Raw genomic sequence first — 67,713 nt, 5'->3', positions numbered from 1 at the left:
CACTACCGCCATGAGCTGGCTGCGGCTGCCGGGGACCTCGATCCCGAGTCCGAGGGAGCCCAACACATGCCCGTCCTGCTCGACTTCATCAACGAGCAGTTCCACGAGGCCATCACCGATGGAGCAAACTTCCTCGAGCAGGGCTTGATGAGCTACGAGCACCTCTGGACCATCTTCCGGCCAGGAAGCCTCGTCTACGCCACCCGGTTTAGCCAGCCCCGTGTGTACAAGCTCAACAGCTACCAGTATATCTGCGGACAGTGCGCTGGCCTTCAGCTCAGCGTCCAATACGTCGACTTTGACGGGGACGATTTCGGGATCAGAGACGAGTGCCTCTTGATCCCTGCGTTTGCTGGCGCCGCTCAGATTGCGTCGCTCAACGCTATGCCTCTGGAGCACCATCCCAACCCCGATGCCGTCAAAGCTCTGCTGATCGAGCGCGGTCGACGATGGGAGGCACTCGCGGGTCAGAACTTCCGCCAGTACAAGGGCGTGGCGCTGGACCACGATAACCGCCGCTTCAACATTGACGGCCGGATCATGGTCGACGCCGAGACGCACCACCGCATCATGGCGAACCACGCCTTCGGTGTCGTTCCGTTCCCCAAGGCCGCTGGCCAGAAGCGCAAGCAAGCCGGCGACAGCGACGAGATGGAACTCGTCCCCAAAGAGACAGCCGAGTACCCGCCCCTTACGGACGAGCAGGCCCTGCTGGCCAGCCCCATGGTTCGCGGCTTCAGCTTCACCGAGAAGAGGTTCCTCGACTTCTTCGTCGACAAGATCAGCCCCATCGAGTGGAACACCCAGTGCTTCGAGCAGCTCGTCCTCCCGGATTCGCAGAAGGAGCTCGTGCAGGCTCTCGTGGCTGAGCACACCGCCCGCACCACGGACCCGAACGCATCTGCCTTTGACGACATCGTCAAGGGCAAGGGCCGCGGCCTCATTCTCGTCCTGCACGGTCCGCCCGGCGTGGGCAAGACACTCACCGCGGAGTGCGTGGCCGAGTTCAGCCGCCGGCCGCTGTACATTGTCTCCTCGGGCGACCTCGGCACGTCGGCGGGCGCGCTCGACGAGAAGCTGAGCAAGACGCTCGACCTGGCCAGCACGTGGAAGGCGGTGCTCCTCATCGACGAGGCCGACGTGTTCCTCGAGCGCCGCTCGCTGCACGACATGGAGCGCAACAGCCTCGTGTCCATCTTCCTCCGCACGCTCGAGTACTACAGCGGCATCCTCTTCATGACGACGAACCGCGTGCGCACTTTTGACGACGCGTTCAAGAGCCGCATCCACGTGCCCCTCAAGTACGACGACCTGCCGCGCGAGAGCAGGATGAGGGTGTGGCGCAACTTTTTGGACAATGTCGAGGGCGGCGCGGACGTTGACGAGGCCGGCTATGAGAAGCTCGCCGAGGGGAAGCTGAACGGGCGGCAGATCAAGAACGTGGTGCGGACGGCGCGGAGCCTCGCTGCGCATAAGAAGCGGAAGCTGGACTGTGCGCAGCTGCTGCAGGTTGTGGATATCCAGATGGCGTTTGAAAGGGAGTTGGACGAGGGGGAGGGGGACGTCGATGTCGTGGCTCGGTAGGGGGCGTAGAATATTCTTGGTGCCGCAGGAGGTCCTAGTGCTGGGATTGATGAGCGTGTTTCTCGTATGTTGTCTTCTATAGCAATCAGGCAACAAAGTGTTCAAGTTACGCGGGTGGATATGAAAAACGTGACACGAACATGTGCTTATCGAGGGACGGCGAGTGCGGCTGTTGGCCCCTATATGCCCGTTGATATGCTAGTCGCTTTTGGTAACTTTCGTAAAACTGCGTTCTCAGTTGATGCGTCGCTCGGTACGCGCCTTTTGGGATATTGGCGGAGCAGTAGGCGATGAGGTGAACGTGGATCGAGTTGTCTGATATCTGCACTAGGTTTGCTAGGTTCTTCAGGGCTCAGGGATGTGCTTTTCGATGGCGAGGTTTTGATGAAGCTTGACAGCAAAGACATTGTCGAGTCGCATCGTCAGAGGACGTCGCCTAGACAGGTCGGCAGGTTTGCCCGTTGTGCGGCCGACGATGTTGAGATCTAGTTGTATGCAGGGGCTGGGGCCTATACAGCCTGAAAGGGTGTTAGGTCAGACCTATCCGAGGGCTCGTGGACGTTTGCTTCTGACAGGGAGAACAGGAATGCTCATGACTGAGTCATTGGGATGATAAGGGTACGCTGTTGGCTTCAGGGTGGGAATGGGTCTCAGGCAATCAAACATTGAAGTTACAAATTCACGCGGCGAACGTCGTTGGGTTTCCGCTGGCTTCCTGGGAAAACCCTGGGCCCGAAGCCAAGGGGGATGTCTTGCAACAGTTTCGACGGATTATAAATTCCGAGGTCGCTGAGTATACTTACTGTGAGCTAGGCCAGGGGTAACAAACTTAAGGAAACGAGAGAAGTACGACGAGGACGGCATGCTGCTGTCTTCCATGCTTAAGAACTGGTTGCCCCTTGCAAGGGTCTGATGCTGTTTGTTAGACAGCGTTGCCGATGGACTTCTCGATTCGGTGGGCTCCAGGCTCGCGGTCTACCGTCGATACACAACGGCAAGCAGACTTTGCAGTATACCAGAAGCATGACCATAATGCAACCACTGTTCTGCTAGGTTTCATCATGAAGAGACTAAGGGGTAAAAGTAACAATATCAATAGAAAAGGAACGACGGAGGAGGGGAAAGAACGCGAGTTCATGGGAGGTCTAAGTTTCGGGCGTAAGGCATCGCTTCGTCTTGAGATTACTTCGGAATGGAAAGCAGTCAGCTGAGGCATCACAGACTTCAGCTTGGCTTACCTAAAGAGTGACGGGCAGATAGTTTGAAGAAAGGGGTACATGAAGACACTTCTTCGTGGGCCTGGTGACTAAAATCTTCGTTGGCACCACCTGAACAGAAAACACCCCCATCTGTGCTGGTTGCGTATAATCTGATTGACGTCCCACCCTTCAAAGACGCCCTGGGCACAGGGTATATGACGAAGGATCTCCCTGTCACAGCAGGTAGGATAACCGTTCTCGTCGTCGTATTACATACGAACTGGACGAAGAATCTCGCCGGCAACTCCCGGCATTACTTATCCGGAGACCCGGCGCCACTTGGGTTGTTTGAAAAGCGCTACGTTCTTGCGAGACAAGTGGACTTCAGGTCAGGGGTCAGGCAGTACAAAGTAGTATGGTTTGAGTAGAAATCAAGTCGGATGAGGAGTTCTTTGCCCCCGTACCCATAATGAGAGAGCTTAAACTTTGTGGGGCTCGCTGGACTGAGTACCTGTTCGTGCCACGAAGGCTCGTGGTCCTGGAATCTTCTTACTACTGACTTTAACAGCCCAGACAGCACTTCGATAATGATCTTGTCTGTCTACAAACAATGACTAAGAAGAATGGCTGAAAGCATCAGTAGAAGAGGGCAAACACTACCAGGATCATATCATCGCATGAAGCTGTGCAATACCGTTGGCCACACGCAGCAAAAGCAAAAGAAATTGCGAGTCGTTTCGACAAGTTTTTAGCAAGACAAGAGTACTTCTTCCAGTTAATGAGACCCCGCCAGAGCTACATTTACAACTAGATGACCTGAAACCGGTCCGATGGCTGATCCAGTGAGCTTCGTGGGACGCGGTGCCTTTGTATGTGTAACAGAAACCTTGATAGGGCCTTAGGTGCGTCGCCTAGAAAGAACATAGGCTGGTCTTCATCTCTGATCGGTATCTTCGCCGGTAGATGAAAGATGCGCCTCGTTTATTCACGCTGTTGCCTTGCGTGGTTGCAGGGTGCATCCCAATCGAGGTCCTGAGTGCGTCGGAACGACCGAATAGGGGTAGGTTAGCAGAGTGGTAATGGCGTTTTCAAATCAGATGCTGCATGGAGCTTTGTTACCAATCCAACATTTTACCTAATGGAAGAAGTCTATCTTTATCTAAACCATATTCTAAAGCGTTTTACACGGATATGATGAATTGTGCACACCGAAATCTACTAATAGTGCCAACATCGCAAGTCCATTGTGTGGCAATCTTACACGCCGATGCTAGCCATTGACGATTGAAACTCACTCGCGGCTGATTAGAGTTCTTAACAGGCTCAGATTGCAAAATGGAGCTGCTATCTCTGTGGAATGTTGGGATTCCATGACCCTAAATAGGCATTTAAACGTACCGGTCGGCACGAACAGTCGCTGAACTACGCGCGGAACCCCCAGCCGAGAATCACTCTCATCTGGGCTTGAGGCAAGGGAATCAGAGTTCCACCAGCACAAACAGCTACCAGGCTCCCAGAATTTGAGATCAACCTTGAGAGTGGTCCAGGCTGATCACTGCACGCGTGCCTTTTCGCTGTAAGATGTGTGGTATACCTTGTCTCGAGAATACTCGACCTGGTATCCTGCCCGTCACTTGTCTGAATGACGGGACCTCGGCGACACTAACCAGATGATTGTCAGTTATTCATCTGTCAATGTATTATTAGCCATGTTTAAGACCCGATTGGCACTTACGTAAAGAGGCTTGCCAACTTCCAGACTAATAAGCTCTACCGAACCACTGGGTCATCTCTACCATGGTCCCCCTTTTCGAGTAAAAAATGCTGCTGCCTTGTGCGGAGACGGTACAGAATGTTGCTGCCTTGAGTGGGGGATGGCGACAATAAGGTCGCGGGCCAACAAGCGTTCTTTACTCGAGGCGAGGCTTGCTGCATTGGGGCTGGAGCAGAAACCGTCAACTAGTCAATCAAATGGGTGTGGCCCAAAATGTCACGCTGGGATCACTTAGTGCACCATGGCCTCGCATTCTCTTACATGGTCACTCTTATTCTCTGCCCTGCCAACTACGCCGCATTATGTCGGATTCAAATTATGACATGTAATTTCGTAGAGAGATACAAGTCTCCAAGAACTGTAGTCGCCCGAACGACTACTACCTGGACATAACTAGGAGAAACAACAATAGACTTGCGAAATAGATGCCATTCTTCTCTCGGGGATTGAGATGGATCTATGTATTTAATTGAGAAACTGGACCTGTATCTGTGATTCGTCCAGGCAGAACAAACTAATGGCGCGTAGAGACTCCAGCTCGGCCCTTACGGCCCCCGGGGTAGCTCCCTCTCGGTATCCCGCCCGGAAACGCCTTAAACTGTTGCCTAGTTCTCTGGTCCCACACTGATCTTGCCGCAGGATTTTGTCTTTACGAACCACTATTTTCCTCCACAAGCGCGCTTCTCCCGTTCCATCATGGTACACGTGCGCATATGCGTAGGGGGGTTACATGAGCATAGTAGTGCCATTAAGTTAAGGGGTTTCAGTTGGACCATCGGTAGGTACCGAGAAGTGGCGGAGTTGTCAAAACTATACGTAGACAATACGATGTCGTGGTAGCCAATTTGGGGCCCAAATGCATGATAGAGATGGCCTCGGCTGTAAAAGACGTAGAGCAGGTTCCGGATGGGGCAGGCCGGCAGTGTGTCAAACATAATGCCTCGCGCCTCTGTTAGTCCAATTTCGAAAAACGAGGATGTACGTCGTGACAAGAGTAGTCGAGTCAGGCAATCGAACCAGTTTGTTGGGAGTGCAGTCTGGGAATAGCTTGCATCAACGTGGGATAGGGACACCGCTCTCGAAGTGTCAAGTGATGTAGTGCTCTCGTGGCCCACGGAGAATCTATAGCATTGCATTAGTATATCAGCCATACAAACATCATATCTAAAGTGATGCCATTTGGAAATCATCTTCTGTTGATTTGTTTCTCATTCTTTATCATCATTCTACTTGTTCCTTCATCGTGGATTCAATCGTTCACACTTCTCTCTCTTACGCTTGGCCTATCCCTCCTTTTGATACCCCCTCGTTCTCATTGCTAAGATACCATTCCTTGTTGACTCGAACACCGTCGTTCACTTTGTCACACAAATCTCTTTGCATTTCTGCCCATTCAAAGACACCCATTCGACGGCCCCTTTTTATCATTTCTCCTTCTCAAACTATTCCACGACGCCTAGGAAGAAACGATACTACTATTCAGCACAACTGTTCTCTAACCGATGCTTTTGTCGTTTTAACAGCTTTCAATCTTCAAAATGGTTGTCATCCCGGGCAAAGTCGTAATTAAGATCTCCGCTGTCGTCGTGGTGACTTTAACGGCCGCTTTGGTGTTTCATCAACTCAGCTACACAAACGACTTTACCCTCTCGAACCATTCAATCGAAGTCATCAGCCTGTGTGCCACTTCGGAGACAAATTCAAACCCCCCCGCGAGCCCCTCGACTTATCGATACCGCAAGAACCGATACCAAAAACCGTACACCAGATTTGGAAGAACTCCGACGTCAGCACATATCCAGTACTAGCTTCTCACGAGACATGGAAGCAGAACTTGAAGCCTCTCAACTACACCGTCAAACTCTGGACCGACGATGACGTCCTGAAACTTATCAAAACCAACTACACTTGGCTACTATCAACATACGAGGGATACTCCCAGAACATTCAACGAGCGGACGTAGCAAGACTGGTTGTAGTTCATGCCGAGGGAGGCATATACGCAGACCTCGACGTGTATCCGAGATCGACAGAAGAGATGGCCTGTCTTCAAAACCTCGGTCTTCAAGCCATCTTTGCTCCCACTTCAGGGACTGCCGGTTTGAGTAACCACTTCTTCATGGCCCAGCGCCGATCGCCCTTTCTTGAATGGGCTTTACAAGAAGCCAAGCGCCGCGGCGGCTCGACATCGAGACGGATTCTCCTCCCATATCTCCGAGTCTTCTGGTCCACGGGGCCGATTATGGTCACGCATGCTTTTCGGCAGTACGCGTGGATGTATAGTAAAGCACACCATGGTTTAGCATTGCTGGGGGAGGGATATGCAAAGAAGGTATTTGGACACGCAGCTGGACGGTCATGGCACGGATCAGATGGTCAATTCCTGAACTATGTTTCGGATCATCTAGAAGTCGTGCTATTCTGGACCGCCGTACTTTTGTCTGTAGTTGCGTTGATGATTACGCTGTTTGTCAAACGGTGCCGTGCAAAATCCATGGATTTGTTCACGGGCTGCGGATCAAGGTTCAGGAGCAAGGAGTCGTACATAGAAGTCTAAACAATCTGACCATAAACCTGTGTCAGTTTAAGGATGGTTACACCAAGTCTTTGAGTCCCTTCCATTCTAAATCTTGATTCTGTATTATGTGATGACCGTCTGCCAAAACACCATAGGAAAACTCTGTTACTCCAACCGACGATTGAGACAGACACCCACGTCAAACAGTGGGACCAAACCCCCAAGGAAAATCGGGCCCATCACTAACGCCAGATAAAACCCAATAACCAGGCCCCTGCACCCGTTTTGCCGAGCCTGGTAGCTTCGGTGGATACGGATATGTGCTCACAGACGTCGTGTTCAAGCTATACTCTCCAGACTGCGAGCGCCAAATCTGGCCAGGATAGCAGTCCAGTGGTCCATATTCCGCTTTTATTCTTTTCACCTTTTTTTCCATTAGACGATCGAAAATGCTGACGGGTAAAGCAAGTGAAAACGAGTCCAAATTCGGAAACAATCGAAGCATGTTGTCGATGGGCCTCAGGAGCGTCTCTTCCGCATCAATACCATCGCCGACATACTTTGTAGTATGCAACGAAAGATATAGGAAACGGAGGCCGGTGAGGTGCTCAGGTAGTAGTCTGAACAAAAAAAGTTCTTCGTCGACCTTGGGGTTGTCGTTATCGGCGCTCCGGCGAGGGAACAGGAGCGGCCAGCGGATCTCAAGAGAACTGATGGTTGAAAGTCGTTGCTTCGGGAATAGCCACTTCATGTGCGAAATCATAAACTCGTTGGACATGGAGATCGTATTAGTTGTGTACAGCACGTCAATGCCTTCGACATATCTTTACTTTCGTCAGTAACATCATCGTCGACGCAGAAAAAAATATCAACGTACGCTTGCCTGGACGCTAGGAGCCAGCCCATTACGCCGACGAAGCACTTCGAAGGTTGATCACCAGGCCACAAGTCACAACAGTCTGCCTCGCCTAAGCGGCACCTATCATTTTGAGGGCGAGGAGGGATCACAGCTCCATCCTCCGTTCGGTGTCGCGAACCTGGGGGCACTGCATGGCAGACGCAGCTCCACCACCGCCATGCTGTTGGCTTACTACGGTCGATCTTTAAGACCTTCTCATGACGGAAGGCATTACTTTGTGCACACGAGACGTTGTCTGTGTCGATTGTCGAGACCCCACAGTGATTCGGCGGGGGGCTTTTGCGGCTTGCAGGGACGGACGGGTGGCAGAATGTAAGGTCTACATGCAAGATACGATCGCCAAAGGCCAGTACCAGTACTTTCCTCCGCAGGTCATAAGGGAGTCGCTGGAAAAACTGGGAGCGATGGGTAGCGAATGCTGCAGGATCTTTCAGCGAGTCCTGAGACGGAGACGGCGTGAGGGTGAGAGGCCGCGGAGACGGTAGATAGGGAGGAGGACATATAGTTGGTGGCGGCGCCTGGTTCTTCCCGTCGGGTTTTAAGCTGAGTAGTTTGAGGAGTGACGACTTCATGATCAAGCAGTTGAAGACAATAACGTAATGATTTACGGAATTTTGAGTTGTATGCGCCTCGTCAAAAAATGCTAGAACTGAAACATCTTAAATACTGGAAGACGGCGACAAAATCGAGCTGCATCGTGAGACCACATGAGGGGCGAGGAATCCACTAGTCAGCTTTGCGGGCGCATCTTCGAGGGCACAGCTTTGAGGGCGCAATAAGTGCTGTGCGTTGTTGCCGATGATGCACCTCTGTGGCAATTATCACAAAACCAATAAGCGATACGGAGGTAATGAGGGGGCAATAAACCCGAACTCCCGACATGCAGCTCAGCAGAGCTGCGGCTGCTTGCACGAAAGAATTGCTTGCTTATGCAGATCCCGTGGTGACTGGTGTCGGGTCTGCTGAGTCGGCACCGAGTAGCTGCAATGGGTTTGTGGAACGAGCACCAATGAGTTGTCATTATTGTATTATGTGTATGATTAGTCTATTGAACGCTTCGTCGGCCGCCTAGTCAGCCTGACCCAAAAATCCTTAGCAACGAAGAAAATGGCGCTGAGGGTTTTGATGGGCCTTTCAGGATTCATAACAGTGAAGTCATATCTTCTTAGGAGCTGGATTCTGTCACTTTTGAGCATCTACCAATGGACCCAAGGTACTCACCTCCACAAAGACCTTGTTGAGCTCCATCATGGCAATCGACTTGCCAAGGCACGAATACTTGCCGTGGCCGAAATGCGTATCGAGAGCAGCATTCATCTCTTTGAGTTCATCTTTGTCCGCAGAGAGCCATCGCTCCGGCCGGAAAACATCGGCGTCGGGGCCCCAGACCAACAGCGAGCGTCCGACACCGAAGAAATTATGTCCTATCTGCGTACCACCAGGGACGAAATAGCCGTTGAGCATGTCACCGTTCTGCGGCGCTTGCTTGAAGCCAAGACCCGTGACTGGAGGGTAGAAGCGCAACCCTTCGCGGATGACGGCCTGAAGATAAGGAAGCTTCAGGGCTTCGGCGTTGGTGATTGGGGTACTAATCGTACTGGCCGCGATGGCCTCGTCGATTTCCTTCTGGAGTCGGCGATATGCGACGGGATTGTTGATTAAGCAAAGCAGCGTCATGCGCATGGCTTGTGCTGCTGAGTTTGTGCCGGCAATCCTAGACACAACAATGAATGGCTTGCTCGAGAGTTGTGATACTCATTGAAGACTTACATATGGATGTAGACAAGCTGTATGAGCTCATCCCGATCGAGCCCCTGGTTAATAAAGGCTTGCATCATGTCCTTTTGCGGCTTGGCCCCCGGTTGGAGCCTCATCTCGGCGTAGTTTTTGGCGAAGCTGCGCGCGTTGTGTTAGTGTCCCCTCCGATCATTAATTTGATCAGTGATTGAGAGCTGCACTGAGAACCACTCACCCCATCAAACGGCCGAAGCCAACTTGGTCGCCTTCTTTTGGCAGCATCAAACGAAAAGGCCACTTGTGAACGAGCCGGCCCAACCAAGGAAGTACCGAGACGATGTTCATCACGGGCAGAGACGACTCGTTGATCTCGATGTACCGAAACAAGTCCCGGTCCTCGGCCAGGAACCCGAAAGCGCCACCAAAGGAAACGTCGCCGATGGCATCGAGGGCAAAGAACTGCGTCTTCTCGGCGAGGTCCAGCGGTCGAAAGTCCGAGTCTGTGGAAACGTAATGCTGGTCTATGAGGCGGATGAAGTTCATGAGTTGGCGGTCGATGCCAATCTCGAAGCCAAAGCCTTCATTCTCTTTGGCGGCATACTAAAAATGTTAATGATCAGCTAACCGAACGAAATGACTGCGCCTGTGGCGCGCCTCCAGCCGTGTCGAGAATTGGCGAAAGACGTATTGTCGACAATGGAAAGAACATGACTTACGGCCGGGGCCATTCGCGCCCTCATGGCCTTGTGCTCGCTCTCGTCCCGCATTGAGACGACATTGTCAACGCCCGGTGTGATTCGGCCGGAATCGTAAAAGTCGCCCTTGGTGTACGGCGAGCGTACGCCCGACATCTTGCGCAGCGAGTCGGGGTCTGTGCAAAGGAGTTCATTGGGACCTATCCGTGCGAGCGGCCCTGCAGCGATGATCAAAAATTAGCGTCCTTATCTCCCCAATTCTGCGGGGTGTTATGGTAGTGTTGCAGTGAGTGAACCAACGGACATGGTGGACGGTGCATCCATGAACCCAGAGATGACGGTCTTGACCAAGCAAGAGTACATGACACACAGGCTGTGTGATATGTCGAGAGTAACTTACCATATGTCCTGGCAACGTCGTTCAGGTGCTCGTGGTATGTGCCTCCGATGGCCTTCTTCAGCTGCCACAAGACTGAGACAGAGGCAACAAATGGCCCGGGGATTTTACGCAGTCGGTACCACGACCGGAACTCCCACACGAAGAACGCGGCGACGGCGACCAAGCCGACCAGCTTGACCAGCAGCAAGCCCGATGCATTCGAACATGAAGCGGAGCCGGGTCCGCCGGTTGCCTCTGCGAAAGAGTGCACCCCTGTCATCTCTTCCGATCGTTCGTTGCTCCCCTTGATGGACCCTCTCGTCTCGTCCCGTTCCGTTCCAACAGGCCCAACAGCTTCTCGAGAAGCTCTTCGATTCGCCCGTTGGTCCTGGCTGCGCCGCTCGCTCGCGCGCTTGGCTCACGAGTGTGGAACGTCGCACAGGGTTCAGCGACACGAGGGACGCAGGGAAAGCGGTAGTCGTTGTATGCTGTCAATAGCGCATGTCTGGGTCGCTTGTCGCTCGTTGCTTCGCTCGCTCTGGTGTTGTCGCCTGCTTCTCGTCGCCAATTTGATCTCGCCTTCAATAACCACCTGGCCGTATGGCTTGTCTCAGATAAAACTACGCACCGAATTTCCTATTCTCGGGGTGATTCCCATCTACGCTGTTCTGTTGTCCTGTCTTTGTTGGTTGGTGTTGGTTTGCCGTTCCCCTTCTGTCACTTCTCGTTCTTCGCGGACCCGACAGTTTGGTAACGAGGGGGTAAATGAGGCACAGCCGACAGCACGGTGCAGCAGCGCGACCTAGAGGAAATGTTCCAGGTCCGGAGCGTCGGGGTTAAAGGTTAAAAGAACGCAAGACAACCCCAAGCGTGGGCCTGTGAATTCGGTACTACAAGCAGAGGGGGCAGTAAGCGACAAGAGTGGAGGGAGCGAAAGATGGGCATTCGGGGGAACGGGCGTCACTTTATCGATGAATGCGACATTAGGTTTGCTACGTCCTCATGACCAGGAGGTGAAGAACCGGACGTAGCCCATGGCACGACTAAAAATAAGGAGGGTAAGCCGGGGACAAGCCTGGATCAAGCTGAGCACTCGCACTAAACGAAGACGCTAGGTCAAGTGGGTGAAAGATGGTAATGACAAGCTGGCGGCGCCCTAGGCTCTCTCTCCATCTCGACTCGAGCTGGTAGAGTGAGTGACTACTTGTACATTGGATCAAACAACAGGCCATGGAGCTGATTGGAGACATCTGGTGATTGGTGCAGTTCAGAGGCTTAAGAATGAGACGAGACGGTGGCTGGGCCGGCCTGTATGAGGTAGTGAGACTGCCCAAACGCCATAGTATGGACGAGTCCCAATACCGCACCTCTGTTCTGAGCTTCCGTGGCTCAATGTCTTTGTCCTCATTTCCATGTGTCTTGTCTTATTGTTTCTGCCCGGCAGGCCCACCTCCAGACCGAACACCTTCATCGGCCTAGATAGTCCTCACTATGGGCAATCGGGCTGCCTCGCATGCAGCAGGTGCACGTTGACAATGCGGGCTGCCGAATGGCCGCTGTCGATAACGCAATTCCGTCTCACCGGTTACTCCGTCTCATCCCATTCGGCGCCTCGGATTCTCCTTGGGTTCTAGTGCGTTACTCTTCGTCTCCAAATTCCCTGATCCGCGGCGCCAACCTTCAATGGCACCTAGGCATGTCGCGGAGGCCCCCTACTAGTTCGTCCCAGCCCTAGACCTGTTCCATGCCAGGTTGCATCGATGACTACGCTAGAACGACACCGGTCCATGCGGCCATGATGAATCCTTGAACGATACCAGCCTTCCAATCGCGGCGACTCGAGTGTGGTTTCTGGGTGACGGCCGTTCATTTGGACCCCACTTTGCCTCCCGCGTCTTCGCCGGCATCTCAAATTACGCCATTGAGTTTATGGGACCGTTACCCCCGCGGACTTTCGTGGCCCGATCATCTTTGCATTCGATGTTTGGCGACGGGGCGCGACGAACATGAGGGGACCCTCCCTCTCATTGGATAATTAGTCCTTGGTGAGCCTTCATCCCAACATTGTACAATAAGCATGTGGGCCGCATACAGAATCAATCCTTCACTCATAGGTTATCTATGATTAGCCGTCTTCATGAGAGGTAAACTAAGACGTGCCAGTCAGCAGGCCCAGGACACTGAGGAAATTGCCTTCTCACTTGCAAGGAGCAACCCCAAACGTAGACTGTTATGCTTTGCCACTGCGGCAGCATGGTTTCTATGCGCGACAACGTGAAGTGCTCATCCGCAACTAAGAGCAAATGAATTGGTTGGCGTTTAGAACAAACAACCTTGTGTGTTTTCGTCTAAGGAACATTGCAAATGTGTCAGAGACGAGGTATTCCTGTTTGCTGCCAAGTTGCAGATTTGACCGAACCTACAATTGAATCTTAACTGAACTTCTACTGATATCTGTTTAGGACTAAACAGATCTCACGATCGCAATTTACAAAGTACCAATCAAGACTGCCGTCAGCGCCTGAGAGCTTGGTGTCAAAATCTCTTCACAAAAGCAAGTGTTTGTCGGAGTGAGAATAGCCTACGAGGGTTGTTGCCCACTTCATCGAGTTGTCTCTTAATCTTCCATTTCTCTCGTTGGTTGAAACATCGCCATAGCCTCAATCCCGTGATGTTTGGCGACAAAAACGTCATCAAGTGGCAAAAGAATGGACGATCTGGGAATCGAACCCAGGACCTACCGCAGACTGAATCAAGAATGACTCCTATGCTAAGCGGTCATTATACCACTAAACCAATCGCCCACATGGATGATCTAGCCCGGACTTGAACCGGAGACCTTCAGTGTGTCTCAGGCGGGAGAGGCGAGGCTCCCGAGCTGTTAGACTGACGTGATAACCAACTACACCACCAGACCATGTTGTTTGATGACTCATCCTGAGTCGAGACAATACTTGATGGTCTGGTAGTGCGTGAATGTGTAGCGTGGAGAGCATCGTGAAGCGAGGGTGGGGTTGGAGCGGAACTCTTCCTGTGTTAGTCTTGTGGGACATGCAGGGTCTGAAATTGACGCATGTAACGCTTGTTTGGTTGACCCAGAGCCTCTCGAGATGTCTTGTCACATAGTTCAAATCTACTGCAGCAGTTTTGAAGTACTGATATCGTGGAATTCCCCTCCATTCTATGTTTTACTCCAATGTCTTGACACCTCGAATGTACAGACCCTCAACCACGCCAAACGGCCTCGATAATGACAAAGAATGACAGAGGATTCGCCTCAACACGCTGCAGTTCGTACCTCTCGTCCGCCTTCTTGAACAGTTGTCTCCACGCATCCACAGGTCTTTCCTTGGCACTGAATAGAGCCATCATTCTCAGGTCCGTCGAGGTACCCATCTGCTGGATGGATTTGGGTAGCGCGGCGGCAGCCGCTGCGTTCTCCTCAACATCGCCCTGCTTTCCGACGTAGTCGATGAACAGGACCTTCGCACCCGGGCGGAGAGCCGGTCTGAGGCCTTGAAGAATCTTGACGGATTCCGCATCGGGCCAATCGTGGAGGATCAGTTTGATCATGTACAGATCCGCCTGCAAGGGCTGCGGCTCAAAGAAGCTGTGCGGTTGGAAGGTAACACGACCCATGAGCTCTTCCGGAATGTTTTTGTCGAAAGAAGATTGGCAGTTGGGCAGGTCCTGTACCGTGATCTTGAGGTTGGGGAAATTCTTTGCCAGCACGAAACTATCGTGGCCCCCGGATCCGCCAAGCTAAGTAGGTATTAGTTTGCAACCATCTTGTTCATTGGCGTCTTGATACTCACATCGACAACGCTGAAGTCGCCGGCAGCTTTCCAATCGTAAGCATCGTTGACTAGTCCCTCCAGTCGGAAGATCTCTTTGATGTAGTTCATGAACTGCACAAAGTTCCTCTGGCGCCAACCCTTATTCTCGCCCTCGCCATCGTTTTCGAGCAGCTCCCAAGAGTTGTTGTACCCACCGCAGAGCGCGCCAGAGTGGTACAACGTGAACGCCGTTTCTCTCATGTCCTCTTTCAGCTCCTTCTTGCCACGCTGGAACTTCTCCAGCGCCGCATGCAAAACCGTCATCGGTGGGCCGGCGTCGTTCATGAGAGTCGCGACGAGGGCGCGTAGACCGGCGTTCTTCACCAGAGCAGCCGACCTAGCCGTGTGTTGCACGCGCGTGGTAAAGGGCTTGCCGGGCTCAGTTTCCTCGAAGATGCGCAAGGTGTAGGCGTGCTCAAGAACGCGGTGTACAACCTCCTCTGGCAGGTCGGTGTGCTTCGCAATGTCGGGGTAGGAGGCCGAGCCGTCTAGTGGCACAGCGGACCAGAAGTCGAAGTGGTTGAGGATGTTAAGCGTTGTGGCGTCTGGCATGCACTATGCAGTGTCAGAATGAAAACTCGACTTTTGAGTCGTCGTAGGAAGATGGGTAGCTCACGTTATGAGCATAGTTGAAAATACTCTCACTAGGCCCTGAAACCAGATAAGAGAGATCCGCCGCAGCGTCCAGCAACTTTTGCCGGAGCAGGAAAGCCTCTGAAGTGAGACCATCGTAGCTTGTCACGCTGTCTGCGGCAAACGTGGGCTGGGGAATCTTGTTGTCACCCAAAAAGCGAGTGAATTCGGCCGAGAGCTCGCTGATCTTGGCTGCGAGATCGTTGATAGAAGGCTGTGGCGTTGCCATTTTGGAGGACAAGAAAGAACTAAAAGGGGTATCTACGAAAGCAGAAGCAGACATTTCCACTGAGGTGCTGAGAAGTGCCATTTGACGCGAGGGCCTCGGGGGATGCAGTCCCTTTATTTACTCGCTGCCGTCTCCCTCCAGGGCCAGGGCTAGCCAGATCTCGCCAAGGAATCGGTACCTCATTCTTCGGTCTCCTGCCCTGAAGGGCTCTTGCTGCAGTTCCGTCTGGCGGCTAATTCGCCTTGCTTTGCTACCAAGCGTTAGGTAATTGAGCCGAGCAGATGCTGTAACGCTGCCACAGGAAGCTCGCGATGGCGGGATGGCGCAGTGGGGAATGCGACGCACACTGCAGATCTGATAAGATTATCTTATCCATCTGAATAGTTTCGTTCATAGGTCACCCCTCCTCGCCAAGCCGCTATAATAGAGGAAATCGGTACGAGCACCATCCGAATTACGAGCTGTACGAATCAAGTCTGCCACAGAGCACCGCGAGGGGTTCATTTCGGCTGCCATCCCGTCGGGAAGCTCCATTCGCTGCCCCAGTACCCTCTTATTGTGCTCCACGCGCGGTTGGTATTGCCTTGCATACTACCACCGTCTGCTTTGGGTACCGCCGAGGGGACGGAAACATCGGATGCTGGAAAGGAAAAAAAAGGAAAAAAGAGACCTCCGCATGTCTGCTAGGCCATTAAGTTTTACTAGTCTCCACAATCAAAAATAGCTTTAAGGCTATGAAATCAAGACACAAGGCGTCTTTCAGCTCTAAAATATTCCATAAGATTTCTCCCCTCCTTTGAGGCCCGAACCAGTGCTGGTGTTGCCTGTCTTTTGAGAAAGGGTAGAAGAAAAGCGGTGGTTTGATCATCTCGTCACCAGCGCGGGCATCAAAGTGGCTCGAGGCCAACCCGTCTTGGCGTCCTAATTAGGCATGCTGAAGTCGATTATGCTGCTGGTTGATAGCTTGCGATAGGCTAGGGTTGAGGTATTTTCTGCAAGGCTTGCGCTGTAACGTGCATGTTGCCCACTACACTGATCATGTGCGATGATGTAGGCATGGAACTCCCATGTTCTAACGAGATCACCCGGTTTTTCAGCAGTTTCCGCCTGACTAGTGTACTGTCTGCTGGTAACCACTCGGTCGCCGATAGGTCGGGAAGGCTTCCCCAAAGGGCCCTCCCCCGATGTAAGGTTACAGGCCTCCGGTTCTACGGAACCAGTGCTTGAATCCTAAATTGCCGAGCTGAACCATTGCATTGGAAGTCGCTCGTCTGAAAGTGAGAAAAAAGGTATTGATCTTTCAATTACACCACGAAAATGTGCTTGTTCAAGCCAGATTTGAGTTCGAAAGACCAAAGTGCTATTCCACCACGGATGTAACTATTAATTCTCTGCTACAGTCCTTCTCGGTGTTCTTGGCACCACCATAAATCTTGTATTCCACCTCCCCATTGTAGCTGCTGACTGGGTGGGTTGTCCTTATTGCTATGCAAAGACTAATGATATGGTGCTGTATGGATCCAACGTTGGGCAGGCTTCACCCTCGGAGCGAACGAGTTCAGATGTGAAGACTTTATGATGTATTTCGCCCCTTGAGCATGCTCCGCCATAGCAGTTGAAGGTGCAGTGTTCATTTCATCCACTCGGCTCAGAAACACGGAGGTCGGGCCAATGTAGGTTGCCGTTTGCCCATTCTGCAATGAATACCGAAGATATGTCGCTTTTTCCTTGATACCGTCCAATCAATTGTGTGCCTGGCATATCGGGCGGATCACCATGTCAGTCGACACCAACGCTTCTTTGTCGTCCAACAATCAGCAAGCCTGAAGCTCTGGAAGTAATCCACCATGGGGGGTTCTCGTCCCATGAAAAGAAACGCTTGTCGAACGTCGGGCGTTGGCCAATTGAAGCGGGACTTTTTTTTTCAACAGTTGGTGAGAATGGTTCAATCCGAAAAGGGGCCAGAGCTTAGCTATCTACCCTGTCATGACGTCGTGGTATGTGGACTTGTGTTCTGTTCAATACGAATATGGACTCGCTTCCCTCCCATAACCTCACTGTGAGGTAAGTTCGAAATCGTTGTTGCGAATGCTGTCAAGCCGTTCATGAATAATATGGATAATGGGTAGTGTTACCGACTTGGCCCCCTGAATAATAGTTTTCGTATTTTGGTCAAGTGAGACCAGCCCATATCTTCCTGGTCCACTGCCCTAAGGATTGCGTTCATTATGGACAATCAAGTCTTAGGATTGAGAAGGTGATGATATGCCCTGGACGCGTTTCCGTTGTCATGCTCGGCCAACTGCGCCATGGAATGCGCGACTGGAGAGTGGCTGACAACCCAGACGAATGCCATGGGCGAAAGACACCGGCAACCAAGAACAAGGTGACTTCGTATATGCCTAGTCAAGACATACGTATTACTCAACTTTCTACATAACTAAGCCGAAACCTGACGTTCGATTCTCAGCTCGGCGGGGTTGCTGTTCATAGCCAATCGCCGTATCCACCACCTTCGGCGGCGATCACTCATACCTGGTCATCTTTGACTATGAAGATTGGCAGTTGGATGTGGAATTAGCTATGGAGACGCTGCAAAACAATGTCTACGTGTCGGTAATGATACCCTTCGCCTTGTTTGGAGGACCCCCGGAGGTTACTAAGCTGCTATCGACATCTGTATCAATTTCCGTGTGTATATGCTCAGCACATAGTGACTTTTCTTGGCAATACAGTAGCGTTCCCAGTTTAACAAGGATTGGTTTGGGTTGCCTCTCAGTTGGCTGATTGTCATTGAACCTTGCCAGATGGAGTCCAAATAGATGCAAAGCGGCTTTGTAATGCCTTCCTCACGAGCAGCAGAATTTCCGCATAATCAGTGGTTGGAAGAGACTGGCCCATGGCGACGTGTTGTGTACAAGAAGTTGTATCATGAAAGATTTATTAGCGGTGAGTATACATTTAGTTATTCGAATGGGCCCCCCTGGCAACTTTCGACATCGCGAAACCGTTGAAGGTTGTGCAGCCCCAATCTTTTCAACCTTTCCGGACGTTGTCTCGGGATAGTTGATTATGTGTTTAGAAGATCTACTCCTCCTCCTCATCTTCGACATCCGCCAGCTGGGGGGCGGCGATATCACGCTTGAAGACATCCTCCTCCTCCTCATCTTCGACATCCGCCAGCTGGGTGGCGGCGACATCACGCTTGAAAACATCCTCCTCCTCCTCATCTTCGACATCCGCCAGCTGGGTGGCGGCGACATCACGCTTGAAAACATCTTCCTCCTCGTCTTCCTCGTCTTCGACATCCGCCAGCTGGGGGGCGGCGATATCGCGCTTGAAGACATCTTCCTCCTCGTCTTCCTCGTCTTGTGTAAGCTGGAGGTCGCGGTTCAAGAGGCCCTTGGCAGCCTCGGCATCCGCAGGGTTCTCATCGGCAAGGGCGGCAATTGCAGCGGTGAGCTCGTCCTTGCGAGCGACGATGCTGTCGAAGGGCGCGGCCATGGCCACGGCTACCAGGGTAGTGAGTGCAAGAGTGAAACGCATGTTGGCGGTATTGGCTTAGTTGCGTGAGTGATTGAACGTTGATATGTTGATTGGAATGAGCACAGCTCGGAAAAGAAATAATTGGGATTACTGAGTGGACCGGCACAAAAAGAGTTGGAGCACTGCAAAAGACGAATTCTACCCAGAGAGTCTGGAGATCAAGAAGGGACAGGCACGGGTATTTCAAGTTCCGCGACCAGAAGAGACCGGCTGGTTCGGAAAATTTAGTCTCCCTCGGAAGGATTCGAGGGGCTCTCCAAACGTGCTGGTGCCGTAAAGCCGGGATAGTCAAAATCGAACGGCACGCCGCTGACGTCTCTTGGCAACGTAAGCTCTATTTCTGTTATGAAACACAACTTTGTCTCGCCCGGACGAACGATTTTGGGCAAGTAGCTATTGCACTGGGATGGGTTCTTCTGGGAGACATCGCGGACGCGTTTCAGGTATCAGGTGAATCGTATGTCTCAATCGTCGTCGGGGGGGGGGGGGGGGGGCTTTAACAAGGGCCACGTTGTAGTCGGCAAATGGGATCAGAGACAATTCTTCCAAGGTGAACAAGGCTGACCAGTAGGATGGGGTTCCTTGACACGGAGCATAGGTGGGCTGGAGGATGAGAAAACATCGGGTGAGGCAATACTTGTCGGGAGTCTGAGGTGCCGCCCGTGCAGAGAGCCTCATATTTCATGCCGTGCTTGGACGGCAGTTGTAAGGGATGGTAGAGCTTGTCTTTCATTATTACATGATTCAGTCAACTCTCACTAAGCCTAGCAGCTTCGAGTACTCATGAATCGGAGACGACGTTTCTAGCCATTGTTTGAGCAGCGGCTGCTCTACCGTTACTGTGGTGGTAATTCTGACATTTGTAGTAGTGGATTCATGAAGATCATTAACTTCGCTCTTTTAAGAAAAGGTTATCCTGGCGGGAGATCAGTAATGCTACTGGGATTTCGTCGATCATCAAGATCAATCGCGAGAAACGTGGAAACTTCCTGATACGACTCAATGGCGGAGACTTTTACCGCGATTCCGCGATTCCCGCGCTATTGTTTCGTTTGGTGTCTGGGACGTCTGTTCCACTATCTGCATATGCAGCTAGGGTTGATACCCGTGGCCACAAAGCAATTGCTGCTTTTGAACTTTATTAGATGCTGTGCATAACTCGCAGGGACCGCGCTGCTAGACGCAACTATCTCTGTTCGGATGGGATGTTGCGTCCATGGGAGGAGGGTATACCGCAAGATTGGCGACAAGATCATTTAAAGTTCCTCGCGATTAACGGTAGTTTCCTGCATGCCCATTCTCGCTTGTTCCATCGAAGTCGGCTTGCTGCCAGAGGCTATTCGCAAATCCTCAAAACAGTCTTCTCTCTGGGCTGTGGCAAATTTGTATTGAGGCTTGTCAAAAACATATGCCCTTGATTACGGATACGCCTCACCCTAACGACGTAGGATCGATCCACTTGATAAGGATCCGATGTAATCTTCTTCATCCTGGTCCAATTGCATCAGCACGAGGGTTCCATCGAGCCAATGAATAGATAGAAGGTAACAGATTAAGCTGACTATGCCAGGTTGTTTTGATTCGTTTCCGTAGCCAGCTATCAACGCTTAAATCAACGACGGTGTTGTTGTATGACACATTGCTCATTTCCTCATCATCATCATCATCATTATCAAATGTCCTTTGACTTGGTTGCCAAGCGGTAGTCCATGCCTACTCTTACGCTTCCGAACCAAAGTGCCAACTTGTCCACGATAAGGTTCTTCCTCCCGTACCAAGGCCCCTGGTTGGTCACAACCGGCATCCGACCGTGCGCCCGTTTGAAGTAATTGGATGTAGCATCGACGCACGGCATTCTAGGTGAACTTTTCTTCTCTTCTTCCGATAAGACGGGCGTCGCAGATACAGCGCCAGTCTTCTCCATCTCCTTGATGACGCGGATAAAGAGTCGCGTTACAGTGTCGGCGCCAGGAGTCCAAGTTTGAGTGACGTAACCAATGATAGCCGCCGCGTTGGGCACTCCATCAAGCATGCATCCGCGCCAGCTATACTTCTCGCCGACCTTGACTGGGACGCCATCAACAGTGACTTCGGTACCACCAAAAAGCTGCACGTACAGGCCTGTCGCGGTCACGATGATGTCAGCCGGAAGGTGACGTCCAGACTTTGTAAGAATACCGTCCTTCGTAACAGTTTCGATGTGATCCGTGACAATTTCCGTGTTGGGCTGATGAAGAGTCTTAAAAACATCGCCATCGGGGCACATATTGAGACGCTGCTCAAAGGGGTTGTATTTGGGCTTGAAGTGAACGTCGACGGGGTAGTCCTTGGGTAGCCGGCGCTTGGCATCGGTTCTGAGGAACTGCTTCGCCAAGGTGGGAAAATTCAGAACAATCTGGATGAAAACCGTCTCTAACAGAAGATCTTTCAAAAGAATGAACCAATTGGCCAGGAACATGGGGAGGATCTTCTTAGCGGCCTTGTCCACTGACGACTCTGCAGCCAAGGCAAAGACGTAGGACGGACTGCGCTGAAGAATTGTGGTAAAGCCGGCGGTTTTGGCGATGTTAGGGAACAGCGTCATAGTCGTGGCGCCAGACCCGATGATGATGACGCGCTTTCCCGCATAGTCGAGATCTTCGGGCCACCATTGTGGGTGGATTGTCTTGCCCTCGAAGTTCTCGATACCAGGAATGTGCGTTTCGAGCGCCTTGTCGTACGAGTAGTATCCAGAGCATACGAAGAGGTATTTGGCCTTGAACTTTTTGTTCCCTTGAGGCGTCATGCACTCAAGAGTCCACCGTGCCTCGTCGCTGTCCCAGTTTGACGACAAGACCTTGTGTTGAAACCTAATATGCTCATCGAGGTGGTGTGTCTTGACCGCGTCTTCGATATAAGCGGCAATGGGCGCGCCTTCGATGATCTTCTTGTCGTGAGGCCAAGGATGCCATCCGAAGCCAAAGTTGGTCATGTTCGAGTCGGAGCGGAATCCGGGATACTTCCAGTAGGACCACGTGCCACCGACGACGTCACGCGCCTCCAGCACCGCGAAGGTGCTGCCAGGCAACTCGGATTTCACGCGGTAGGCGGCATTCACCCCGGAGATGCCTGCGCCGAGAATGAGAACATCGATCTCTTCAGCCATTGTGTATGTGGTTGATGTTCAGGTTGTTATTGGTGGTGATTCAATGATGAATAAGTTGTGCCGACAGCCACGATTTTATGTCCTGAGATTTTGGGCCCGGAGGAATTTTGTTGAGGCAAGGAGGCGTGCCGAGGTTCTCTTGATGGGACGTGCGCCCGTCGATCATATGGCTGGCTAGTGGAGGGATATCCTGAAGCGTCATGCGGGGGCTCGCATGCTTTGAAGTTTTATCGACCCGATCCAACCTCTCCTGAGCTTCGCTGTCCCTCCATCGATCATGCGAATGCGAACGGCAACGAAAGCCTCGGCTCCAGTTGACACCGAGACTGCACGTTCTGTGCGTCTATCGACCTATCGACATAGTCGTAACTTCTCGAAGGCTCTACCTGTATCTGTTCACCGCAACTCATCTTTGGACCATCGCCCGAACTCAGCCACCTTACCACTTAGCTTCCTCGGCCGAAGGCTTCCCCTAGCCTACTTAAATCGCATTCGTTCCGCAAGGTGGTTAAGCGCCATGTGTCACCGAACGCCACTGCTATAGCGTATGGACCATGTCGCAGATAACCAATTCGTCCGTGCCCAGCCACCTGAAGCCAGCTTTGAAGGCGTGCATGGTGCAATACGCACACACGTGCCAGACCTGGGAACGAAAAATGGTTGTAGTGTTTCCGACGCACATGCGTTGAAGCGACTTGATACTCATATTCATCCAGATCACAAGAATCCCAAGAACTCTCATTCAGACTCGGTAATCAGTCATAGTTTCTAGTTGAGCTTTCAGCTGAGGATCTGTATCCCGCTACTCTCTGACAACTACAAAGAAGTTTTCCGTCAAAGATAGGCTGAGGTTGATGATGGCCCTCGGTTATGATAGTATGATCATTTACTGCAAGGTGAATATGAGCGCACGGGATGCTGAGATACAGATCCGCAACTTGCCTGCCTAGGTAGAAACAAGATAACTGTCAGAGACTGGAGTCATACAGAGTAATGAGGTCGGCGATGGGCACAGGTAGGGGTGGGTATTGACTGTTATTCCAATCTGCCTTTTCCCCTAGGTCCGCCGCAGCTGCTCCTTATATGCCCCCCAGGTCCCCCCCTTAACCAAGCCCAGTTCCCCTGGCTATAACACTAATTCAGCGGCGTTGTGCTATCGCCTTTCTCTAACGTTGGTCTCAGTGGCTAACCTTTGTTGTCGGAGTCTGTGTTGGCCGCGTAGCTAGAATCCCTTTATAATCCCTTGACTATGTGCCGGTGCGGCCCCCAGCTACCCCGCCGACGGCCCCACTAGTGCCGCGCCGGTGCCCCCCCCCCCCCCCCTCTGGGCGCCTGACAATAACATTCAATGACGTTCCCAACCCGGCGTACCAAAAGTTATTTCAAGTGGCTCTTGTGAAGCAAATCGGTCTTACGGAAGAATCGCAAGCTTTCATTTGAGTCTAATGCTAACGCTAGACTCACTGATTCTCGGCCTGCAAAAGAAAAGCTGGGGACATGATTGGACAGCCAAAGAGTTTGCAAGAATCATAATGCTTACGGAGAGCAACATCTAATTCTTGACTATTGACCAGAATGGACGAGAAACATGGTAAAAACTTCTTCTAGACAGTTTCGTCGTCTATGACTCAAGTCATGAATGTAATATTGATAGATGGAAGCTTGACCAGCCAAACGCGGCTGAGTACTGTACCAAATACAAAATTACACATTTCATGTTCAGAGTTTGTAGGCTTCTTGACACGATTTGATAACAATTGCACGCCGTATTGTCAGTCAATCTTTGCACTTCATTGAACCTGTGTCACGCAAGTATCAATGCTACCTTATTCAGTAAAATTGTGATGTTGGAAATCTATCTATAGCCACGTTTTATACGTACTGGCTATCAGCCCAACTAGGAATAATTCTAGGAGTGGCTTTCTTCTCTTCTGATACATAACTTCAGCAACAAACACATATTTCGAAAGTACACAGAAAACAGGGAAAACTTTATTATTATTTTAGGTAGAACTCAAAAACATCTTACTAGGCTTGGGTCTTTTTCTGATGTGTATCTCACCAGCGTTCAAGTCCAGCGTAACCGGGGCTATCCCATCGGGTGTGGACTCACGTTAATGTTGCCAAGATGCGGAGACACCGAGCAGATTTACTGCTATCGTATTCCCGTCCAATAAAAAATTCGAGCAAGATGGTATTGGATAAATGATGGAAGAAATCAAAACGACGTGAGTCCGCACCCGATAGGATATCACCACATTTGTTGGTACAATCATTTGACTGCTTTCGATAGCTTGTCAATCCTAACTTTGTAAGAAGCCCAATTCTGATTTTTCATATCAATTTCTAAGATGCTTCGAGCTTCGTGGGGATGGAAAAAGTCCACAGCCGTACTAGTGGAAGCAGACAGCAGAGTAGCTCTCTTCGGAAGTACGGGCAGCAGATGACCATCTAGTGTTATATGCGGTATGTGACACAAGGTAGGCAAGCAGCTCAGGTTTACTCTTGATGGTGACGAGCCTTCTGTTATTTGTATTAAATTCACAACCTATCCAAAGTCATTTCTTTCGGCGGAGATCAAGAAATAAATCGCTCAGGCTTCCGATGTCCTCTAGCCGTCTATGCCGTCGTCCCCGAACGCTTAACGCCGACAGCATCATCTTACATAGGTACTTTCTTGCAGTGTCATCCGCTTCATCCGTATCACTGGATTGGGCCTTGATTACGTCGGGCAAGCGGGGTTTGTATCTTGGTTCTGCGGCGAAGCAATTGGCTTCCTATTGAAACTTTGTGTGGTCTCATCATCATCGGTGTCGAATCGGGTCTGGACCCGATGCCTGGGCGCCCCCATAACAGCAACGAGAAGACATGCATTCGTAAAGATTATGCCAAACGGGCAAGTTTATCCCAGTCGCGTGCTTGAATCAACGTTTGAATGACAAGATTCGACATTTAAATGCGGGGAAGTCGTCGAATCACGTACGCCAATGCGTGTGGTGTTGGCTCCGGTCCGGCGTGTTCGGGGATGGCTCGGAAATCGTGCAGCCAGCCAAGTCACCGGTCGGCGTATCGGTAGATGAGAGTAACCCGATACTCATAGCAATGATATAAATATTCTAACGCTCAGACTTATATAAATTGATAAATCCATCAAGGTTCTCAATCAACTGTCCGTCAATTAGCTTGAAACTCTGATTATTCAAACCACCATACCCGAATTCACCATGGCGCCTTCTCTCCATCCATTGATCGATAATGGCCTCACTAAGGGCGACCCCAACTTCGCGGGCGGCAAACTTCGCTGCCACTGCAAGACCAGGCCGGTAGAGGTCACACTTGGAGGCAACGTTGCCCACAACCACGCTTGCGGATGCTCCAAATGCTGGAAGCCCTCTGGCGCCCTCTTCTCCGTCGTTGGCGTCATCCCTAGAGATCAGGTCAGTGTGACCGCAAACGAGGAAAAGCTCCATATTATCGACAACTCGGCAGTCATTCTCCGAAATGCTTGCAAGGAGTGTGGGGTCCACATGTACGGCCGCATCGAGAAGCCTCACGCGTTCAAAGGCTTGGACTTTGTTCACGTAGAGCTGTCAGACCAAAAGGGATGGCAGGAGCCCCAATTTGCTGCTTTTGTGTCATCTATCATTGAACAAGGATTCCACCCTAACGGCATTGATGACGTGCGACGCAAGTTCAAATCTGTCGGGTTGGAGACGTATGACACCTTATCGCCTACATTGGTGGACCTTATTTCTACGTGGACGGCTCAGCAGACTGGCCGACTTCCTGCTAGGCTGTAGATAAGTGTGAGGGACAATACTGAGCAAGGCAACGGTATATTTTCGGGCGAAAAGTACAGGATAGCGACATTAATGTAGCGACGAAATTAAAGAATGAAGCGAGGCATGACCTCAATAACGGCCCAACTTCTCATTGGTATCATGTAACGTGGAGCCTTAAATTTATCATCGTGCATCGCACCTGCCACCATTGGCTAATTACAAAAGAGTAGGAGGCCACCATGTTTGTGGCGTCCACCGAGAGCTTTCGTTACATCCAATCCTGTATATCTTTGTATATATATACACATGTAGCTAGATATTTCAGGTTACAATGTAGGGGGAATTGATAGTCAAGACTAGGCTCATTATTGAGAGGTTTGAGGCTGTTGTGGCAACCAATAGAAGCGAAACCACAAAATCTTTCGAGTATCCATCCGCCTTCGGGAAATACCCATTTAGTCTAGATATCCAGTCCTCTCTTTTGCGTGAAACGATTATTTAATGTTCAATTTTAGAGCCATAACTCACACCATCGCACCATACTTCGAATCGGAGAGGGGAACCATAATCAAATATAAGATCTTTGGGTTGAATACTAGTTGCACCAGTAGGTAGCACACAGAACTACGGTCTATACCACAGCAGAGCAGTGAGTCTACCGTCGCATTTGAAAATCAAAAAAAGGATATTAAACCATTTGGTTGGTTTGTACTCTAATCAGACAGGAGCAGCTTTCCCAGCAGTAGGTCCAAAAGTCTGGCAACCCAGAAAATAGTACACCAGCACTGGTAAGTTTACAGCTGAGATAATACCTTAGACCAATGAGCTTTTTAGGAGTCACAACTAAGACTCAGTGTGTCTCGCCCAAAGCCGTTATCAGATACATGAAAAATAGATTTATAGGAGCGATTTCCATGGTTAAAGGAAGAAGAAGAAGAAGAAAAACTATCAAGAACGAGTGCCGCGGATCAACCGCACGTGCTGAATATCGGAGGATGAGGCACTTGTTCTGCTTGTGATTGCTGTAACCTTACATAGGTAATCAGCCACTATGCTTGGCGTTTGTGGAGTTAGTTTACATGACAAACGGCCCTCACCCTTGATTCCATCATTTCAGTGTTGAAAATTTCAGTCACACTCAGGGCTGACCGACGATGTGACATATAGGTTACGGGACGTGAACTCGAACATCGGTATCGCATGAGATATTTTTGGGGCAGCGGCGCCGGTCGTCTCTCTGTTGGTCATGTTGAACAATTGATACTTTTCGGTTGGTGTACGAAGTGAGATTCGCACCAACAACTGCTGTCACTCGTTTGGGTTCGTTTTGAGCATCCGGCTCTTTAACTGAATTAGGTGATTATAGTGCGTGGGACAGAGAGCCGAGTTTAGGAGGCAGCGTTCATTCTCATGTAGAAATAAAACCGATAACCCCCCTGGCTAATAACCACCGTCGCTTTTCGGTACCTTTTTGTCACAATAGAATCACATAAACAGTAAGCATTGAAACTGGTTTTACGGGCTGGTTTTTCCAGTTCTGTCCACAGACTTGAACTTTGTTAAGATTCCGTGCTTGCTAATGTTTCCAGCTTCACTTGTCACCACCTTTGTAGAACCTAGGTGAAAGCTTTCCCATGCACTCAGACGCAACGAGTCCACCATTTAACCCCTGTTATCCACGAAGAACTTACCTTTGCATTCCATACGTTTAAAACCTTTGGGAAGTTACAAGCTGCGGCCTTTGGATGACGCATTCTTGAACTAATAGGCCGGCAACTTATTGATGCACATGCTTTGGTGGTAGTAGGCAAAGATGGTCGTTTGAGGGTACGATTGGTATCTGAGGTGTTGGCCACCTGCAAGAGAGAGTACTACAGATGATCAATTAAGATCTTGAATCACGGATAAAAACACAAAAACCAAGTTTGTCCACATTATCTGCTGACTATTAACTCGATTCCATAACAGATGTTGTCTGATGGATTATCGGTTTGTATGCTTCAAGCAAAGGAGTACAAGCGAGTTATGTAATTATTGTACTAAAAATGGGGGCCATAAACACTAGACAGTCAAAGTTCAAGATCCAGGTGCTTGCGTTGAATATATATCATTATATGCATCTAATATACACTTTTCTAGCTGAGAGGTTGGCAAATAGTCTGCAAGACCAACGGCCGGGGAATCGTTTGACGCGGGAAATCATAATAACCAAATGAGGCTGCTGCTTCCGCCAGGAAGCGGGGGTGCAAAGCATGATTGCATTAAAACAGGATTAAACCTTCTCAGAAACCTGAGTGTGGGTAGCGTCATCGTGAGCCTCAGCGGTAGGCTGGTTGGAGCCAAGGAACTTGGTCTTCTTGAGAGAGTTGAGCTCATCCTCAACGAGGTCTAGGTGCTTGAAGCAGAACCAGAAGGCAACACCGCCGATGAAGGCAATGATGGCAACGGAGGCGTAGTTCCAGACCAAGAGGGGGTCCTCAGACAGAGGGGTCCAGGCCTGGCCAAGGGCGGAGGAGACAGCACTCATGGCCAAGTTGACGGACATGACGAGAGACTTCATGTTCTCCGGGGCCTTGGCGAAAGCGTACTCGTACGAGGTGACGTTGAGGAAGATCTCGGCAAGACCGATCAAGATGTAGGGGAGACACTGAGCCCAGACGTTGATGGGCGCAGGACCATCATCGCAGATGGTGGCGTGATCACCGCAAGGAGACATCTGGTAGATGTAGTGCTGCATGACGGCAGCGGCGATCATGGAAGCGGCAGCGAAAAAGAAACCAGTGGTCATACGCTTGATGGGGGTGAAGTTGAAGCCCATCTTGCGGAAACCGGGGTACACAAAGTGGTCCAGAAGAGGAATCATGATGATGATAGACAGAGGGTTGAGGTTCTGGATAACGTCGTTGGGGGCACCGCCGAGAACCATGGAACCGGCCTGCGAGGTCAGGTTGTTGGTCATCTGGTTGTAGGCGAGGAAGAAGACGGGCAAGAAGAGGAAGACCTTGCAGGCCTTCAGACCACGGCGAACTTCGTCGACCCAGGCGTCGTCGTAAGTCAACCAGCCGGGGCGCTCGGCAACGGGGACGTTGCTGGGCTTCGCGTGCTCCCAGTTCAGCTTAGTGTAACCGCCGGAGCGCTTAGCAGCGAAGCTAGACATGCGGAAGAACTTCTCAAGGACAGAGCCGGTGGGGGGAGTGAGGTGGTAGTTCTTCTTGTTCAGGAAGAGGACAACAGGGCAGATGGCGAAGAGAATGGTGGGCAGGAGGAAGGCGAGCCAGAAGCTGTGATATTTCTCGACGAAGACCATGGAGATCTGGCCGCCGGTGGCACCAACGTTGATGGCGAAGTAAAACCACAGGAAGATACGGGAGTTGGTAACAGCAGGGTCGACGATGACGCGCTCGCCCTTCCGAACCTCAACACGCATGCGGATATCTTTGTTCTGCTCAGCGAGCATGGGAGAGATGTTCGCTTTGAAGAGACCGGTACCGCAGCACAGGGTGAAGAGGCCAATGAAGAAGGGTGCGAAAGCGACCTTGCCCTTGGCGAGAACACTGGGGGCAGCGGAGATGACGAGAATAACGTGGGCGATGGTGGAAACAGCGATAGCAATGTGGATGACCTTGTAGCGACCAAGCTTGGAGTCTGCCAACCAACCACTATACATGCTGTCAGTTTACAATGTTGGCCAAATTATCAGGGGCGAAGAGGATCATACCCGAAGAGAGGAACAAGGTAAGCCCAGAACTGGTTTACCAGAGAAACACCCTGGGAGGCTCTCTGGCCCATACCCAGAGCACCGGCAGGAATGTCGGCGCCATAGGTAGCACCAGTCGTCGAGCCTGCAGGAAGGGGGCGCATGACGAAGTTGGTGTAAAGGACGGAGGAGCCATAGTAGGAGAAGCGCTCGCAAAGCTCAGCGAAGGCGATCGTGTAGATACCCCAATGGATAGGGCCCGAGACACGACGGAGGGTGTTGAGCTCCTCCTCAGTGGGCTTGTCCTCGTAGTCATCGTCGGACTTGGAGTCGTAGCCGTTGTTATCAACGCTGGGGGCGGCGGCAGCAGTCACGTCGAATGACCCGCGCGTCTCTTTTTCGGTGCCCTGGAGGGTGGCTGAGGGGACGTGGGCCTTGGCCAGGACCTCGTCCTGAAGACCTCCGGCGTTGCTCATGGTGAAGCGAGAGTAGAGTCCCCTGTCGATGGAAGGAAGCCAAAGAGTTTGAGTCGGTTTGGCACAGGAAGTCCCGTGTCGGGTTTTAACGAAAGACACGAGTTAACGAGTCTTTGACAGCAATTGACAAGTGGGTCGAACGAGGACCTGAGCTGTTGGCCGTTGGGAAAAGGCTGCTGATCGCGAGAGAGAAGGGAGGGGAGGCTTTCGGATGAATGAGCGACTCAAGACAGTTGTTTTATATTTCCAGCAGCGATAGTGGCAGGCCGCATCACGACTGCATTTGGCAGTTCGTAGGTATCCGCAGATACACAGACGGACATGGGCAGGACGCTAAGCGCATGGGAGTGGGGGAAGGGTAAGGGGGTGTCATGGATGGACATGGACTAATGTCAAGCACACGGACGGTGAAAGGTAGCATGGGATGGCGTGGGACGGGCCAATCGATCAAGGGGGCAAGGTTTGCTTCGACAACAACAAGGTACCTGGGTGTCCTGGGGTGCAATGCTCGTGCGTGTGTGCGGGTGTGCGTCGTGGACGCCGCCGGGTAGGTGAACGTTCATCTCGCGTTGCCCGTAACCATCGCCACGGGACGGGAGGCGAAAAGGACTATCCACGCTCACGCTACCTCGAGCTTTGGTAGCGCTGCGGAGCGAAGAGCAACGCCGCACACGATGTGATACCGTCGGAGACGACAGGGTCCAGGTCGGGCGGACGTGGAGATGGAGCAGGGGACCATCATCGCATTAGAGCTCGAGTATGGCGGGCAGCGCGCGCAGGACAGCCAAAGGTGCAGGGAAGGTCGGAAGGAATCAATGGAATCTATGGCAACGCACGATCCAACAGGTGCGCTCCGCTCCCCTAGGACCAGGCTGGACCGAGACAGAAGCCACTTGTGGATGACGGTCAACTCCAGTCAGAGTGAAATGATGGGCCCTGATGGACCTGATGGACCGTGATGGACTCCAGGACGAATGGCCCGATTAGGCAGGTCGAGGAATTGGGGGCTAGCAGATAGGCGGCGGCGTTGTTGGGTGTCTGGGGTTGGTTATGGAGTAATTAGGTACGGACATGGTAGATACACTCTGCTTTGGCAGATGCATGGTTTGCGATTCGCTGTCCCAACCACGCAGCTCAACTCAGCCAGCAACTCAGCACTCTGCTGCATATCAGCAGCCTACCGATGTCTCGTTGCCAGTTTCGAAAAAACTCGGCCAGCAGTGGAGAGAGCTTAACGGTACTGCCAAGGACTTCGACGGTAACGTTGATCGACCTTGGCATCGACGCCACTGTGCTCACTCGAGCGCTGTCATTGGAGCGTCTGCCGGACCTGACTGCTGTATCCGTGCTGGTACGAGAGACTCGCAAGCTTGTTGGCCTTCGTGTTGGTGTGGTGGTGCAACAAGAGATGGCCACTCGTGTTAGCGTCCTCTCGGCTTGCGGGAGAGTGTCAACCTGCCTCGCCTGCCCAGCTGCCCAGCTGCCCTGATGCGACCTGGCTTCTGGCGCGGCTTCGAGAACAAAGCCTAGTCTGTACTATGTACGATGGCGGGAAGGGAGCCAAGTGGACTGGTGATAACCGAAAGTGTCATGCCGAGAGACTGATTCGCTGATGCGCCACAAAGCACGGAAGGATTGCCGTTGACTAGTTACCTTAGTGCACGCAAATGGCCAGGTCCAATACGTATGCTGCTTCCTGCCGCTACTGAAGGAGACTAGGCCATTGAAGGTTGGTGGATGATGCGAAGGCGCATCTCAAATCATCCCTCTGCGATAGAACGCTTCGCCAAGTTTCAGCAACGGGTGTTGGAAGGGGAAGGTGATCTTGCGACGGCGGCGCTCGACTGAAAATAGATGGGTGTCCACGGCCTTGGCCCAGCCCCAGTCAGAAAAGGGAGAATTGAACAGAGTAGGCGCCGACTTTGTGTTAGGTCTGGATGAGGAGCCGAGGATTACCGCATCTGCGCATCATGACGCTGTCACTGTGACTTCGTCGTTGATGAATGCCCTCTTAGAATTCCTTGCTAGTCTGATGCCACCTGTAGGTAACTCTCCTCTCTTTCTCTCTTGCTCTTCCCTAGATTGCTGTCGCGTCGCACTACGCGTAGCTGCTCCCCAGCACCTTAAGCCCCCTCGTGCTCGGGTCTCCATCCACGTATCCGCAGACACAAGGAGGAGTCTACCGGTATGCCTATGCCTAGGCAAAGTCGCAGCACTTTGCCGTGGCACTAACGCCCCACCCCGGCGACCTTCCCAAGCGATAAGAGCCGACTCACAGTGGTCCATGAGCTTAATGTCGCGCCGTCTACGGCCTCCCCTGTATGGTTGGTTCCAAGCGGAGGAGGCCATCCCCAGTCGGGCCATCGACCCCGGGGGATTTTTGTCTGCAGTCCTTGGAACGGCCCCATTTGAAGGTCCTTTTGGATCAGCCTCTGCGGTGAGACGGACCAATCGGGTGGACGATTCATATCGGCATCCCTCTCCCCACTGAATACCGCCGAAATTGTGTAGGTTCAAAGGGGTCGGGGAATGTGGGAGTGCCCGGTCTACGACGGTGCTAGCAGAGAGTTGCGGATGCCTGCCCAGACGTTCTAACGCTCCTGAGGGTTTTCTTTTAGTCAAAAGTTGCCAAATTCCTGGGCAACGGCCTCCAGATTCCAGACGTGCTGTCTGTGCCCGCAACTAAAGTACGGGGTTTCAAGGGACGATGCGGAAAATACCCCGTCCAGCGCCAGGCGGCGACGGATACAGGCGACAGAAAATACGGTCTTGGCTTCGTGTGCTAATGGCATGGTCTCTTCAAAAGTGCCTCCATCTGTCTCGTTTTCGAGAGCCAAGGCTCGGTTGCCAGCGTGTTCCAAGCTTTGCCTTATTGCGAATGTTCTTGGCCCTTTATTTCGCAGTAGCGCTGCCGAGGCATCTCTACCACAATTCGCCTCGTTCAAACCCCCACGAGATCAAAGCCCGCATGCTGTCGCAGTGTCGCGTGCTAACACCCCGACACGCCCATTCCCTCGGTGTTCCGCTCCATGGAGACAGAGGACACAGACCAGCAAGTCTCGAACTAACCGGAACCTACGTCCAAAGTCTGCCCCAGGCGTCATGGTTTGACAGATTGTCAATGTGGTGGGTGGCGCGAGATTGAGTTGGCCACATCCCTCGCGGCTTGTCTGACGCGAGATGTTGAGCTACCGCGTAATGATCCCGACACTTCCAGAAGCGACTGTTGGATGGGTGTACCTCGATGAGGGCAGAAGCCAGAAGGATCGAAGACTGGTGTCACTGGCTTGTTCAGAGAGAAAATGCGATAAGCCGTGGGCGACGGTACTGAGAAGCCTTCTCAATAAGCAACATCACAACTGGCCTCACTTTGTCTTGGCTACCAGATTGTTGAAGCCTAAAGAGGCATGTGAGTCGAGCTGTTCCGTTGCCGAGTGTTGCGTTTCCGGTGAGTCTGGTCAAATATCTTGAGCCGCAGTGCGCCAATCCCTGGTGCCATTCTGTCGGCAAGAGGATGATGGCTTTGCGCACCGTTTTCCTTGTTCTCTCGTGTAACGGATGCTCCCTGTGAGTCGGTAAGAATGCTCACTGTCTGATAAACCCATGAGTTCATCGTCCCTTAGCTCCGTCCTTGCCCCCGTTTACTTAGATGGTCATCCCCAACGTATCGAGCCCCTGGCAAACTGGCAAGCCACACAAATTCAGAGGGGTGTGAGAGGGGGTCATTGATTGGGATGAACGCCTGCACTATGATGGAGTTGGAGTTAACGGGCGGGACGGGTGAGATTGCGATGATAAGACACCCGGGGGGGGAGGGTTGGACAAGCCACTGTGCCCTGAAAACTCTCCGCGCGCCCCTCAACAGGCTGCGACCACTGTAGACGATTGCCTTTTAGCGGCAAGACACGAGGTTATCGGGACGTCTGCTTCTGTCGCCGCACAGCTTTGCCCAGCTTTTGCCCAGCTTTTGCCCAGCTTTTGCCCAGCTTTTGCCCAGCTTTTGCCCAGCTTTTGCCCAGCCGCTCCAATCCTTGCCGAGGGTTTGCCTAGGCGGTAACCCAGCCGAGAGAACTGTAACTCACGGGCGCCGGGAAAGAAGGGGGACAAAGGATAACAGAGGCTTGCCGCGGCAAAGCTTGACAGTGCTTGGAGGACTTGCTTTCGATGTGCAGGCCATGCCCACTAACCCTGAGTCAAGGCGACGCCGCGACGGGATGGGCGCTGGCGCAGCGGCCCCTAACAGGACACGGCAGCGCCGAGAACTAGGCCGAGACACGGTGGAAAGGGCTGGGAAAGCTTGTGGTCGACATCACGTTACATTTGCGTGCGAGCGATCGTCGCAGAGAAAGGTATCTTGTTCAAGCTTAGGGTCAATCTTGAGCGACACTCAGGGAGGCATTCGAGATCAATCACCAATGAGGCGTTGAGTAATGACACGCCAGGCCCAAAGATGGTGGGCTCATGCATTGCAAAGACTGGAATTAGGTGGAAGGATCAGTCTGGTGCATGGTGAACCTCCAACCGTCCAACCAACCTGGCAAACAATTATCATTTGTCAGTAAGAATGGGAAGATCTTTGCAGTTTCGAACCGATCAACCGACTCAGACAGAGTGCGCCGATGATTGCTACGGGTTGCTTGGCTAGGAACTTATGAAATATTCCTATCTCTTGGTATTCAGAACTAGATCCAATGATGGGAAGCACAGCACCGAAGGTGATGGGCGCGGATGTGTAACTGACAGTCTCATTCGGTGAGAGAAATTCCCGGTCCCTTCGTAATCGTGCGACAAGAGGCGACTTCTTTGGAGGGTCGTCCGCTTTTCGCCCTCTTAGTTGTGAAGCTGCCAAAATATTTTAGCAAATATTTTCCAAATAGGACGCTAGGGCGATGGCGTCATTCGCAATGGGCCGAAAAAACTATGTGAAAACGTTCCCATCAGCGTCCGGCATTTGAGCAGTCATGGTTAGAAGCCGTTATTTGGCATGTGTGAACTCCACAATCTTTCCGGGCAATCTCCATCTCAACTCCAGGTGGGCTTCATGGGTGTATCCATGACTAGTCCAGTCGTGGAGATGGAGAATCGCTAAAGGGTACCTAGCCCGGAGGGTTCTACCTGTCTGGTTTCGGTGACCCAGAGAACTAGACTTAGGGAAGAAATGTGGGTGCCGAATCGTGGATGACAAAGAGTACGTAAGCACTGGAGATAGAGAGATAGGGTGCTGTCTTACTCCAGACTATGACTGGTCTTGATTAGATAATTCCAATACATCAGCCGTATTATCCCGGGTCAAATGCCGACATCTGCCGACACACCACATTCGACAGGCCAGTACGTGTTTGCGCTTCAGGATCACTAACATTGGGGGAAAACTCAGTGCCGGGAAAGAAATGGGCCAGCTTCAGCCAGTTATGTTTAGAGGAGACCGCGCTGCGTCGGGTTTTCCGGAGCCGCTTCGGTCTCTCCCAGTTCCCCTCATTTGCCTGCACGGCGTAGACGCCTAATTGGTGGCTAAGACATTACCCCCTCATCTGGGGTATTAGACGAGCGCTGCTGTGTGCCTCTGCACTTTCAGGGCACTATCTCAAGCACAAGGAAAGGATTCGCTCAACCGCACTTCAAAATACTAGACTTGCCTCCATTCGGAAGTTTTGTTTTTCTTTAGTCAAAATTGTACCTTGAACTACCCAAAACTGTCAGTGTCGAGTGCGAGTAGGGCTGCATATGCACATTCGCCTTCCCGGCCGTTGGTTACATACGCCTCGGCAAGCCTTTCCAGCCGACTTGGGAAATCCCGAATCGAGTTACCGTTAATTACCCGGAACCAACTCATATCACCAACCTCAACTCGTGAACTCGAAACTCCTAAGGAACTCAGCGCTTGTGGTTGATCACTCCCGGAATCAAATCTCGCTGATTAATTTCTTACTCTCGACTTTGCGCTGCCGCTGCCTTGCATGAGGTTATTCTGCCTGCCAATCCGTCTGAGCTGTCTGACAACCCCGCTACACCAGTCAGCCTTGACTCTCGCCCCACGGGAATCCTTACGAGCCATATTACCGCGCAACGACGCCTCTCTCAGCCGCCCTATCGGATCTAGATATCTTACAACCATGGTGCAGGTTACTCAGCTCAAGGTGGCCGTTCTCGACGATTACCAGGGCATCTCGGAACCCCACTTCAACAAGCTGGACAAGTCGCTCTATAATGTCACCGTCTTCAGGGACACCCTACTGCCCTACAACCACCCTGATACCCCCGAGAATGCCAGGGATGCCTTGGCCTCACGGCTAGAGCCTTTTGATGTCATCTGTAATCACACCCTGTCTCATTTCCAAGAGTGGCGGCATCTGGTCATAGAGTTCAATGATATAAGGATGTATACTAACATGCAGCACAAGGCACCATGAGGGAACGCACCCCGTTTCCCAAGGAACTCATCGCGAGGCTGCCCAAACTCAAGCTTCTTCTCTCTACTGGCTTGCGTAACAACAGTCTCGACCTTCCCGCCTTCAAAGAGCGCGGCATCCCCGTTGCTGGCACTGTGGACAAGTCAACCGGCAAACAGGTCGGCACCAATAGCACCACTGAGCACTGTGTCACACTCATCCTCTCGCTGGCACGCAATATCGCTAACGATGACCTCGCTGTCAAATCAGGCCTGTGGCAAACTGAGCTAGCCACCGGCCTAACAGGAAAGACGTTGGGTGTCGTGGGGCTGGGACGCCTCGGTGTCTCGACGGCTAAGATCATGCGCATGGCATTCGGCATGAAAATTATTGCTTGGAGCTCGAACCTTACGCAAGAAGCTGCTGATGAGAAGGCAAGGGCTGAGGGCTTCCCCGTCGAGGGGCCTGATGGGGAGAAGACCTTCAAGGTTGTCAGCCGAGACGAGCTTTTCAGGACTGCCGACGTCCTCAGTGTCCACCTCGTTCTCTCTGACCGCTCCCGAGGTCTGATTACAGCCGGTGACATGTCCAAAATGAAGAAGTCGGCCTTGTTCGTCAACACATCCCGCGGACCGCTAGTCGTCGAAAAGGACCTGCTGGACGTGTTGAAGAAGGGCGGCATTCGGGGCTGTGCTCTGGATGTTTTCAACCTCGAGCCGTTGCCTTTAGACAGCGAGTGGCGTACGGTGAAATGGGGACAGGATGGACGTAGCAGGGTCCTACTGACGCCCCATATGGGGTATGTTGAGGAGCATACGCTGAATGCTTGGTATGAACAGCAAGCGGACAACATCAAGAGATGGCAATCGGGGGACGTCCTTGTCAACGTACTTGCATAGAGAGCGTTAGCAAGGAGGTCACTAACCAGAGCCTGCTGAAGCTTATAAGATGGATGAAAGGAACATATGCCTGACATTTCAGGTCAATTCGAGAGATTCACCAATGTTTCTTGGTAGTGAAGTCTGCCTTGATCTCAATCTAAAAAACTTGAATTCAAGTAGGGATATAAGAGAAATTTTCTCATGGGTTTGCCAGTGACGAAACCGTGTAATCCCAAGCCATTCAATTTCAACAGTATGCAGCAACCGAACCACAGATTATCATAGCATCCATGAGCAGGCTCACTCAGCGCTGCAAGCGGGCTCGCTTCGCACGAATCTCATATAGAATTTTTCCCACTATATATCGAACCGTTAGCTTAAGGTTCATCTACAGAGCAGTGAACATACTCGAAAAAGACCCTCAATGGCACTGACGTTAGGAAAAACTTGCTAGCTGATCGAAGCCTATCAATTGGCCTGGTGGGATGGTGGGGGGGAAGATTAATTACAAGCCTAAACATTGGTCGCTCCACGGCATGTGTATTGCCATCTTTCTTAAAATTTCTAGACATATTGAGCTGGCCCTGAAGATCACTGCCCTTATTTTCTGCCATCCGTTGTATCGTGGATGTCACATAACCCTAATTTCGTATACCATTACCATTAATTTAGCCTTTGCGGACTCGATGTACCTGTATAGTTGGCTCTGAAGCAACTCCAAGGAGATAAGTTGCCCATGAATGGGTAAGCTATACCCATTCATAGACACGGGTTGAAAGATCCTAGAACCATGAAGAGAACTCCTCATACCCCCCCCCCCCCCCCGGAATCACCTACGCTCGCAGCGACCATTAGAGGAAGGGAGGATTCCCGATGGAATTACATATGCTGAATCCCTATTTTGTGGTGGAACATAGCACCCTACACTTGATGGTGTTGAGTTCTTTGTCATGCGAGAGACTGGAGCATAGTGACTGCTTCTGAGGAGACATGCCCCCTTTCTTACCTTAATCACCCTCAAGTCGCCCGTCTTCTCCGTTTTAAGCGGCTACCGTCTGTCAAATTCATCTGCTATCTGCCCTCGACGTTCTACTACTTAAGAGGTGCTACCACCACTGCTGCTAAGGCTGTTGAACACCCTCGGCACAGACTTTTTGTTTCTATTACTTTAGGATTACAAATATCCTCGACTTGAATTATCGTCAAAAGGGCTATAAGGCTTGCCTTGAATACAACCTTTCCTGAAGAGAAATTATCACACCGGACTTTTCACTCAATGCGCGCTCTTAATTTAGCATAATGCGATGAGCATCATGTTCTTCCTGCTAGTCATACGACTCGTTCCTGAGGCTGAGTGAGAAGACTTCCGAATGGCGGTATTGTTGACTTTGACGCTCCTGTACTTTAGAGTGTGATCGTTTCTTTGTCAGTCGCTAGTAATCAGCACTAAAAAGTCAGTCGGCATGCACAAAAGCGATAGAAAGTGTCGAATAACGCTTTTGTGGGCTTTACAGGCCAAGCTTATAACCTTAAACTTACCCTAAATCATGCAATGCGCATTTCTGTTTCAATCGCAACAAGATTCCCGGTAAGGAAAGTCTTGGTCGAAATCCTAATTTTCTGGTATTCCAGAAAATGCTGTCAGTGATTGGTAGCCGGTAGCTAGTGCTGTGAGTAGTTGGATTTCTACGTAAGCAACTGTGATTGGGTGAAACGACAATAATAGTCTGGACGAACTCAAATCTCCAGAGGGCGGCTCAACAGCTGTAAATTTACTCAGTAAAAGTCGCACAAAGTCCTTCTAAATGTACCTATTTAGCGATTGACAGTGTCATGATTAGGACTCTAACGAGTTGGTTTTTGAACTGATTTGTAATGTATGCAGGGCTGATGAACCTTGGAGACTTCCCATCACCTTTGTTCTATCGGGGGGTTTCTGAAAAGTGCTTGCCTCCCGTTTGCGATGCTACTATATGAGGTCATTGTCGTCTTTACTTTCCCCCCTACTAAACCCCTTGAATTAATACATGCTAACATTTGCTCATCAAAACGTCACTCGCCGATGTAAGCATCCTATTATGCCGAGGCGATGTTCGGATCGCTGTGCGGATCGTTGCGACTAGGGTTGCAGTGTCGTCACCTTCTCGCAAAAAAAGCTCGAATGCATGTAGGGTGCATTTTCTGTTCGGCAAATGCACCACCAATGCTCACTGCTATTCGGCGACCACAAATGTCAGATGGTCTGGAAGCGGCATATGGCCCATAACTAAGGTTTCAAGGCCTCCGCGGGTTGTGACTTGCGTCGTCACAACCCTGAATGGATGTCTGCTTGACTAAAAAGAGCCAAAAGGTAGTAGTACCCCACAAAAGTTTCGAAATCTTGTCAATTACATCAACAAGGCATTCAGGTCACGGCTGAAATTTTCAAGCACAGGGTATTTAATATGAGCAGAGGGCTTGGGGGAAAGGGGCTGAAGCTTCGTCTATTCACCTCTCAGTCATCGAGATTCATCATAACTGGCTCCAATGCTCACATGCATGAACTTTAAAAAAGATCAGATTCTATAGCACGTGGAACCGATGAAGATCTAGCCCGTGTAATTCCAACACCTAGGGAGCATTTCTCCTACCATTATTGAAAGGTTTACTGCCATCGGACGGGAATACAAACTGCTGCATAATGAATTTCTAGTGTGACCCAGGATTCACGTCACCCATAGTCTCAATGGGCATATCCAAACGGTCACTATTGTATACGGCGTGACATTAAACTTTACTCACAGCATGCACTCGTTGTCGACGTAGCAGTGATAACCCTGGCATCGTCATTGTTGCCAAAAGATGTTGAAACGGCACAAGATGAACTAACGATGGATATTGCACCCGGACAGAGTTTCTTCATCAAGCGAGACCCTCGCAGAAGTATTATCCAACCCGTCAATACTAGTAAGCCTTCTTTGATTTGGTCAATGGCCCCACAAATCTAGTCTCGGTTCCGATTACGAGGTCGAGATTAAGCTGTCCCCCGGCTCGGAACCCCGACAACGTTTCCAAAGTATGTTGGGATGACAAGCCTAACGTCACCGAGCTAGTGACGGCATCCTGTGACGTACAGGGGAAACTTCAAGCATATTCTACTGGTATTATGCTGCAGACAACTTTTTATAAAATGCAGTCCAAAGTCCATTTGACTTCACTTTGCTTCTCACCAGCAGCAAACTTCCATGCTTCACCTCTCTGTCAGCCAATCAATACATATATCAAGTTTACTCAAAGAAAGATAGTATGAAGTTTCTTACTATATTCTGCACTCTGGTGGTCTTGGACGTCAGTGTGGATGCCCTCCCGGTTTTGATAACCAGGGAAGAGAATGGCTTAATAGAACCGTAAGTAACACTATTTTATAGCAGTAATACATATAAACTAACACAATAAGGGACATATCTGATCACAACTGCATTGATCTGATACCTCGATCAGAGCTATTACGATCACTCCGCACAAAATCAACTATCGACACAATCTCCCCTGCCTTCGTGCCTACTGAGGGCAGCGGGGAACAACTTGGGGAGGGAAACGGTGAAAATGTCGCCTCCGCTAGCGGCGATGTTGAAGCGGAAAACTTGAAGGGGAAGAAGAAGGGCCACAAAAAGCATTGCAAGCCCATGCCGGCACCCAAGCCTGTGCCGGTGCCCTCGCCGATTCCAGTTCCGGTTCCTGCGCCAGTTCCGGTACCCAAGCCTGTTCCAGTTCCCGAACCCGTACCGGTACCCAAGCCTGTGCCGGTGCCTGCGCCAGTTCCAGTTCCGGTGCCAGTGCCCGCGCCGGTACCCAAGCCTGTGCCGGTGCCCGCGCCGATTCCAGTTCCGGTTCCTGCGCCAGTTCCGGTACCCAAGCCTGTTCCAGTTCCCGAACCCGTACCTGTACCCAAGCCCGTGCCAGTTCCCGAGCCAGTGCCGGTACCCAAGCCCGTGCCAGTTCCCGAGCCAGTGCCGGTACCCAAGCCTGTGCCGGTGCCCGAACCCGTACCGGTACCCAAGCCCGTGCCGGCGCCTCCGTATCCGCCTGCAGCAGAGGCTGTTTCGGCTCGAGGTTCTACCGCCATGCTTTTCAAGGCATAAATAGACCGTCATCTTATCTCAACATACGCAAGCGACTAGCTTTGTTTCTTAAGGGCCTGATTGTCAAAGATTCTTGTCATTATCATTGTATAGCATTTTGATAGCATTACTTCATGGGTGTTATGTGGCAACAATACTTCATGTAATTTTATATTATACTGTTGACCAGTATGCCGCCATGTTATCATAACAAATCATATAGCTTATTATTATCATTAACCAACATACTGTTTGCATAATATTCTGTCTTTTTGCGCTGTGAGGGCCAGTTTCTCTGTCCAGAGTTGTTTTATGTAACGATCAGGCCCCCTACCGCCACGCGCCCGATACTCAATCTTCGGTGTCCCGTTAACCAGCAGGCCGACGCATATGCCATTCACTTTAAAATAGAGGAATTCTTTTTACTTGAAAGTCATGATTGGATGACACGTAGGCTGCCATGTATTTTGTAATGTCTGACCCAAACAGCCTGAGACAAATGTATACTTGTAGATTAGCTTGATAGGTGGTGTACGAGAGAAGCCCCTGCGCCCTCAGAAATGATGACCACCTGAGACCACAGTCACGCACAATACGCGATCAGCCCGAGAGAACTGAACAAGTTCATCAACAAGGTTAGGTGATAACAGCCTGCACATCCCATGGAACCTATTGCAGCGAATCTGTCATGCCCATCACCAGCTGGACTCCTGGAGTGGAGAATGGTTCAAGAGCTGAGTCAACCTTCCAATGAGAGCGTTTGGAAAAGGGATTTTGGTATCTGAATACGAGAAGTCGACTGTATAGTATCAAACAACCATCCCCGGTCTGCATTTACCCACCTAAATCCTGACAATATCCTTACATTGTTACTCAATGAATAGATCACTTAGCTATTTCTCCGATCGTACCTCGACTATGGGCTTGATTTTACGACCTGAAGATCTCACACCGGGGCAACATACTCAATAGGTCCAGCCGCCAGTGTCGCCTCCAACTTCTGAACGCGACAAAAGAGTTCTATAAAGCGACAGGCCGGCATGATCATGACCTTTCAAAGACATAGATACTATTTAGCAAGAAAACTTCGTAGGTCCTAGAGCTCTTCAAAAGGATACTTGAAGACGAATGGCTAGGCGACTGTGCTGGCACCACCTCAATGAGAACCGCGCCCCGTCGGGGAGGATGTTGCTGCGGTTCGTGCGGTAAAAACAATAGACGCTTACACAAAACTTCAAGGAATGGGTGTCAGAACTGCAAGAGAAGAAAGGTCAAGGTAAGCCGAATCGATTCAGGGCAAGTGGAAGTGTTAAACATAGTTGCCCGTCTACCTTATAACTACATGCTGATACCGCCCTGATAGTATGATGAGGTCCATACAGGGTATAGAAATTCCTTCAGGCTCTCAATGAACTGCAAGTGTTCGACTTCTGCCAAGAGAAGAACGGCGCAAAACCACATGAAAACTCACCACAAAAGTCGAAGGAGATTACCGGATGAGATAACCGCCATTACGGACCTACCCACTCCGGTCGCCTCCGATTCTGGAGAAGACCTAGCCCCTATTGCGTCCGAGAAGAATTTCGGAATCAACGCCGACGCCTCATGTACTATACTTGACACTCAGAGCCTCGAGTTACTATATCGTTACATGTGCCACACATCCACAACCACTCGAAGAGAGGCACATGTTTTGGAGGTGTTGTCCCGACTCTCGGCTTCAAGTATAATTGCCTCATAAGGAATAACTCTGTCCATCACAGCCCGGCATCTTGCCCGACTACGACCTGCTCAGGTAATTTTTTATCATAGTCTATTGAATGAACACGCCGCTGTGGCATTCCCGGAGGTTGCTACAATACTCGCGCAGCTAAAGGAAAGAAGTTCCTAGGCTTTTCTACGCAGTACTCATATGCCTGTATTCATTCGCCAAGAATCCAATTATGAGTAACCTGCTTCTTGTTGTGGAGGGGGGCGACGTCCCGTGGTGGGCGCTCATGCGAGGGGTTCGAGTTGTCTTCAACACCACTGGCACCAACAGAATAGTAGCAAAAGCATTGGATGCGCTGCTTGCTGGGACCTCCACCTGGAACGACTGGGGCCATCAACCTGTCGTCTCGAGATCAGAGAAGCCTCAATTGGGAAAGCCTTTAGCAGCAGTTGCCGGTCTTATCACATAAATGGTGTCTCCTGACGATAATATACACCATGCCGCTTTTGGGCATCTGCAAGAACGACATCAACATGGCTTCAGCAGCTCTGATGAACCAAAGGGTAACGACACAATATCCACCATTATTTTTGTTTGGACTTTTGTTCTTGAGGAGGGTTCCGTGTCTTCGGTAGAGACCAGACATCCCATTGCCCTCCTCTTCTAGCGTATTATAGCGTTCTGCTTCAGACACTCGAACCCTATTGGTTCATGACAGGCTGGTCCCTTCAGATTGCGAGTGGAATTTCCAAACCATCAGACCCCCAGTACATGCATCTGCTACAATGGCCGATGCAGCAGGTTGGTATTTTGTAGCCAGCAGACGACTTGCAGATGTAGCTTCTGTCTATTGCGATCGAAAGTTACAAACCATTAACTTGCATAGTTCATGCACAATGAGCTTTCCACAGCATAAAGACAAAGAAACTAATCCAAATTTTCAACCTGGCGCTATCACTCTGGAACATCCTAGAATAGACCGAAAGACAATGTGATAACGATCTTTATGGGTGCCGTAGTTGAACACCTTACAGGAAGCTCTAGACTACTTCAAATTCGATGGCTGCCCTTCGATGTATTTTCAAGAACCTGAAAGAAGAGCCACTGCTCCCATGTCATAGATTGTACTTATCAGATGAATACTCAACAACGCCGCGAGGTTGCGGGTCAGATACCCAAATGTCTGAATTTCAACCATGTACGCAGGCTTCTTATAGGAAAAATGTTGCTTCTGACTCACTCATCTCCAAAGTCCCTGAACACTTCATGAGTTGCTAACAATTTTGGTGGTGTTGGCTTCAAGACTTTGCTTTTCTGGCCTGTTGTGCCTTGCCTTGCCGTATGCACTCTAGCAAAATGGCTGAACTTCACTTCTGTGCAAGGAGGCTTCTATTTCCTCCAAGACGATTCAGCTCATATGAACACACCTGAATGAATAAACACCCAATAATATGGCAGGTACACTTCTTTTGAGAAGCCGTTCCTTCCTTCTCCTAGCTTCTTAGTTCTTCTTTTTTCTTTTCTTTTGGCAACCCTTAACCACCCTCCAGGACTACATTCGATCTTCACCAAACCTCATCAGTTCCCTCTTTTCATCCAAATGGACAACGATCACTCAGAAAATGACGTCCTTGGCACCCATCGCTTCTAACCACGCCAATCCGGGCATCGGTGCCCCAAATGGGTCGCTACTTATCACTCTCCCTAGAGAGCTCATCATCGAGGTCATCAAACATCTAGAGGCCGATCCAGATGCCCGACTCTTAGAGATGTCGTGTGTCAACAGATGTTTGCGGGACCTGAGTGTCCCTTTGCTCTTTCGCACAATGCAGTTAGTTACGACCGAGGACGAACTTCTCGATCATCTTGTCGTTGTTCAGACTAATAGAGCTATTCTCAACGCAGTGTGGTAATTCTAGAACAAACGCTCATTGACGATGTAGTCTCTGTGCAGTGCTAACATGTCACAGCATCCTAAACATCTACTCTGAGGGCTATTGTACTGTTGGTACACCGGCACATGCCATCTTGTTGGGCTGGGGTGAGAACTGCCAGCGAGGTACGGGAGCTGTGCTCGCTGTTGTGCTCTCTAATATGCCCAATTTGCGGGATATCCGGCTGGACTTGCGATTCAAAGCTACTGTCAGCCTCATCGGCCCCTTGCGAAAGACACTCAAACGGCGGTCGATGCAATTCCCTCTAGTCACGGCACTCAGCTTCCCCATGCAGACCGACATCAGATTCATCCCGGACGTTTTCCGCAACCTACGAGCCCTCAGCCTGGAACTTCAGAAATCTCCCGCCGACACCTTAGACCTGGTCTACATCGCGCCGCTTCTCCAGCTCGAGTATCTGGAACTTCGGAAAGCTCGCTGGAACCGTTCAGACTTCGACGAAATTACAAATCTCTTCCCCTCAATTTCGCGTCTAACTATTGGCGGTATGATGGCATTTGGAACCCGCCTTGGAAACAGGTGGTCGCTCCAGGTAAGGCATTTCCGCCATCCTGTTTGGACATATCGTTACTTACCGTGTTGTGGTGTAGAGCCTCCACTCCAGCTTTCGACGACTGCCAAACCTCAGAGTCCTTGCCATCTCGAACGAACCCTACCACCGCAATCAAGCCATTCCTGCCATAGGCTTCCACAGAGGCTGTTCTATCCGCAACAGACTGGAGCCTGCGGTTGGCTTCAGTTATGAAAGGGGTGAGAGGTTTGAAATTGCTTGGGTATATTTTAGGTCCATCCCAAGCCTCGAGGTGGCATACATCATGGGCCAGTGCTACGACGCCCACTGCCTTGTTTCAATCAAGGATAGTTCTGGTAAGGTGATTGATGTTAAGGTGGCTACCACAGAGAAGGAGCCAGTTTGGCCTGTTGTATGAGAGAAGGGGCAAGACAGGCAAAATATCTACGAAGAGCGCAATGGACCAGGTGAAAGAAGAGTTACCGAAGATTGTCAATGGCAAGTAACAGGCGTCATGGACGCACAATTCACACCGTTGTTTTCCATTCATGAACTCCCTATCAGGATGTCTGGATGCGCTCTCTGTTTCCGGATGAGTCAGGCTTTCCTCCATGCCTGGTGCAGTGATCTGAAGCCCTGAAGAAGATCGTCGTGCAACCTCGACGGTATCTTTATGCTCCATCAACCATGAAAAAGTCACGTCATGTCTTTTAGTACAATGAATCCCACCCAAAATGGGTCATTCAGCCATAGTATGTATCTATGGACTTTTCCTCTTTTTTCGTCCCCGTTGTCAGGCAGATGCTGGTCTCACTGTTTCCTGATCGGAAGGGAAGGTAAAGTTGAGGCTGTTCCTTCCTCCTCACTCTGACTGGGGAGGCACTTGAGCAGCGCCTTCCTCACCAGTATCTGACCTCACCTCCAGCCTTTGACACTCTCAAGTTTGCTCAAGCCTTCCATTGTTCCACCCCTTTATGTTTCTTTCAAAGTATTCATTGACTTACCTTCTCCACAGCTCCAATTTGGTATCGCCTTAGTTAATCAAGTTCCTAACCACAAGCACGAAACAGATCCGTATCCCTCTCTTCAAGCAAACAGCCAACCTGAAGAACGTTGCTTTGATCAAATACACGATTGGCCTTCCTTGAACAGTACTTGAGGATTCTGCGCTGCCGACATCTTGACCCCTGTGGGTGAAGCTGATAAAAGCAATTCAGAAAGGCATACATGGCCGGTTTACCAACAGAGCGACTCGACAGCGTCGTTCAGTCATGTACTCCCATTCCTGCCGAATACCAAATAAGACACACCGAAACTTCTCTCTTTTCAACACAAATTTTCGTTCATGGACGTAAATCGCTAAACAATGGTTTGATTTCGGTGTCCATGCTGCCCGGCGAATTGCCATTAAATTACATCTTGCTTGGCATCCTCATACCGCCATCCAACCGTAGTACAGTACCGTTGAGCATCACGTTCTCAATGGCATGTTTCGCCAGAGCGGCAAACTCCTCCGGCTTGCCGGCGCGAACGGGGAACTCCATAGAGCGCTCGAGGCTGGCGCGAACCTTGTTGGACATTACGGCGGTCATACGGGACTCGAACAGACTCGGGGCAATGGTGACGACGCGGATGCCGAAGCGGGCGAGGTCGCGGGTCATGGGGAGCGTCATTGCCGTCACAGCACCCTTGCTCGCGGCGTAGGCGACCTGGCCCTTTTGGCCGTCGAAGGCGGCGGACGACGCAACCATGATCACGACGCCGCGTTCGCCATCTGGCGAAGAGGGCTCGTTCTTGGCCATGAGAGCCAGGGCCTGGCGGGTGAGGTCGATGGTGCCGCGGAGGTTGATATTGAGCACAAAGTCCCAGTCGTCGAGGCTAAAAGGGTTGCCGTTACGGTCCAGTATCTGCGAGGTGGTTAGATGTCGGGGCAGTAATCAGGCCAGGACGTGTCTATACCGTTGAAGGGTTTCCGACACCGGCCGCGGGAATGACACCACCGACGGGCTTGCCGGTTTGCTTCACCCATGCAGAGGTGCCCTGGACGGCGGCCTCGATGCTTTTGGTGTCCAGGACATCGCAGACAAAGAACTTGGCCGAGGAGCCCAACTTGGAAACAATATCGTTTCCGTTCTCCTCGTTCATGTCAAGAATGGCGGCGTGTCCTCCGTTCTTGCATATCTCCTCCACGCAGGCCTGCCCCAGGCCTGATGCGCTGTCACGGGATGGAGCGTCAGCGTCACTCACGGCATTTGCATGTGATCAGGGATGAAGCAGATACGAGGGGTCGGCGGGGGAATGTCTTGCTTACCCGCCCGAAATGATAAATGTGTGGCCTTCAATCTTCATGATGGTGTGAGTTGCCTGTGAAAAGTATAAGCTCCTGTCACATGTGTGGGAGTCGCGATGTTGGTGGATGTCGGTCCGTGTCGGGGTGAACTTACAACGGGGTGCTCCACTGGAGCTCGGTAGTCCGGTGATGTCAAGCCTCGGCATCGGTGGCCTCGGTGAACGACCTGTCACTGTCAGAGGAGCTCGGGCCTCCCACCTCGGTGAGGCGTCGAGCCACTAATGGAAGAGGCATGAAGAGCAGCTCTGATAAGATGGACGGGTACGGTACGTACTCGCATTCGCTCACCGAGTGTCATGTTAGTGTTCGGAGGCTATCGGTACGTACTCCCCAGAGCCCAACGCTCAGGCCTCCCGCGTACCTATGTACACTATTGAAAGCGCGGGAGGTGCGAAGAGGTCCATCCCATGTCGCATGTTCCCAGCAGAGGGGCCCAGTTGTTTGGTGCTGTGGTCTGCCGTCATTGTGTTGTCGTACCCAAGTGCCCATGCCGAAATCCAAGAATACCACCACCACCACCACCTCCCGTCAAACCGAGCACATCAACATCCCTTGCTCAACTCGAAACATCCGCTGCGTTTTCCTGCTCGTTGCGACCTCAACGTCGCTGCCAGTTCCTCCAGCCCTTCGACCGTCTCTTCTTGACAACCGCACGATCCCTTGCCGTCCTTATCGCTGCTGCGCCGTTGCCCGACTTTTCAGATCACACACCGCACCGCACCGCACCGCACCGCACCGCACTGCAGTAAACATTCCACACAGCCACGATGACGAGACCGCGTCGCTCCAGCGCCGCGAGCGAGGAGAGCAACGGAACCGCCGGCGAGCAGGTCAGCAACCGCCCGTACATCCATCACAAGAGGAGGAACACTATGCTGACGCGTTGCGCAGGAGCTGGGTAGCATGTACGACTACTTGGCCAAGATTATCTTGCTGGGACCGAGCGGGACAGGAAAGTGAGTTTCAGGGACATTCTAGAGGGGAGCACGCGACCAACTCCGTTGGTGCATGCTGGCGACGACACATCATTAACGGCTGGCTTGCGACACACCAGGTCTTGTCTGCTTCACCGCTTCGTCAAGAACGAATGGCGAGTCTTATCGTCCCAAACCATCGGCGTCGAGTTTGCGAGCAAAATCATCAAGGTCGGCACCGGTTCCCGGCGGAAACGGATCAAGCTACAGGTACGACTTCGGCGATCTTCTCTTACCATCTAGATGAAGAAGACAACATACTGACGTTAGGGGTGGGCAGCTTTGGGACACGGCCGGCACCGAACGATTCCGTTCCGTTTCTCGGTCATACTACCGCGGCGCCGCTGGCGCCATTCTTGTTTACGACGTCACGAACCACAGCAGTTTCCGCGGATTGCAACCGTTCCTCAACGATGCACGCGCCTTGGCGTCACCGAACTTGTCCTGTCTTTTGGTGGGGAACAAGCTCGACCTCGCATCCGATGCCCTCATCGACACGAGCCTGCCGCCGCCAACACCGAGTAGCGTTGGTTCCATGTCGTACTTTGCAAATGGCTCTGCAGGATCGGGAGGGACCATTCTGCCATCGCTTGGCACGCAACAGAAGGCCTCCGAGGCACCGGAGGGGCGAGAGGTCAGCAACGCAGACGCAAACAGATGGGCGAGCACGGTCGGGATCCCCGTGGTCATGGAGGCGAGCGCCTTCAACGGCGAGAACGTGGATGAGATCTTTGCGAGGCTTGCGAGGATGATCCTCACCAAGATCGAGCTGGGCGACATTGATCCGGACGACCCGATGAGCGGCATTCAATATGGCGATGGGTATGGCGGAGGGTGGAACGCTGGCGCCAGCGATGGGGCAAGCATCAAGAGTTCCATGACCGGCGCGACCCTCGACGAGGCGGGCGGCGTACGCAGACGAAAGGGCAGACGAAACACCCGCAGCGGCGCCAACTGGGGGTTGCGTGATTGGGAAGAGGTGTTTACGTTGACGAACCGACGTAGAGGCGGCAACTGCTGTTGAAAGTTGGCGAACACAAGATGCGAAGAGGATCGGGAAACAGCCTTCCTCCGAGAGTGAGGATCATGACAGCGCTAGACGAACGATTTTTTCTCTCCGGGACCGGAGTTTTCGCAAGGAGTTTTCATAGGATAGTCCATCTTAGGGGCTAGGACGCTTTTGGGGATGATTTACCTTAACGACGAAGGAGCCACATTCCCTTCACGGGTCGAGGTTTGGGAGCTGGCGTTCGGGATAGATACCTCGTTCCCAGGTCGGGGCCGGCCGTACACATACACATTCTTACAGCTACATACGCTAATGACACCTATATGTATACCAAGATACCAGCCCTGGATTTGGGCAAGCTGTAGGACCGGGGAGCAACGCACTCGACCACTTGTCCAAGACGATGTTGCATGTAGAGAGACGGAGCTTCAGCTTCCAGGACGTTTGACAAAGGTGATATCACCCTCCACATGTCTCCATTATATCCTACCGCGCGCTGTCGGCGGGAATGCGTCCGTCTAGGTGGATGCTCACTCGGGGACATGATCGGAGAAAATGGCACGTGAAGAGGACTCGAAACGGCGACTTGCAGTAAGTAGCTGTCTGTGTGATCGTCGTAACAGTATTACTTTTGAACAAGTCTGAAGTAACCAAGAAAGATCAAGAGCTCGCGGTGTTATGGAGCATTTTTTTTTTGAGGTGTCGGTCGTCATGAGGCTATCCCCGGGAGGTCGAACGTCGGAGAATGATGCAGCGTCCCTCATGGCGAGTCCCAAAGAGGAAAACGGAAGGCTTCCCTCCGTGACAGGACCCCACCGAGGTGACTGGGATGTTCGCAAAGGCTGCAGATGGAGTTGGGGGTGGTTTTTGGGGTAAGGGCAGTTCTCCACTCCCTCGGTGGCAGTATATATCCCCGACGGTGAGACTTTCGGGGCCCAGGACGAAGGTCTTCGAATAGGAAGAGATGCCGTTTTGCCATCTGGCGAGCTGCTCGTACTGGCGTGATGGACACGGGCAGGGCCAAGGGCAACGGGCTTGACCTGGTGCAAGACGGGTTCGATTAGACTGAGGGGAGAGACAAGCTGTCACCAACAGAGAGACCAATGTACTTTTTTCCTTCACAGTTGGCGCCTGTCGATGGTCTAAAACGATAGCCACAATGAGACCCCTTGGCCCTGCAGCCATGTGCGTGGGCTTCTTCCGAATGCAGCTTATCGGCGCGCTGACTTTACCCAGCAAGGGATGTAACACTGTCGCTGGTGTGTGTGCCCTGCTATGAACCATGCTCTGTGCCTGTTGGAGAAAAGAGGCGTCCCTCATTCTCCGCGCGATCCTTGGACCCAGAGAGGGGACGGTGTGGGGGAGCTTACTATGTGAAGGAGTGTGAGCTGCCCTGGATCATGGATCGGTCGTCGAGAGATTGGAGATGCATCTCGGCGGATGTCGTCCCGTCGTACGGACTGGGCCAAGTTGGAGCTGCGTCCTCATCCCTGGAATGTCGTGTTGGTCCTGCGTTAGGGATCTTTGGGATCCTGGAAGGTCCACGTCCACGCTCGAGGTGAGGCGAGACACAGCAGGAGAGTTCACAGGACAAATGGATGGCATGAGGTGAGGTGAGATGAGGACAGGTGGGAGCTCCCTTGCCCAGGTATAAATGACATCCATGGATGAGAGGATGAGCTGTGCCAGTGCCATATGTAGTGACTGACACGGGCGAGTATATGAGGACGGCACATCCTCCCGCCCTTCCACACACCGGATGCTTTTTATTTCATTTCTTGAGATATCTCTTAGCTTACATACGAAGCTGCTCATCTGCACTAATTCATCATCGCCGCCAGGTCGTGGATTGAGTGGAACGCTGTCTTGTATCTGTTCATAACACCAGATAACGCCCTGAATTAAACGCCCCTCGGCCCCTCACAGCTCCATCAACCCCCGTCGCTTTTCCCGTATCTACCCCGCCATCCTCCGCGGGGCACCGACGCTCGGCGCGCTCTTCCCCGTCGGGCTTCATCGCTGTGCCTTCATAATTAAGCCGCGTTTCTTCCCTTCGACACTGGTGAGTCTCGGCACCGCAACCCCGTCAATTGGCACCCAAGCACATCCCAATTGAAACACCCACGCAATGCGTGTTCTTCCAGACGTCGTCCGCAGCTCTGCCGCTGCTAACACTCACTCCAGCCACCGCCAGCGCCAAGCCATGGCGTCCCGAACCGTGATCCCCATCGACAAGAACTGGCAGTTCAAGCAGGCCGACAAGGACGACAGCGAGCTTCTCGCCGTCAGCCAGTTCCCGACAAACATCCACCTCGACCTCATCCACCACAAGGTCATCCCCGACCCCTTCATCGGCAAGAACGAGCTCGACGTGCAATGGGTCGGCGAGAGGCAATGGATGTACAAGACGGCCTTTGCTGCCGAGGCCGTCCCCGAAGGCGCCAAGGCGGTGCTTGCCTTTGAGGGTCTCGACACCTTTGCGACTGTCGTGCTCAATGGCAAGACCATCCTCGAGACGGACAACATGTTCACTCCAGAGCGCGTTGACGTCACATCTGCACTCAAGAAGGACGGAGACAACGAGCTCGTCATCACATTCGACAGTGCTTACCTGCGCGGCTGGAAGCTGGTTGAGAAGTACCCTGACCACAAGTGGGGATGCTGGAACGGTGACAACTCGAGGTTGGCTGTCCGCAAAGCCCAATACCACTGGGTATGTTCTTGGTCTCTGGTGTTGAAGTTAACCTGACTAACAAGCGCAGGGCTGGGACTGGGGCCCGACCCTTCTGACCTGCGGCCCCTGGAGGCCGATCAACCTCGAGATCTACGAGTCCCGCCTCTCCGATCTTTACTTTGAGACCACCGTTGACGACTCTCTCAAGAGCGCCAAGGTTGTCGCTCACGCTACAACCGAGGGCAAGGCTTCCAAGGTCCGCTTCGATGTCTCCCTTGACGGCAAGTCCCTCGCCTCCGAGACTGTCGAAGCCAAGGCGGACGCCAACACCTCGGCAACCTTCCAGATCCAGGACCCCGCGCTGTGGTACCCTGTCCGCTACGGCAAGCAGCCCTTGTACACTGTCACGGCCACCCTCCTCAGCGGCAGTGACGAGATTGACGGCCTGTCCAAGAAGATTGGTATCCGCAAGGTCGAGCTAGTGCAACGCCCCCTCAAAGAACAGCCGGGTACTTCCTTCTTCTTCCAAGTCAACAACGTTCCCATCTTCTGCGGCGGAAGCGACTGGATCCCCGCCGACAACTTCATCCCCCGCATAAGCAAGGAGAGATACTACGATTGGATCCGCCTCCTGGCCGACGGCAACCAGTTCATGGTCCGCGTCTGGGGCGGTGGCATCTACGAGGAGCAGGCCTTCTACGACGCCTGCGACGAGATGGGCATTCTGGTCTGGCAAGACTTTATGTTTGGCTGTGGCAACTATCCCGCCTGGCCGGAGCTCCTGCAGTCCATCGACCGGGAAGCGAGAGAGAATGTCAAGATGCTGCGCCATCACCCGTCCATCGTCATCTGGGCCGGAAACAACGAGGATTACCAGTACGCCGAGAGCGAGAACCTGACGTACGACCTTGCCAACAAGGACGCCGAGAGCTGGCTCAAGACGGATTTCCCCGCGCGCTACATCTACGAGAAGGTTCTCGTCGATGCGTGCAAGGACCTGATCCCTGACACGTTCTATCACTTTGGCAGCCCCTGGAGCGGCCAAGACACGAGGGACCCGACTGTCGGCGATCTCCACCAGTGGAACGTCTGGCACGGCACCCAGGAGAAGTACCAGAACTTTGACAAGCTCGTCGGTCGATTCGTCTCCGAGTTCGGGATGGAGGCCTTCCCCTCGGTCAAGACCATCGACGCATACCTACCCAAGGGCAAAGCCGACCCGGACCGCTACCCGCAGTCCTCGACCGTCGACTTCCACAACAAGGCTGACGGCCACGAGCGCCGTATTGCGCTGTACCTCGTCGAGAACTTCCGCTACGCTCCGGACCCGCTGGAGCACTTTGTGTACTGCACGCAGCTCATGCAAGCCGAGTGTCTCGCGTCTGCCTACCGCCTGTGGAAGCGGCAGTGGAAGGGCCCTGGGAGGGAGTACTGCGGCGGCGCGCTGGTTTGGCAGATCAACGACTGTTGGCCCGTGACGTCGTGGGCCATCTGTGACTATTACCTCCGCCCCAAGCACGCCTACTACACCGTCAAGCGTGAGATGGCGCCCATTTCCATTGGCATCACGCGCACAGAGCACAAGCACCCCCGCGACAAATACACGCGCGTCGACATTGACACGAAGACGCGCGTCGAGATCTGGGGGTCGAACCTGCAGCTCGAGGACTTGACGGTTGACCTGGTCGTCAAGGCGTGGAACGTCGAGACGGGTGACGAGACGTACAACGAGACGGTGGACAAGGATTTCCTCCTGCCGGAGAACAGGTCCACCGAGATGGCGGCGTTCGAGGTGCCCGTGAAGCAAGCGGGCGACGAGGCACGAACGGTCGTGGCGGCGTATCTTGTGCAGAACGGGAAGCAGATTGCGAGGTACGTCAACTGGCCTGAGCCGCTCAAGTATCTGCACCTGCAGAAGCCCAAGAGCCTCAAGGCGGAGTTGACCGAGGGCGGCGATGTGGTTGAGATTAGCGCCGAGGTGCCTGTCAAGGGCGTCGCGCTGGAGGTTGAGAGTGATGATGTAGTGTTCAGCGACAACCTGGTCGACATTGTCCCTGGGGAGGTTGTCAAGATTGGGGTTAAGGGGGCGAGCAAGGAGACCAAGATCGAGACGAGATATCTTGGTATGCTGAACTAGATGGTCAGCCTTGGGGGCTCAAGGTAAAGAGGAGGAAGCATGTCATAAAAGGAAAACATGAGCTGTCACTTGGTCAAAAAGTGCATGAAGAATAATTAGCATCCGCTTTGCTCAATCTTCTTTCAGTGTGGTTAGCAGACTAGAACTCATCTGGACAGCAGATGACATATAGTAATGTCAGAACATTATGATGGGACAAATAGGCACAACAGCTGTGCTTGACCAGACCAAGGCTGTGTTGCTTTGACTACACCAAACAGCTTTCATGTAGTCGGCGGTGTTGCTTTCGGCTGGCCAAGGTGTGTATCCAGGAGGGATCTCATGAGATGAATGATTATTTCGGATGCAGATAAAAGCTTTCAACACAAACACGAATAGGTATCTTTTGAGACTTAGCAAACAGAACACAACCAGAGCGCCCTCCAGCACTCGGTCCTCTCCCCGAGGTCTTCTCTATCCCAAAAGGTGAAACTCCTCAGAACACGACATTAGACCATACAATAAGCTTTCAATCCTCATCAGAGTCCGTTTGCATACTCAACATCCCGTCATCAATCTCTTGGTTCGCCACGAGCCACGTTCAACGGAGCTCCTGCGGAGGGTTCGCGTACCCCTGCCCTTGAGGCGGCGGCGAGTTGGTCGGCGAGACCGTCCCGTTGACCGGCGAAGGTGCATAGGGCTGGGCTGGGTATTGTTGCTGGTACTGCTGGTACTCCTGCGGCTGCTGGCCGTAGTTCTGGGCCGGCGAGAGCGTCTGCTGGGGATACTGCTGCTGCTGCTGCTGCTGCTGCTGGACAGGCATTTCTTGGTACTGCTGGGGCGGCTGCTGCTGGTACTGCTGGGGAGCGTAGGGCTGCTGTTGCTGCTGCTGCATCTGGCCGTGTTGCGGCTGCTGGTACGCCGTCTGCTGCGTAAGGAACGGCTGCTTCGACTCCATCTGGATCTCTCCCTGGCTAGCCCCTGCGTGCGCCGCGGGCGCATTGGCCTTGCGCCATCGGACAAATTGCACGACGGTCCAGATGAAGGTGACGAGAAACAGGACGAACTGCAGCGCCGAGAGGCCGGCGATGGCGGCGAACATAGCGAGCGCGCCCTGGCCCATGACGATGTAGCGCTTGAAGACGGTACAGTGGCCCGAGTTGATGGCGGAGCCGTCCGAGGAGCACGAGGCCGTGACGGGGACGACAAAGGTGGCGCGTCTCGCGGCGGTGGCGCCCATTGTCGCGAGCCAGAGGATGACGAGGAAGAGGTCCAGGGCGAGCACGGCGTAGGTGTGGTAGAGGTGGCGTATGGAGGGGAGCTTCTCGGTGAGCACGGCGTAGAGGACGATGATCCAGGTGAAGAGGGACTTGGCTGTGTTAGTCAAGGCTCAAGGACTTTGATAGTACTTCTCACTCATGAAGAGAATGGGAAAAGGTTTGCAGGGGATAGGACTTACAATGGCAAGGGAGAGGCCGAGCTCATCCATATACACATAGTGGATGATGGCACCCGAGAGGCCGAGAATGATGACGGCGAGGAAGAACTGGAAGCCGCGGATGGCGACCATCCATGCTGGCGTCACGATCATAGGAGGCGGCGTGCTGGTGGAGGTATGCTGCGTGTATTGCTGCTGGTGAGGTTGAGCCTGGGGCACAGCCTGTATTTGTGGCTGCGGCTGCGGCTGCATCGGAGGCTGTTGCTGCGTGTGGTCCATGATGCCTGAATAGTAAAGGGGCTGTTCTTGCCGGCAAAAGTTAATTGGATGTAGGAGGGGTCGAGAGCAGCAGGCGTCAAACTACAACGGCCTAGACGTTCACGATGGATGCGTGACGAGTGGGAGCTGGAGTGTCACAGGTATCGCGGGGGTGGCCGACGACAAAAAACCCAGGAGCGCCGTGGCAGAGGAGCGAGGATGTAGGCATACTTATGGGCTGAGACCCTCATAGAATGTGGAATAGTCGAGTCAAGGGAGTGGGAACGGGGCAGCAGCCGACATCGTCGTCGGCAAGCCTCCTGTCCTAGTTTACTGGACCGTCCCCTACCATACTCAGCCTCCATTTCTTGTTCGATCTCAAGCTATGCCACATGTACCTGGAGGCGTCGGTAGTGGCTGCAGAGTCCTTCTTGTTCGCGTTGTTATTGTTTGTCGCGACCGCGCGCCAGCCTCACGACACTTGACGAGTTAGTGAGAGCTTTGGCATGAGGCTCCTGGGCCTGTGTGCGTTCGGAAGGCTTGCCAAGGCTTGTTCTCAAACGAGTGGTGAGCGACGGGAAGAAAGCCCAGCTGTGGGCTTGGTTAAGCTAGAAGCGGCCATGAGGCAGACTTGAGCAGGGATGTAAAGTGGGAAGCGGTTCAGCTCCTCTGCGAAGTTGGCACGGCCAGGTTTGGTAGGCTTGTATCTGTAGGCGCGGACGGTTGATACCGCAATCTGCGCGTGGTAGGTACCGCAAAGTGGTATGTAAGTCACGGCATGGACGTTTGTTGTGAATGAAGGCTTGTATGTGTGTGAGTCCATGTCTGAGGATGGCTGCCCAATCCCACATCAGGAGTCCAAACGGGCAGATTTAAGATTCCGCGCTGACCGGGGGCAGAGTGCGGAACGGGTGAGATGCGGGTCCCGGGGTGCCCGGACTAGGCCGGTTCGGGAGCTGGGAGGGACGCTCAAGATCGCTAGTGTGCTTCGTGGCGTCTTCAGCTGAACGGGAGCCTGGAGTTTTGCGCAGTCGGCCCAGTGGGCATGCCTGTTTCTCGTCTATTCTGTGGCCGTGTCTGATGGTAAGTTTCCTACTAAGTGCTTAAGGAAGATAAGGCTGCCCAGTCGCGGCGATAAGCAAAGACTCTTGCTCTAGGGTGAGTCAGGTCTCAGTGAAGGTAGACAGCTAACATATTAGCAGACCCTGACTTTGACAACTTCGGGGCTTGGCAGTGAGTTCTGCCTGTCGGCTGGCAATCATTGCCTTGTTCTGCGTTTCAGGAACCGGCACTAGTTCGTGAAGGGCGCAAGTGTCGTATGACGCTTGACTACGGGACGCCCACGATGGTAGACACACGCGAGATGTGGTTTGGCTTGATCAACGGCGACGAACCCTCTCCGTGACCGGAAACGGTAGAATCCATGCAAGACAATAAGAGTAATTATTTGGATCATTGTCGATCGTACCCAATACATACATGCCTTTCCCCTCATGCCATCAAAACGATACATGCTGCATGCGCCGTGGAAAATACATCGCAAACCCGCCCCAGACGCCCACTTTTCAACACCATCCGCCCGCCAGTCATCGCTTTTCTTTCTATGGGTTGGGAATTCTCTAGCAGCATCCGCCCTGGTTGCCACCCTCGGCCGCCTTCTTGGGGTCGACCTCGGTGCTGAAGCTGCCGTCGACCTTCTCGTTGGGGCCGGCAATGAGGATCTTGATGACTTGGCCCTCCTTGACCTTCTTGAAGGCCTCCTCGGCCTGCTTGAACTCGACGATACCGGTGACAAGCTTCTTGACGTTGACGCTGCCGTTAGCGACGAGGTCAATGGCGAGCTTGTAGTCACCCGGGCCGTAGCGGAAGCTACCGCGGGCGGTGACCTCCTTCAGGCACAGGGCCATGATGGGGAAGTTGATGTCGGTCTTGCCCATGCCGCCCTGGACGTAGGTACCGCCCATGCGGACGACGTGCAAGCTCGTCTGGATCGAGGGCTCGGCGCCGCTAGCGTCAATGACGACGTCGGCTCCGGCGCCGAGGTCGCACTGCTCGATGATGGCCTTTGCGTTCTCCTCGGCCGAGATACGCTGGGAGAGGTAGGTGTGCGTGGAGGCCAGGTCCTTTGCGAAGTCCAGCTTGGACTGGACAATGTCGACGCTGACGACCTTCGTGGCGCCAAAGGACTTGGCGACGGCGGCGCATAGCAGACCGACGGGGCCGGCGCCCATGACGACAACGGAGGCGCCGGGCGTGACGCGGGCCTGCTTGGTGATGTGGACGGCGACGGCCAGAGGCTCGATCAGGGCGCCCTCCTGCAGGGAGACGTTGTCGGGCAGCTTGTAGCAAAAGTCAAAGGGGGCGACCCAGAAGCCCGCCAGGGTGCCGTCGTATGGGGGTGTGGCCGCGAAGCGCATCTCGTGGCAGAGGTTGTAGTGGCCGGCGAGGCAGTCGCCGCAGCGGCGGCAGGGGTAGCCGGGCTCGAGGGCGATGCGGTCGCCGACCTTGAGGGTCTTTACGCTCTCGCCGACCTGGACGACGGTACCGGCAGACTCGTGGCCGAGGACCATGGGGTCCTTGACGACGAAGTGACCGATGGCGCCGTGCTCCCAGTAGTGCACATCGGAGCCGCAGATGCCCGTGTAGTTGACGGCGACGAGGACATCGTGGGGGTCGGAAAGCTTGGGGACGGGGCGCTCGGCGAACTCGACGTCGTGGGGCTTGTTGAGGATGAAGGAAAGGTTCTGCGGCTGCTGTCAGACTATGTTTCTGAACGTCTCGCGGGGCGAGAGGTCATCGCTGGGGAGGTTGAGCGTACGCTTTTGCCTTCGATGCCGGCCATGATGGATGGATTGCGGGGTTGTGAGGAGAGGGAGGAGTTGGTTAGGGACGGTCTTTGGGAGTGGTCGGTGCTCGATTCGCCGAGAGAGTAGAGCTTAGATCGTAGGGGTATTGGTCACGGAGGGCACAGTCGAAAACTTCTAGGGGTATCTTTGGAGAAGCACAGAAGAACAGAGACGTTGGATGATGAGAGAGGAGAGCGGGCAGCTCCAGGTATCGTGGGCCGGCGCGCAATGGATTAAATAGCTATGACCGCAGCCCAGGCCCGCAACACGGCGTGAAGCATCACGATTGGACGGGATGGAGGGGAGATGTGGACGCGGTTAGAACGGGGAATGCGACGGAGCTTGGGCTTGGGACTGGAGGATGAGTGAGCGAGGGCGAGAGCATGGGAAACACATAATGTCTGGTCGCCAGCCAAAAGGTGGGATAGCTCCCGGCAGCGCAGTGTTCTGTGCGACCGACTGCGACTGCCCCTCATTGCGGCGTGTCTGGGACTTTCTTAGCTGGATCTAGAGCTCCAGAGAAGGCCCCACGTTTGTGATTATCCCGTGTCATTACCCGTGTCCATGCGCCATCTCCCTGCCATGGCGGTCGAGACTTTTGCCTGGCTGTGCTCCAGTTATCAGGACGGGGAGAGCTATCACCGGTGCGGGGTGGGGGTAAAGGAAAGAAATGGGAGAGTGTTGCTAGGGAGCTCTGTAGGAGTTCCACGTTGTTGCTGGTTCACATGAGGGCTCTGGACTGTGAGATCCTCTCTTTGGAGGGGCATCGTACCGACGCAGGACCAGGATCATGGACTCAATGAGCATTGTTGGAGGGACACCGGAGTTGCGGACAACCGCCAATTGACTTGCAATGTCCCGGTCAATGTCAAGAATGTTGTTGAGTCTTTCAAGCAAATGTTGGAACCTCTCGCAGTGAAACAAGCGTCCAAAGTGTCATAGGTGCGCAACGGTACTGAGCCGACTCTAGCGGCCCTGGCCTATTTATCCAGCACTTTACCCGCTCCAATGGGGACTCGTCAATTAGATCCGATAGCTGGGTTCTGGTGGGGTTGGAAAAGACTCCAAAAAAAGGTCTGGAGGCAGTGGGGGACGCATTCCCGGTCTTCGGTCATGCTGGTCACTCCTCGACCGTATTGGGACTTACCGCTCCTTTTTTTCACCTTCTTTTTCGTAAAATTGTTTTTCTGTCACGTTGCTTCGTGACCGGGCTCTCGTCATGTGCTTTTGAAATTTTTGCTGGCTCTCGTGTTGACTCTCATTTTCCCATGATCCTTCCTCCCTTTCTGTTAAGGAACCCGACCGAGTATCCTTTTCTTCCAACGTCGGGTCTCTTTTTTCTTTCTTGAGTCCCGGCCACGTCCGTGTGTGTGCTCTGGTACGACTTGTGCAGGTCCATATTGGTGATCCAGCTCGGTAATTCGCGTGCAGCGTCGGCTGAACGATCTGTGAAGGATTCGTCGACATCGTCTCGGGAGGCTCAGGTACTGCTACCCTCGAAATAACCCATGGCCCTCTCTGTATACGGCCATGGGAACGTTGATCTCGTCTGAGCCAGCGTATCAGTGTCAATGTCCAAGATGGTGGTCGAAGGGGATGTCCTTGTTATTTATGGTCCTGTCTCACCCGAAACCGACTTGGCCTACGGAACGTCCTCCCAGCTGGCCGATATCCGCTTCGGACACTTGCGGGGAAACCTGTCGATCTGGGGAAACCTCCTCTTTTGCTCCCAGCTTTGCTCTCCAATATAGCGCCAAAAGTCCCGGCCCATCATTCCGAGGTTGTATCGAGATGCTGCGGAGTTTCGAGCCTCTTTCACCTGCGGCGTAGTATGAAGAATGCGTCTTGCTAGAATGATTTCAATCGTTATTGGGTGCAGGAAGGAAATATAGCCCGATGACTTTGTATTGGTCGCACGAGTGCCCTCTTTTGTTGTCAGAAAACACTCTTCTTGTATTTCAAGCAGATCGATTTCATTCCGAGTCTGCCCAGCCATATGACTCCCCGGTTGTTATCTGCGTGACCATACTTACTCAATGTAGGGGATTGCACATTAAGCGCTTTTCAGTGATAGTACTGGCGTCGACACTTGTGGGGGTTCACAGAAGTCCACTGAGAGTCGATGCCGTTTCAAGAAGCATAACTAGAAACAGTGGAGAGTGACTTAAAAAAGGTCGAGTCAATATGGCTTTAAACTGGGTCACAAAAGGCTGTATGTGCACATAACCAAGACAAGTTTACTGCCAACGACTCGCTGTGTTTGCTTATGTTAAGGAACCTGCTTTCCGATACTCAGTTACTGATTACAAGTTAAGTCCGTGCATCAACGCCAAGTGTTCAAGGCCATGTTTCGTTGTTATAGCATATGAAAAAGCTGAGTCTAATGTTCATCTAGACCTCAAGCTGCTAATTATTCCTGGGTAAACAAGGCCAACTCTGTCAACCCCTTTGATCGGTACCCGGTTATATTCCAGTCTACGCTCGAAATGAAGAATGAAATGTATCACATTTCATTCCATCGGAGGTCCTCATTGGTGTCCCAAATGAAATGAGAATTTGATTATAGTGCCTCGACACTCTTGCGACCTTAAATAGCTATACAAGGACCAATACCGTTCAACACTGTACCTTGCCAGCCTTGCCTCAATGCGAGCAACAACACTGGCCCTGAGCGCTTACCTTACAAGCACGTGACCTTTCTATAGAAAGATTGGTTAGGATTAGATCTTTGTAGCTGGCGGCAGTATAGCAGGAGCTGGAGGTGGAGTATTCTCGCCCTAGTTCTTCCGTTCTGACCCTTTTCCATGATGGTTATAATTATGCGTAGCTGAACTTGATTATCCCCGTGGTCTCGCAGCATGTTTGTTCCAGATGGCTATTTTAACCACCGCTTTCTTGGGTCGTAAGACCTAGTTTCTGGCTGACTGAAAGTGCGGGGTGAGGTAGTCCAACCTATAAGATATGCCTCTAAAGCACATGCTAGCAAACGTCATCGCTATTTAACTCTTCATCACTTGCGCAAAATCTTGACGTATCAAGCATCACGTATACAATTAGTACACCAAAAGAAACGATGTTAGACCGTATGTTCTGCCTGGCTTATGTTAAAGTGGGCAAGGCGGCAGCTTAACTTAGACGAATGTACGGCAGTCCGAGTAAATGTCGGACACATATCGGGGACGGATTTCGCCAGCCGAATACGCGAGATTAGCACTCATGTAAGTGAAAAAGAGTTGATAGAGTTACAATTGGCATCTATTACAAGGGTCGCCAGTGGAAAGACTTGAACGTAGAAAATGGCTTGTTCTATCCAAGGTAAATACCTAACACGGATCGACTGATACACGCTGGCTCCATGTGGGGCGACCAGCTTTGTAGAGAAGAACCGGCCGTCTAGAACGAGGTTGTTTCGGAAGGTCGATGATTGTGGCAAAATAGTGACCAGTAGCCTCATGTTGGTTTGCGACAGTATCTTCATGGAAAAAGCATGCTAAAACGAAATGATTCGGATTATGAACGGGATATAGGGTTGACCTAACTAAGGACGTAACTGATAATTATTATGTGGTTTTGTGACTTCTCTGAGCTTCTGCTAACTATCGATTTTCATCACCAGAAGACTCTTCTATGAGACCTTTTAGGCGTCCATCACTCTCGTACTGCTTCAATGCTGTTGCCTCCCATTCATTCCAAACTTGTTCAACCCCGAAGACTCGGAGGATAGCATTTGCCAATGGTGAGGCGAAGTCCCATTTTGACTCAAGCCCTAATCCCCAAAAGAATCTTCTTACCTTATCATCATCTCCCACATAGCTTGCTAACCCATCTCCTTTCTCCTGCATAGCTTTTCTCAATGCGATGTCTTTCGTACTTAGTAAGACATCACCATTGTAAAGAGCTCTCATGTCGGCAGATATAAGAGACAGCGCAAAAGCCTCTCGTCGCGGAACGATACGGGCCATCTGCCAGTCGATGATGCCGGTAATATTCAAGTCTTCGTCGACCATCAGGTGATCACCCTTATCGTCGACGTGTTTCAAGAAGAATTTATCCTCAGACCCAGCCAATTGTGTTACATTGTCTTGGAGGAAGCGATACACCAAGTAGGCTTGAATAGGAAACTGGGGATAAAGCTGGCCGTCTGCGATTAGTACAAGGTATTGCTCGGCCCAGGCTGTATAGTATGCTGCTGGAGTCTCAAATGGTCCGTAAGGGTAAAGACAGACGAATCTGTCGCTAGCTATAGCAGAGACCCACGGTTGGTCGTCAGGAGACTCGACAACTAGGGACCCCACTTGGTCAAATGAATGCTTCTCTAACTCTGCAAAGATATCAACGAGACTCTGCCAGACCTTAGCGGTGTCTCCCTGGCCATTCCACGGCTTTCCTGGCAGCTCTTCCATGAAAAGAAAACAGACCCCAATACCATGATCGGTACCTTGAGACGGTATGCCAAATGAGAAGGCCCGCGGCGCAGGTACTGCGGTAGTCTCTAGAAACTTCAGGGTTGCATACTCGCTCCGGATCAGGTATTCTGCAAGTGCAACGGGGAACCCAACGGCAAAGCCCGAAACTCGCGGCACTCGCATGAGCCAGGACGGGGACTCGTTATCGAACTTGATGCGGGCATGGTAATTGGCACGCCCTGAAAGAGCGCTGGACCCAACAACCTCTGAAGGGTACTCGATCGCGCAAGGCTTGCCATTGTTGAGGCTGGAAGCGAGTTTGCAGACTGCTTCCTCGTTGATCTGAGCACGAAGGCGATCAATTTCAGCGATGATGAGCGATTCATAGGCTGCATCATCTAGGTCCTTATTCAGAGCCGCTGTTAGCAAACATTGTACTATGCTGGCATATGTTTGGGTGCCTCTTACCCCGTTATCGCATTTATGAAATTCCCGCGACATGTGAACACCACAGAAGTAACTGCTGCAAAGGTCGCAACCCGCTTCAACTGCGCGAGCACTTGGCCTTCCGCACACTGAGCAGTCAAAGAAGCTCTGCACCATTGCGTAACGCTAGGCTAGAAAGACTTTTTGATATCTTTTACGCAAAGATACATCAAGTTGAAACAAGAATCGGTATTAAGTGTATTGCAGGCAAGTGGGTTAGGCGCGCACATATGCTGAAGGACACAAGCGAGAGGAATGGCTCATTCCCGCGTATTTTGATCGCGGCGGGCGCCATTGTGGTGGCTGGGGCCAGTGCGGGCTGTGACGCGTGGGCTGCCTCTTTCCCATTGGCGCTAGCCTATTATTTCAGTCATCAGCATGCATTGGACCTATTGTGTATGCGAAATTTAACCGTGATCAGTTGTGATCCTGATGCGGGACTGAATTGTCCACTTACTCAAACCAGATGTTATTACTTAAACTTTGGATAGCTGTTGTGGTCTGCTTACCTCCCCTCTTTCTCCGAACTGTCTTGATCATACCAAAACTTTTGGCTATGGGTGAGCTATCTGACAAGTCAGTTCTATGACAATAAATTCCACATTTCGCAGTTTTCGTTGGCTGCAGGCAATCCGACCGCTTGCATCACTTTCAAATATTGGCACTCCAAGCGGGTATATTGAGTGGTGGATGATGAGGCTGGATCGACTTGGAGACTCGTTTTGCGTCTTGCAGTTCTATTCTTATTGTCAAAAGAAATACCCAGGTGTTGACGCTCTGTTTTTGCGCCAAAAAGCAAAGTTGTGAAGAGGTCCAACTGGGGGAAGACTTCTTGAGCCTCGTTTGAAAATCGTTCATCTGTTTTCTTTACATCATCAACATCGCGTAAAATCTAGGTACATGTTTCCTGAGTTTCTGAGCAAGAGAATCAAGTATCTCCAAGCTTGTAAACCAATAAACTTTTGTAAAACTCCCACTTGTGTTGAAGTCCTACTCAGTACGGTGGGTAATACCCCTTCTTGTAGGCCACGAAATCTTTGTGGGCTACCGAATCATATGATTTGATAGAGTTGATACATCCCGTCCCGCAGTTGCCAGCTCTAAGCTTCGCAAGGTTATCTTGGTATTTCCAGTCATCAGCAGGCGTGTTGTGTTCTCCTCGAGACGCTCGTGAGCCGGCGACAGGATAATTATAAGTGTCATAACCGCGGTAGTCATATTTGGCGTTGGTATAGCGGTCATAATTGTAATAATCCTGGTCTGTACGCGCCCTGGCTAACTTTGAATCTCGAGATGCCACCGAGTCATATGACTTGATGGAATTGATGCATCCTGTTCCACAGTTGCCAGCTCTAAGCTTCGCGAGGTTGTCTTGGTACTTCCAGTCATCAGCGGGCGTGTTGTGTTCTCCCCGGGATTTTCTTGAGCTGTCATAGTAATAGTCTTGACGGTCGCGATCGTTGCCACCGCGATATCCTCTCGTCTCGATGTTGTGAGAATCTGGGTTGACAGCTTCAACAGCAGCCTCGCTTCTGGTGTTGACGTTAGGTTCCTTATCAATGATGTCCAGGGCGGTCTCATCCCTGGTCTTGATGTCGGATTCCTCGTAAGCGGTGTCGAGAGCAGCGTCATCTCTAGCTTTCACAATGACCAAATTGGCAGCTCCGGCAGTACTCTCGTCCTTGAAAGTATACACTGGAGGATGGACAAGCTGTGGTAGCACCGCAACGGGTAGCGCGGAGATTCTAGCCATGGCGGCTGCCAGGGCGATAATATGCAGAAATTGCATGTTGAGAGTTCAGATTTCTGCTCAGTTATATGAGGAATAATACAAGGCAGAAAGTGAAGAAAGTGAAGAAAGTGAAGAAGGGTAAGGCGTAAAGATATGGTCAGGTATTGGAAAGAAGTGGGTGTTGGCACAGTTATCGCCTAACCAGAGTCTAGTCAACTCGGCTTTTCAAATGATAGCAACATGTTGATTCAGGAATGCGCTACCTCTCTTTTTATAACTTCCACCCATGAACTTCGGTAAGATAATTGCCGTCCCGACCCTGCTCATTAAGAATTTAATCAGAGGATGCGGAGCTAACTTGTGCTTAGACATAGCTTCTCATTACTACCCTGATCCTTTGTCGACGGCCTTTTCGGAATACGAAAACTTGCTTAGAGGCGCTAGTGTAATCGGCGAGTCAATATTTGAGGATGTCGAAGCGAAGCTTGATTTTAGGAAACCTAGAGGACCGACTTCGATGTCCGAATGGCCATATTACGATAACGACAGCTGCAAATTGGGATCGAGGATTATGAAATACGTGGCGGAGAACTTGACTATCCTCGGTCTGGATGTAGGTTAGTGTAAGGGGCATCCAGGAACAAACCTGGTCACTGGCTTAAAGCAAGCTTCGAGCATACGCAAGCGTTATATGTAAGTTACATAGCTAACCCCCACTTCCTCTATGCATGCAATGCATACTATCAACAAGCTTACCTGGCACCGGAGTGTAGAACGAAGTCAGAAATGCCAACTCTAAGTCAAATGATGATGGTTAGTGGGAAACCCACCGAATCAGGATAGTGACTTGGCGAACAATCACATATAGTGACATGCTCGAGACATCATTTTGGGAACACATCGCGATTGGTATTATTTATTAAGCCTAGCCTGTAAGAGCAACAAGTCTACAGCGGTTACTATGAATCTCCTTGAATATTTCAATCTGAGCTCGAGGAACGTTAGCGACCATTCAACCCCTGTCAAGCAATATCCAGCAAGATCAGCTATCGGCTTTTCGATTTTGTTTGGATATAGCGCAAATGTTACAATATGTAAAGACAATGCCAAAGGGAGGAGGGATTACACATTCTGAAGGACAGTCATATCCGGCTCACCCGCCTTAGATCTTACCTAAGAACCTTGCTGTTCTAATGAATCTTATGTCGTTCGTCAACGACGTCCATGTAATGTTGAGGTGACATCTTTGCTAGGATGGAACCTCTGCAGATCATATCGACGTGGTTAAAGCTTCTCAACTGTAGGGTTGCAGCCTCAGAGTGATCCCAGAGCCTCCGTCACCGGAAGTAACTGAGTAAGTTTCCGCTAAACAATTGACCTCATGGCGGGCGACGTATGCCGCGTGGTTCTTCACAATACCTGGCTGGAGAGATTATTTGCCAAACAAACTAGATGAATGATTGAGTTTGGATTGCCTGGTCTCTAGGGGGCCTCGTTGGCTTGATACCCCGCGCAACCCCTCCTTCCAAATAATGTGTAAACCATTCCGCCAAGGAATGTGACCGTCGATGGGACTTGTAAGTAGCATATGGTTGCTAAAACGCATATTAACCCTGCCGTTTTGCCGCTGGTCATGGGACATGCATGTCGGGTTAATCCGATAGCAAAGTCTACATAAGAGTTGCAGCTACTAGAGATGCTTGACCAGCAGAGCCCGGTAAGTCGGAA

At 51.9% G+C, this 67,713-nt stretch overlaps 14 protein-coding genes and 2 non-coding genes across 16 annotated transcripts in view; 5 read left to right on the top strand and 11 right to left on the bottom strand.

The window, feature by feature from the left end:
* The window catches only part of ColSpa_03042 (ATPase family AAA domain-containing protein 3B), a gene marked incomplete at both ends in the record, with an annotated part of 2,074 nt that extends 490 nt beyond the window's left edge, over positions 1 to 1,584 (top strand). Inside the window, one exon of the mRNA XM_049269254.1 lies at positions 1 to 1,584. This exon is cut by the window's left edge and continues 168 nt beyond it. Within this exon, the coding sequence (XP_049125211.1) occupies positions 1 to 1,584 (1,584 nt within the window).
* Positions 1,585 to 9,149: 7,565 nt separating this feature from the next.
* Positions 9,150 to 11,085, bottom strand: ColSpa_03041 (cytochrome P450 monooxygenase lolP1; the record flags this gene model as incomplete). Its single annotated transcript, XM_049269253.1, has 6 exons — positions 9,150 to 9,173; positions 9,216 to 9,708; positions 9,765 to 9,890; positions 9,967 to 10,331; positions 10,448 to 10,602; positions 10,827 to 11,085. 6 exons carry the CDS (start codon positions 11,083 to 11,085, stop codon positions 9,150 to 9,152), a joined length of 1,422 nt encoding a protein of 473 aa, XP_049125210.1.
* A 2,429-nt stretch (positions 11,086 to 13,514) lies between these two features.
* Positions 13,515 to 13,609, bottom strand: ColSpa_tRNA_082. The gene is made up of 2 exons: positions 13,574 to 13,609; positions 13,515 to 13,550 (listed from the first exon to the last, which is right to left on the bottom strand). It is a non-coding gene; the product is annotated as a tRNA-Ala (tRNA).
* Positions 13,610 to 13,616: 7 nt separating this feature from the next.
* On the bottom strand, positions 13,617 to 13,722 carry ColSpa_tRNA_081. The gene is made up of 2 exons: positions 13,685 to 13,722; positions 13,617 to 13,652 (listed from the first exon to the last, which is right to left on the bottom strand). It is a non-coding gene; the product is annotated as a tRNA-Val (tRNA).
* A 308-nt stretch (positions 13,723 to 14,030) lies between these two features.
* ColSpa_03040 (O-methyltransferase aurJ) lies at positions 14,031 to 15,503 on the bottom strand (the record flags this gene model as incomplete). Its single annotated transcript, XM_049269252.1, has 3 exons — positions 14,031 to 14,567; positions 14,621 to 15,196; positions 15,258 to 15,503. 3 exons carry the CDS (start codon positions 15,501 to 15,503, stop codon positions 14,031 to 14,033), a joined length of 1,359 nt encoding a protein of 452 aa, XP_049125209.1.
* Positions 15,504 to 18,590: 3,087 nt separating this feature from the next.
* ColSpa_03039 (uncharacterized protein) lies at positions 18,591 to 19,049 on the bottom strand (the record flags this gene model as incomplete). Its single annotated transcript, XM_049269251.1, has 1 exon — positions 18,591 to 19,049. The coding sequence occupies one exon, from the start codon at positions 19,047 to 19,049 to the stop codon at positions 18,591 to 18,593; it is 459 nt and encodes a 152-aa protein (XP_049125208.1).
* A 1,672-nt stretch (positions 19,050 to 20,721) lies between these two features.
* Positions 20,722 to 22,194, bottom strand: ColSpa_03038 (FAD-containing monooxygenase EthA; the record flags this gene model as incomplete). Its single annotated transcript, XM_049269250.1, has 1 exon — positions 20,722 to 22,194. One exon carries the CDS (start codon positions 22,192 to 22,194, stop codon positions 20,722 to 20,724), a length of 1,473 nt encoding a protein of 490 aa, XP_049125207.1.
* Positions 22,195 to 25,418: 3,224 nt separating this feature from the next.
* On the top strand, positions 25,419 to 25,994 carry ColSpa_03037 (putative glycerol kinase; the record flags this gene model as incomplete). The annotated part of the gene is made up of 1 exon (XM_049269249.1): positions 25,419 to 25,994. One exon carries the CDS (start codon positions 25,419 to 25,421, stop codon positions 25,992 to 25,994), a length of 576 nt encoding a protein of 191 aa, XP_049125206.1.
* A 2,254-nt stretch (positions 25,995 to 28,248) lies between these two features.
* Positions 28,249 to 30,149, bottom strand: ColSpa_03036 (putative peptide transporter ptr2; the record flags this gene model as incomplete). Its single annotated transcript, XM_049269248.1, has 2 exons — positions 28,249 to 29,644; positions 29,695 to 30,149. 2 exons carry the CDS (start codon positions 30,147 to 30,149, stop codon positions 28,249 to 28,251), a joined length of 1,851 nt encoding a protein of 616 aa, XP_049125205.1.
* A 6,113-nt stretch (positions 30,150 to 36,262) lies between these two features.
* On the top strand, positions 36,263 to 37,437 carry ColSpa_03035 (D-3-phosphoglycerate dehydrogenase; the record flags this gene model as incomplete). The annotated part of the gene is made up of 2 exons (XM_049269247.1): positions 36,263 to 36,461; positions 36,545 to 37,437. The coding sequence occupies 2 exons, from the start codon at positions 36,263 to 36,265 to the stop codon at positions 37,435 to 37,437; spliced, it is 1,092 nt and encodes a 363-aa protein (XP_049125204.1).
* A 9,671-nt stretch (positions 37,438 to 47,108) lies between these two features.
* ColSpa_03034 (3-hydroxyacyl-CoA dehydrogenase type-2) lies at positions 47,109 to 48,045 on the bottom strand (the record flags this gene model as incomplete). Its single annotated transcript, XM_049269246.1, has 3 exons — positions 47,109 to 47,603; positions 47,656 to 47,911; positions 48,008 to 48,045. 3 exons carry the CDS (start codon positions 48,043 to 48,045, stop codon positions 47,109 to 47,111), a joined length of 789 nt encoding a protein of 262 aa, XP_049125203.1.
* Positions 48,046 to 48,178: 133 nt separating this feature from the next.
* Positions 48,179 to 48,510, bottom strand: ColSpa_03033 (uncharacterized protein; the record flags this gene model as incomplete). The annotated part of the gene is made up of 2 exons (XM_049269245.1): positions 48,179 to 48,291; positions 48,408 to 48,510. 2 exons carry the CDS (start codon positions 48,508 to 48,510, stop codon positions 48,179 to 48,181), a joined length of 216 nt encoding a protein of 71 aa, XP_049125202.1.
* Positions 48,511 to 48,813: 303 nt separating this feature from the next.
* On the top strand, positions 48,814 to 50,044 carry ColSpa_03032 (GTP-binding protein ypt4; the record flags this gene model as incomplete). The annotated part of the gene is made up of 4 exons (XM_049269244.1): positions 48,814 to 48,876; positions 48,938 to 49,002; positions 49,101 to 49,230; positions 49,301 to 50,044. The coding sequence occupies 4 exons, from the start codon at positions 48,814 to 48,816 to the stop codon at positions 50,042 to 50,044; spliced, it is 1,002 nt and encodes a 333-aa protein (XP_049125201.1).
* Positions 50,045 to 52,157: 2,113 nt separating this feature from the next.
* On the top strand, positions 52,158 to 54,840 carry ColSpa_03031 (beta-mannosidase B; the record flags this gene model as incomplete). Its single annotated transcript, XM_049269243.1, has 2 exons — positions 52,158 to 52,742; positions 52,792 to 54,840. The coding sequence occupies 2 exons, from the start codon at positions 52,158 to 52,160 to the stop codon at positions 54,838 to 54,840; spliced, it is 2,634 nt and encodes an 877-aa protein (XP_049125200.1).
* A 3,294-nt stretch (positions 54,841 to 58,134) lies between these two features.
* On the bottom strand, positions 58,135 to 59,357 carry ColSpa_03030 (putative D-xylulose reductase A; the record flags this gene model as incomplete). Its single annotated transcript, XM_049269242.1, has 2 exons — positions 58,135 to 59,268; positions 59,334 to 59,357. The coding sequence occupies 2 exons, from the start codon at positions 59,355 to 59,357 to the stop codon at positions 58,135 to 58,137; spliced, it is 1,158 nt and encodes a 385-aa protein (XP_049125199.1).
* A 5,890-nt stretch (positions 59,358 to 65,247) lies between these two features.
* Positions 65,248 to 66,006, bottom strand: ColSpa_03029 (uncharacterized protein; the record flags this gene model as incomplete). Its single annotated transcript, XM_049269241.1, has 1 exon — positions 65,248 to 66,006. The coding sequence occupies one exon, from the start codon at positions 66,004 to 66,006 to the stop codon at positions 65,248 to 65,250; it is 759 nt and encodes a 252-aa protein (XP_049125198.1).
* Positions 66,007 to 67,713: the final 1,707 nt, after the last annotated feature.

Source organism: Colletotrichum spaethianum (genome assembly GCF_022836535.1).
Source record: "Colletotrichum spaethianum MAFF 239500 DNA, contig06, whole genome shotgun sequence".
In the NCBI taxonomy this organism is placed as follows: Eukaryota; Fungi; Ascomycota; class Sordariomycetes; order Glomerellales; family Glomerellaceae; genus Colletotrichum; species Colletotrichum spaethianum.
Note: the sequence above shows the minus strand (reverse complement) of the source record. Positions and strands in the feature narration are given on the sequence as shown.